We start from the raw sequence: 62,216 nt of genomic DNA, 5'->3' as shown, positions 1-62,216 counted from the left end.
CCACAGGGCCCATGACCTACATAACATGTGATGTTCCTTGACATCAGAAACATGAATATATATGGTTTCGGGATCATGATTATAACAGTTTCTGAGATATATGGTAATTTCAAATTCCTGGGGGGTGGGGATGACCCCAGGGGTCAGATCTAATAAACCCTATATATTGCCAGTAACAGCCAATATATGATTATGAAAACCCTATATTATTATCTTTGTCCGTTTTCAAGTTACCATTTACAATAGAGTCTACGATTCTTCCTACAAGGTTCAATGTTAGACCCCCCACCCTTTTGACACCCCCCTCCCCCGAAAAGTGGTTGTCTAACCCAAGATGAGAAAAATCAAACCAGGGGGCACAACTAGATATGCAGGCCTATCATATCCTAGAGTTTTGTAAAATTCTGTTCAGCCATCTCTGAGAAACAAGTTCAGAGCAGGAAAGAAGAAAAAGAAGATGAATAATAATACATGTACCGTATTAAGAACAGTACAAAAACAATAAGTCTCCAAATTTCATTCGGGAGACTTACCTGGTAATAATAAAGATTAAATAGAGATAGGATCATCAAACATCAATAATTTAAAGATAATTGACAATTTCTGATTCTAAGGGGGTCAGGATGACCCCTTAGGGTCATGACTTACATGCCATAATGATCTGATGCGCCTGCATGACCTAAGGAGGAATAATATCTTTGGATTAAGGTGGGGATCTCAATGGTTTTTATGATATTTAATAATTTCAGGAAGAGCACTTGGGATCATGACCTACATACCATCTTAAATGCCTTGAACAAAGAAACAATAATATAATATGTTCATGATATATGATTCAATTTAAGAACCTTATATAGATCAATCATCTGTTTTGTAATACTTCCTATGTATATATACATGTACATGTATTAAAAGTTTGTGTTTTGTTCTATACTGTTCATGTTCATGACTGTAGTATGGCTTAGTCTTATTTTAAATTACATTAAAAAATTGTCAAATATATGACTTGGAACCCCCACTCCCAAACAAACTCAAGTATAAACTGTTCTCCCCCCCCCCTCCCTTGTCGAATGATCTAATAAAATCAAAATATAATGTGGGTGTCTAAAAGCTTTTATAAACTGGTAAAAAATGTTATTCTTAAAAAAAATTATATTACACCTTGCATAATTGACAAATGATCTATTGAGATATGATCAGAGGTCATATTTCTACCTTGGGATCAATAAGTAGTATTCATTGACAAGTTAAAATTAATAACAATAAACGATTCAAATTATAAATGTTTATACTCCACATTCACCCCCCCCCCCCCAATCTAACCTGGTTATAAAGATTCAGTCTTCTTCTTAATACATTCTTACATGTGTACAGTAGCAAATTTTGAATCATTTCTTGATTGCTTTTTCTCTCGTGATTCACATTTACATTTTGGAAATTGCTTAATTCAATTTTTAAGATTTATAAACAAAATGTTATATGCATCACTTCCATGTGTATTCGCCTATTTGGGGCAATTGTAAAGTCTCCTAAACAAAGCAGTGACATCAGTAGGCTAGGATTTACCCACATGGATCAAACACTACTGTATAACATATGAATAAGATAAAATACATTATTATTTCTAGTTCTAAAATGTCAGGGTGTCTCCAAGGGGGCATAATCTACATACAATTTTATGCGCAATGACACAAAGAGCAAAAATAAATTATATGGTTTAGGGATGAAAATCTCAGATCTCAGAAGTTAACAAAATATACAGTGTATCATATCATTCCCTATTTCATAAAGGCAGGGGGGGGGGGTGTTAAAGACAACACCTGGGGGTCATTAATGTACTTTACACCATTTGATGCATCATAATGACATTGTGGCACTTATGCGGCGTTTTTCCTTTGATGACTGGTGTACAATAATTTCCAATACTTGTCCTTTACCCGAGTAGGCGTGGCATATCACCGTACAATAACTTTAGAATCTACACGTTATTGTACTGTATGAAAGACTGCATGGTGATTGTACCGTACAATAAATTTTGAATTATTGTACAGTGAGAAAAAAGCAAACTAACACAAAATTTATGCTTTAATCAATTTCATAACAACTCTAAACTACATAAACACCTGAACAGCTGCTGAACGTCCTTGTGTAATTTTTAACACAGACAACATAAAATTCAACAAAAAATAGAAAAATATAAGTTTCGTGTAGTTAAACAACCTATCTGGCTTAACTACTATCTATACTTTAAAACTGAAACGTAATGTTGCAGTTTTTAAATTCTCCAAATGGGAGTCTAGGCCTCTTGCTCATGGGCTCCTCTTCGCTATGGACAGTTGCTGATGTTTCCGGAAAAACGGAACACTCGGAAATATTAGGAGTGGATTCATCTGCAGGAGTCGCAATCGAGTTATCGGTACACTCGTTGGGCGGATCCAAAATCTTGGACACATTAGCTTCCATTTCCGCACTGGACCTTTTGTATTTACGGACCCCTGCTTGTGAGCGATGACCAGTACGATTCATTATCTGTTGTTCCTCTACACCAGACAAATATAGCTGGGTCGCGCAAGTGCGTTTGCCGCTATGATTCGAATAATTTCCCTGTAAACCGCCTTCCGTACAGATGACGCGCATGAAACTTTTCAGCTTGTTAATTCCCACTGCTTGATTTCCATACCGGATCGGCACATCAGATGTTGCGGGTAGTGGTCTCCGATAGAATGTTCCTTGGCGTCCGAGAGAATCCAGATATAAATCGAAATAGTCAGCAATGCATCTCTCCCCTATATAATGAAAAGTAATTCATAAGTAAATGCAAGTTGAACGAGCGAGTAAGCTAGCGTAGAGAGAGAGAGAGAGAGAGAGAGAGATTTCTCTTACCGGACTGGCAGTGATGTTTAATAGTCTTGTTGCACACATTCAGCTGTCCGAGCCCTCCTTTGTATGTTTTGGTTTTCCGACCTGTAAACTGAATAAACTTCCCCAGCTTGTCTGATCCAATAGTAAACTGTTCGCATTCCAAATTATGATGTTCGTCGCAACCACGTAGACCAAATATTTTGCATGCGTAAAAGAAAATAGTTTTCTGAAGTTGTTCCGCATTTTTCTTTCCAAACACTCCGACATCCCACAACTTAGCCTCATCCTCTGGTAAAATAGGATCAGCCTGCTTTGTGGTACAGCCTATGCCCAGTTCAATCAGCGACTTCATTTTTGCATCTAGAACTTTCCGAAATTCGATAAATGTTGTGTTTTTTTCGTCTAAAAAGTTTTTATCGTACACACCTTTGTCTCGCAAAAATCGCAGGAGTCCGCATGAAATCAAGTACAGACTCTTAGGGGGATAATCCTTACCGTCCTGCCGTCTAGCTTCCACTATAAAGCGTTGTAGCCAGTAATTCATTTCCTCGCTGCCCTGGAATTGAAGTTCTGGAATAGTTTCGGATCTGCCGGTTCTCCATTTTTCAAACACATTGACCGCCCACTTAGTGTTCTGTTTAGTGTTAATGTTTTCCTGACTTTCAATTAACGATTTCAGGTCACTTTCCGTCACAGGGGTTGCGAAGCGATCACCCGATGTGGTCGGCATTTTTGTAACGTTTTCATTTTCACCCAAAAAGTTCCAATCCAGTTGAAATTCACCATGATCCAATCCTGTTTCGTACTCTGCAAGCGTCTGGGTAAGGCTCATGTTAAGCAATCCGTCGAAAGCTTCCATTTCGTCACAAACTTGAGATAATGTCAAGTCGTCGATCTCTTCAATTTTGAATTCATCGTCGAGAAAATCTATGTCCATCTTTCTAAGCGGTCTAAACTGAAATGCCGCGCGAAAAATTCCACTGCAGCTCGTGAAAGTAGGCGTGCCACAAATCATTTGCTGGACCAATCGTCATACAATAATTGCTGTATCTAGAAATAAAACGGGGTCGTGACCTCGTGCCCTTGCGGGCACTCGTCACGCCTCCGTTTCATTTCTAGATACAGCAATTATTGTATGACTATTAGTCCAACAAATATAACTTAGAAGATATTTTGTATTTTCCTGTTTTGTGGGGTCAGAACAGTCCCTAAGGTCATAACCTACATTGTTTTTAATGCATTATAATACATTAAGAAAGAAATACTCCTTCCTTCCTATTATAACTCATATAAAAATGATAAGTGTCTACACCTACTTACATGTAATACACAAATTTAATAAGAAATTGTTTATACAGGGTCAATATGGGGTCAACTCAATACTGCATGCAGTCTGACAAATGAAAAAAATAACTTTTGCAACTAAAATGACAGAAACTTTACAAATGCAATAGGATAGGTAACGATGATAAGCTTATTTAAATATTAAAAGATGATGATACAGTATGCTGTCAAAGGGAGATCACATTTAGAAAGTGAAAGTAGAACTTATAATATGTATGCTGGCATCTCATTATATTATGCTACTGCTACTACATGTATTATGCTTACCTAAATTGGTCAACATCATAATGATAATCCAATTAAAACACAATAATGAATTCCTTTAGCTGATCTTAATTAATCCTTTTCTGCATACGAAAAACACAGACATGCATGTATGGGTGTTGCTAAAACGCGGAACGGAAAACGGAACGGAAAGCGGAACGGAATGGAAAATATCATCACGTTAGGGTATAAACTGGCCAGAAACGATTTACATTGTATCTTTTATTTATATCTAATGAATGATTATCAACACGTTGTTATCTTATTAATATTCATATGAATGTCTATCAATTATAGCATTGTATTCACTCGGCTTTAGTTGAGTACGGAAACGGAAAAATCAAATGTTGACGAATTGTGAAACATTAACATGATTAAACGAGCAAATTAGCTATAACGTTTTACTTATTTTTCTTATATGGTATTGCTGGCATAACAGCGTAACGTACGCAGTTAGTGAAAGCGTTTTATGCGTGTTTTGAGTATTTTTATATTTCAAATATGATGTACATGTATATACTTACATCAAAATTGAATTTTCGGTGTTCTAGACGATCTTTTATCATACAGACAATACAGTATCATTGAGATGGAAGAAAAAAAAACCGTAGGACTGACGACATTAAAAATTAAAATACAGTTAACATTAAAATACCCGGTAATTTGTGAGACTAGTAATTTGTGAAACTAGTATTTTTAGCAATTCAATTTTGTTTACGTTTGCATTACTAAGCAGTTGTTTATTCCAGCAGCTATATACATATGATCCGAATAGAGAGCTCTAGAAGTTGCCTGGTTTGATTTTCCGATTATATATTGGGACTATAGTCTGTCGATCCCAAAATATTCATGCAGCACATTTGGACGATTTATAATGGAAAATGTTGACATCTTTTCTCCATTTGGAAGTCACTCAGAAGACCTTGCACAATTTTTCAACACTATCATCCGGTTCTGTTGAAATGCAAAACCCCGTAAACTTCTTTATTTTTAGCCGTGTATTTATACCAGCTGATAAGCTAGAGAGGACGTTTTAAAGAAAGAATAATGAGAATGTTTAATGCTTTTAAAAGAGAATTGCTTGAACCCTGAGGTATATATAAATATACAGCAAAAAGTGAATCGAGGATATTTTGGGACAGAATATAGTGGAATAAATATTCTTGAATAAATAATCTAATATTGCTAATCTTTCAAAAAAAATTAAAAAGGTACTTAAAGTATATCGTTTTAGCATGATTAACAAATCTATGAGGTAAATAACATTAGATAAGATTTTCCGTTTTCCCTTCCGTTCCGCTTTCCGTTCCATTTTCCGTTCCGCGTTTTAGCAACACCCATGTATATATACACGTGAACCCATCTAATCGAAGAGCTGGGTAAAACTAGTACTCGCTAATGAGACATGCAAACCTGTGTTGTGTACGTAACTTCAGACAAAGATCATTCATTTGTAACATGCATGTATTTTTATGACCTATTCTTCAAATCCACTTGCACTATTTTATTAGGTGAATAACAGCTTTAAGGTGGTGCAAGTAACCTGCATATTGTAATGTACATGTATACTTTCTATTGAGATAAACAATAAAGTATAATAAATATTGATTAAATATTTACCCCCCAAATAATGTTACCTAACATTGAAGCGCAATGGGTTTGAGCGTTTACATGTCTGTAAGAGCATTGGGGTCGAAGGTGTATTTTTTGGTAATTTTACAATTGATATAAATGAATTTTCATGGGGGGGGGGGGGGGTCTGGACCCCTCACTCCCACCCCTTCTCTAAATCTGTGCACACGGTGATGTTCATGTAGGCACACAGAAGCAAATCTAAAACCGGCAACCGCCACGGGGAGGGGGCATAATTTAATTTTTAATTTTGTTTGTAATAATTATGTAGACCATTATACTTTCTATGACATAAAATGTTAAGATTATTGATTAACTAAAAATTCACTGCAAACAGTTCTACCCCAAATTGCACATAAAGTGCTGCTCATGTCACGATGTGTATTATCATATGGGAAGAGATCTCATCCTTCAGTTATGAAAATTATAAATTTTAATTGTATTACCGGAGCTTGCATAAAGCCTTCATTTTTAATTAAACTGGTACAACAGTGTTATTTAGGGGCAAACACATGGTGCGGGTATTACTGTCTAATGACAGCATCTAGTTCTTATTTGCTAGACCAAGGACTGAATGAGATAAAGCAGACTCATAAAGTATGAATGAGAATTCGAAGATACAGCATATACTGTAGAAGATGATGACCCCTACAAGCGTCCAATGAATGCGAATTTAAGATACAGCATATACTGAAGAAGATGATAACCCCTACAAGCGTCCAATGAATGAGAACGTACAGCAAATACCAATGTTTAATTTTTTTTTTCTAATATCATTAAATTTTTATAAACATTGTTTAATTTTTTATTTAATCAAAACAGGAATTTTTGTGCAATAGTTATAACCGCAAATCGTAATTTGCAGGCATGACCCTCATATCAATCCCGTATATGGGTCAAATCCTTTATGAATGTGTATCAAGGCGTCTGTACACGGCTTCATGGTAAAGTTTAATCTACCGTTTTGGGGTCAAATTCTTTATCAGTGTATCAATCTTTTCGTGATGAATCGTCATTACTGTACAGAGTCGTCTGTTCATGGTGAGATTTAAGTCTGTTCACAGACCTGTAGTGAAATGTAATCTTAAAATCTTTTTGTAGTGAAATATTACACTGTCATCGCATTCGGGTAAAAAAAATATCTGACGTCTGTAGCACGCCAGAGTATTCAATGAAGCCTAAGAAGTATTAGTGTTGACTAAATGTTCTGATGTGTAAGGTTACTCACTTATCGAAGGTCAACTCGGGTCACAGAGTCGTGTATTTCTACGTCATACACCAAAGTGAACGAAATACGCAAACTGTGTCAACCATTGTTTACCTTAGTAAGTACACTGAAATGTGCTTATACAAGTGATCGCCCTTTGACCACTCGAATAGTATGCAGTAAACAAAGGTCACTTTGTCTCCATCGATTTCACATCGCATTTGATTTTAGCTAATTCATTGTTAAAAACCTTAATATCATAATTACCAATTTATTTATAAGATAGCACCTTATCCTCAGACTATTTACTTAAGACGTATCATATGACCTTTACAAGGGTATCCCTCATTCCTCTCTGTACCATTTGATATGGGGTATTCCCTTTCACTCATTGTTTTCTCCCCTAAGGGTATCCTATTACCTTTCCCATTGTTCCCAGAACAATAGCTCTATTGTTTAATATCCCCTGTATGGTCGCTATTACTACTGTTTTTCCTATTTGTTAACACAGAACCATCTCGAGCAAAATGCTCTTCATCTTCGTTTGCAATAGTTGATTAATTTTCGTTGTAGTAAGGATCAGCTATGACATCGAACTCGTAACTGTCTTCTGGTAATTCAACATTACGTTCCTCATTCTCAACAAGAAATCATATTGACGCAAGCGTCAAATGGGCCGCAAAAAATATAATTGTTGTATGAATCATTGGTTGTTTACATAAAAACACACCACAAAGAAGAAAATAAGAGTTGGTTGTTCTAATTTTTATGGTAGATTTTAATATACTTTCAGCAACTTGTGTTGAAGTTTAACATTTTACTATTATCTTAAAGAATCGATTTCGTTACTGTAAGCATTTCTAACGGAAATTGTATGATCATTGCCATAGTATAAAGTAATGGAGAACACATTGATTTGTACATTACTCTAATACAAAGTGCAACTCATCATTTTTCTCTTGGAGATTATGTATTTCAAACCATTTTGGGTTATTTTGGTTGCATTGTATTGAATGAAAACTTAATGTATTAGCATGATTTCAAGGGACTCATAATAAAATAAAAATTTATTAGTTCAAATTTCCCAGTCAATTCAAATTTTCATTTCTGTCATATTCTTGCGTAAATAATTGATATAATGTCATTTCATGAAATTTTCTACCACATTTTACATGGAAATATAATAAATACACACACAAACTCTTTTTATTTGACACGGCACATAGAAATTCAAAAATATCATTCATATAAAATTTAATGACATTCAGGTCTTTAATATTTAAGGTCTTTAGTATGTCCCGCATACCGATCCTGATGCATTGTTTTGAAAAGAATGAAGAACTCCGATATTTTCCGAATAGATTATAGTCTCGATAAAAACGCGCCAAATACGACAATTTACTAAGTTTGACCTACTTTTCATTTACGAGTAAAAGAAAAAATATGTGATATTTTCTAAAAGGCATAAAACATATTTCTACATGCAAATTGACTTTTATTCATAAAAATAAGCATAGTATTAATTCTAATAAAAAAGAACTATCCCGCAGAAACGCAGTAACAATATTTAAATGTGTATCAAATAACGGACCGCCTTCCGGCGGCCCGTAATAAAGTTAAAACTTTTGGGGGTCTGTTTTGAAAATTTTACGTTGAATAATGCAACATAATATGCAAGACAATAGTTGTTCATTGTACCAGGCCTTCTCTGATACCTTTTAATATTGTTATCAGCTTCTATAGCTGTTGAATTTGTTGGAAGCTCCTCTAATGATGAACAAGATTTTACAAGAACAACACGTTCGTCTGGAATACTTGTGTTTATGAAAACAAACTCTCTGGATGCCTTTCTTAAGGGCATTTGAAGAAGTATGTATGCTGCTTCTTGAGCTCCTAATTTGACATGAGACAGAAATACATTGCCAATTTTCCTCACTTGTTGTTGTATATCACTCCCATTATTTTGTGCTGCTTTGCAATCTTGCTGCAATAGAACTGACATTCCCTTTTGTCCTTTTGACATATACGAGACAACATAGGCAGCACACGAGTATGGGTCAACAATGTACTGGATATCCATATTAGCCTTCCATCACTTCATTAGAATCTCATTTTAATTATTTACACGAATCTCTGCAATGCCTCTTTTTAGGAAAATTTTAATTTTATCTGGTGGAATTCTTGAGCGAATGGCCAAAATATAATCGTCCATACATAAGGAAAGTTTGTCTAGGAATTCTTCGAAGGAAAGTGCAGTATTTGTTCCAAGTTTGAAGGATTCAATCACTTCAATTATCTTTAAGTAATATTTAGAGGCTTTAATGAAATGGGGTGAATCTTTTCCCAGTCCATTTAATAATCTTGTTTTATCCATAGGGGGTATTGGGAAACCAAACCTACATATTAATTCGCCCTTTTTACGACAAGTGCTTCCATGTCTTAGACTGGATAGCCTGCCCTTGATTCCAAACGCTGCCACTAGGAAATTCAAGGACAGGTAACCACCACCGCCATGACAATGGGAAAACTCACTGCGACCTCGCGCAGGGTATATGCGCACACTAAAAATAAATCGGAAAAAGAAGTGGCAGGCGCAGGCGGATCAAAGAAAAAAGAACGTTTAAGAAGAATTAAACATTATTTGACAATTTTATTAAATTGACACGAACAAATTAATATGTTGACACCGTTGACTACGATTATGTGGGTATTGTAAACATTTTAAACATAATCGGAAATGTTGTATAAATATATACGTAAGTCATAATTGGGTCAGCAGACTCTGCCTAATAAACTTGATATATGGGGCTGCTGAAGATGTTAATGGTCCGATTTCGCACCATTCTCGCAAAGGTCTGATAAATATAAGCACATAGTTCTGAAATTGACAGATTTATTTTAATTGAATGGACCGCACAGGCTACACACAGAAAACGTACACACCTTTGAAAAATCAGGCAATAATGGTAAAGAATGGAAAAATGTACACCACGTAAGTTAGGAACTACTAAAAAATGTTTAGTTTACGGAAATTTTCCAAAGGAGATTAGAAAAGTTAAATCGGCTAGAATCCGAGAACAAAATTTAAAGCACCTTTTACTAAAATATGGAGGTATTAACACAGAAAGCGGGATCGTGTGTAGAAATTGTTTTTTAACGTTAGATAATTTGGATAAAAAATGCCAAGGATTTTATGAAAACTGTCAAAAAATACCATTAGTTCAAAGATACGATGCAAAAGGATGGCATCTTCTCCTGCTGTCGAAAAAAGACCTCAATAGAGAAACCTCGGTGACAGTTTTACTAAGTCGGCACATACATGCCTGTTTCCAACGGAGCAAGGAGAGTCCGGACCTGAAAAAAATGCTCATGTGTTGAGAGGTAAATAAGTGGTATTAAATTTAAATTTAAACGCATTTACACTGAATCGCCTCATTAATATGGCACTAATATATATAAGAATTAATTTACTTGAATCCGCTTTTACCGATGAAAACATCGAAACAGATATTAGCACGACGGCTCACGATGATGGAAATTACTGTAGCAGCAAAATTCCCAGATTCAAAAGAGCAAAACCTGCCGTCTTTCAAGAAGCATCCAACATAATTCATATAGAACATAGCTTTACAGGATATGTTCCTGTTTCAAATTTATCATATCATTCTAAAATCGAGGATCTCTGTAAAGACATTTGTCCCTTCAAATACGACATTGTATCTGAGTAAGATTTTGACTTATTGCTAAGTGCCTGTAATACCAAATCCATACAAGAAATTTCAACAACATTCATGAAAATTGACAACTTAAAAAATGCATTCATAGGAATTCCGATGAAAAATGCAGACCAGTCTGTGAGAAGTTTAGGTGGCAAGGGACAGTTTTTTTTATACAATTCATTGTAGCCAAGGGATGCATGTCTTCGGAACTCTGTAACTAGAATTTCCTCAGTTCCCATTCAGCACAAATACCTTTAATTCACTCTTTATAAGGCCAATCACCAATTTCTGAAGAAAATTATTAGTCAAAACCTGTAAAATTCTCTATATACTGGTTTTTATGAGATTTTGACCCTTTCATATTTTGCTAATTTTTCATGATTTTCAGCTTTTTAGACCTCCCCCAGCTAATTCCCTGCAGAGGGTTGACCTTCCGTACCGCGTGCATGTTGCACTATCACATATCAGAAACTTACCGGTGTATAGTTTACAATGTCCCATCCACCTACTTTTCGTGTTATTTTACCTCCCGTCTGTAACTTGCAATTTCACTGTGTAAAGTCAGCACAACAGTCATAGCCGCAGGTTTCGCATTTTACTTCTGATTCTCATGTACCTAACATAAGGGGCCTACATATTGCATATCAATTTCAACAACAGACACCCTTCTAACTAATGATAATCATTAAAAATCATTTCATGAATTTTAGCAACACTCATAAGCCTTCAAGTACAGCAACTCTCAATTTTACAAAAATATTGACGGGTACTTTATTCGAAACTGTCCCTTGCTACCTTAAGTAATCGCAAACATTTATTTGTGAGTAAAAGTCGACAGATGATTTGAAAAATTCCCAATGGTGTGAAATTGTTACGGAATTTCAAAAGAAATTTCCCGAAATATTTAGTCTAGTCATTTCCATTATGCTTCGTCCAGAGGACTTACGCTGTTTCACAAAAGTCCAGTCCGTGCTTCCAAAGGTAGCCATGATCTATGGAATAATAGCGCAAGCAAGAAATGTAGAGCTGAGTCATGTGCAAAGAGTGATGTCAATGGTTCTTGTAGACAACATTTGTGATCAAAAGGTATTAAAACTGCAAAATAATTGGGGGGGGGGGGGGGGGGCTCTTTGCATATTTTCGGTTACTTAACTCTTAAAAACAAATATTTAAGTCAGTTTGCTAATAAACATGTTTGAGATTGCATTTACAAAACATTTTGATGAACTTGTTTGTAGGTTTTCGATCGTCTGCAGAGGGTTGGTATCTGTCTTAGCTACGCGAATAGCTTAAGACTTGTAGATCAAATAGGACGCCATTTCAACGACGAGTTGATTGATCTGATCAGAGAGGGTAGAAGATTTAGAATTGTGGGAGACAACAAAAATTGGAAAGTAGATGTCCATGACCACAGATTAGAGAACAAGGACAAGTTCCACCATGTCTTCGGTTCCGCGATCCTAGTACAGAACATCAAATTCGATCATCTCAGTAACAATTTCCCCCAAAGAGATTTTAGAACAACCCCCGTACACTGCTTCTTGCCATCAGAAGCAGATATGCTGGAAACAAAGAAGAACTATGTTATTCTAATATCACGAGTTGCATTCAAGTTTCTACCTTACTCTGAACAATTCAAGACCGTTCTTCAAAAAGACATCAGCAAGCCATGCAGTTTTCAACTAAAAGAAAAACAAACACGTTATCCCAATGCCAGTCTTGTTTAGAAATGAACAATATTATCAAGATGTAGTACATATTCTTGAATTTTACACCAATTCAATGGTCGAGGCCTACAACCAAGCTGGCAGGGAAGTAAGCGAAGAAACAACAATTCATATTGGGGGAGACCAATTTACCCGAGAAAGATTTTCTGGAGCAAAGGCCATGCGAGCTCATGATGAAAATCCGCAGGACAGGTTTCAAATTTTAACACCAATATCATTTGAATTTTTCCATATGCAGATGAATTATTTGAATATGGTTTTCAAAATACTCTTTAATTCATCAAGTGTGCAGGAACTCGGGACACTTAGATCTTTACAGAATAGATTAAGTCGAACGAAAATAGGGGAAATCTAAACGACAACTATGACAACAACAAAGACTTCATATCAGTTGTGGACGCCTACATCATTGAGTGCCTAATGGAGTATTTTGGAATGGAAAATCAGCTTTCCGTCTCTACTAAACATGTTCCTGTAGAGTTTACATGTGACGAGGAAAAACAATCTTGGTTTTATTCCTCGGTCATGGAAATGTTGAACAAATACATTTTCCCTAAGAGGCAGTATCCCAATGGAAGCGAAGAACAGGTCATAGGTATGGGTTGAATTCTATTATAATTGTGTATCTATCTTACATACTAATAATTAAAAACAAAACAAGCAAAAAAATGACACAAATATCTAAAACATTTATTTTTATCTTAACTATTTTTCAGTGGACGTTCGGAACGGTCATTCAAATAAAACTTCCAGATGGTAAAGAACTTACGATCAAGATCCCTAAAAAGCAGCAACCAAAGCCTGATTTTACGCGAATTTATACCGTGTGAAATATGGATTCTTTATTGCAAAGGCTTGCTAAAGAATTTGTGGAAGTTGACGACCATTTGGATTTATCTAATAAGGCGGCAAATATCCCGATTAATATCGTCAGTCCTCAAAATACAAATACTCCGTTAAAGAAACCGCTATCTGTCCGGAGATAAAAAATAAAATTGAAGATAATGGAAGATTTTGTTTCCCAAAGCCTCAATTCCATTTATTCAGAGTTAATGCGGTTTTGTCCAATTCTCTGCAGTTGTGGAAATTTTAAACCAACTTTAGCGGCAATATTTAAAAGTTTCATGTCTAACGATTTAGAAGATTTTCTTTAGGAATATTGTGAATGAAAAACTTATGGATTACAACTTGAGAATGTTTGAGCTAACATGTACCTGAATATTAAAGCATATTTAAGTAATGCATCTGCTAAAGCTTTTATGAAAGTGATCAAGGGGCATATTAGTTATTATGATTGTGAAAGGTTCACAATTAAAGGATATTCGATAATTAACCGAATTATTATTTCCATTAACAAAATGTTTATGTATTCAAAAGACGCATGTTTCTTAACGACTGATGGATGGTGTACTGCAATCACCAAACAAGTCGACATCCAGTAACAGGTGTTCGTTACAGTCAATACAAGCGTATTTGTGACTTTGCTAATATAGGTATCGTTCCGGTGAAGTGACCATAGTTTGTACTGCTCTATGACAGAAGACCTCGCTAAGGAATAAATAAAAGATGCCATCAATGAAGAATTAACAACTGGAGGAGAAATGCAGCCCAATCAGACGTCGTTGCTATTGGTCAAACACATCATCGTGTTGTTGGTTTGGCTGTGGTAACTAGACAAGGTGATCCTCTTAGCAAGCGTCATGAAATCAGGGAAGTTGAACATTTTTATCAACATTTTGATGAAAATGACACATCAATCAACATCCATGGACATGACAGAAATGCAAGTGTTAAAAAATATCTTGCGGTACATCAACCACAAGTAACCAATGCAAGCGGTCCTCAGAAATATATGGGTGTTACTTGGCATCCTCATCTTTCAGATTAGCTTGCATCAATTGAAACGCATACATATTATGCAATGAAAAATTGCCAAGGTTCCCCTGTGAAGTTGCGACAATGTCTATATAATATTGTTGAGCACTATAAGAACAACCACCAGAATTGTTCTGTGGAATCAAGATGCAGAAGAGACCCAAATTATGAACCATCAAAGAACATCCTAAGTGATTCTGAGGTAGAAAGAATTCTTAAGACAGAGATTCATAAACTATAAATATACAAGACACCAGAGGATTATGTGAACTGCATTGACACGCATTATGTTGAATCTTTTAACAATGCCCTATCATGATAAAAGAATAAAATTTGGTTATGAGGAGTATAAACGGAGGTCAAACATGGCTGTCCTAGACTGGGATGAAAATGTGGACCGAGAAAACTCATCAATAAGTAACTTGTACGGCGACCACGATCTCGATCTGGGTACAAAAACCGTGAACCGAAAACAAACAAAATGCATTCGCTTTGTGGGACAGAATTATTGAAACTTTTTATGAAAGTGATTTGGTTAATTTTTTCAGTGATAAATCATTTCCTTAGATTATATGTCTATAAAATGTAAACAATTTTATGACAACTGTAAATTATACACAAATCAATAATTATTTATAATGATTTGTTTACCTTTAAAACATGTACATATAAACAGTATGAAATTTTCCATCAACAATATGTTTTCGTACACTCCAAACATTGGTAGTAAAGTCTGAGGCTACCGAAAATGAGTAGTCAGTAATATGTGTTATCAGATAAGCCATGTGCTTATCAGCTGGTGAGGAAAAGTGATGCTAAATATAACTATAACTTTGCTGCTTTCTCTTATCTTGATAAGCTCCTCCCATAGAAAATGCGGTAGTGACTACCGCTGCCTGGAATTTAAGACAGGTGAATTAATACATGTTGACTCCTCAATTTGTTTGCAGAGGTTTCCATTGAAGTGTTTCACAAACACGTCTTGTATTGGATCATTAGTTGTAATTGAAGCAGATGCATCATTATGGAATGGTTCATTTTGCAGGGTCCATTGCCCATCACCATATTTGTTGGAGAGAAAGTATAGCGATGGTGGTGTCTATGGAGCATCCTATGCTGCATCATCTGTTAGTCAATTTAGCAACATAAGCCCAATCAGTATACACGAAAAGCACATGAGTGTGTTGAGGAAGGACAAGAGCTTCATCTTGATGAAATATGTCACTCTTCAGGATGAAACTTTGAAGATTGGAATTCAATCAGTTGTAACTTTTGATATTTGAAATTGCATGTTTATTGTTTCACACTATTTGTTAGTTTAAATGTCTTGGCAATAGTTGAACAATTTAAGAAGTTATTGTCTTAAACGACAGCTATTTGTGAAGATGGATTCGGTTTGTCTTAAAGGCCGAATTAGAAAACACATATCTCAATTGGTACGGGGGTTGTTCGGACATTATTGAGACAAATCGATTATTTTCTTTTCTAAGCGACGAATTTTGGTGAAAATTGGCATAGACACTGAAGAAACACCAACAAATAATAAAACAAAGTAATATTAAAAGAATATTTAATATTTTGTTTACGACTGTAGATAAACAAGTCGGTGGTCGGGGTACCCGGCGCAGCCATGAACTCGGAGATTAAACAACTTAAACATCTACTTTATAAGTGTCCGTAGAATTACAGTTAATGATAACAGAAATCAAATTAAATATGTTAATTTTGCTATTCTTTGAGACTAACTGTTGATTAAGTTTCACTGATGTTCGAGTTGAAATACGGATATGGTACACATATATTTACCAAACAATAAAAATCTGACAACGACTTTACATTGAATTTTGACGTCAAGGCGGCGTAACGAAAACCATTAAACTGGTGGAAATCTCAGAAGAAGACCTTTTAAAGCCACGCAATTGCGTAAAAAACTATACGATGACAAGACAAGGTATAGAACTTCAGTTCATCATATTTTTTTCACTGTTGTCAACAGTTCTAAAATATGTAAAAAATGACTGCAGGAGACATTCACAGTAATTAGACATTCGGGTAAAAATAACTCGATTTTTTCTCTAAAAAAACAAGAATGAGAGAAAATGTAAATGATGACATCTTGAAATTAAAACAAAAGATGAGAAATAAAGAATAATTCTTATTTCAGTTCGTTTGTAAGGTGTTTAAAACACGGGAGCAATAAGAAGCGTTAAAATGACGTTTCGACAAGTTTGCGGTTGCGCCGGGTTACAGGACGAAGGCACTTTGGTCAGCTTACTAGGAATGATCTATTCATGCCATGAACAAGAAACTTTTCACATTGATAAACTCTATCCTGATTTACGTTTTGGTAAAATTTCAAGAGTTTATCTTTTTTACTAAAAGAATAAGAGAAAATGTCTCAATAATTTCCGAACAACCCTCGTATATAAAGGAAAACTAATGCATGTATCATTGATTTGTATGTATGATTGGTTCATCATTGGTGTGTCGAATGACAAGAATTTTTAAGAAATAAGACTGATTATAGATATCGTCTTACCTGAAGTAACAATGACAGATAACCTAATGGTATAACGTTTGCCTCAAGTAAGAGAGGAAAGATGTTTTCAATTTTAGCTTATGCACACAAAGAAGCCTGAGACGTTGAAGGAAGAGGTTATTAGATCTTTCCAGTGCCCTGTTACAATTGCAGAACTTGGAAGGATTAATTCCCTGAATGTTAAGGAAAGAGTTTCAGTGAAATGGGAGGTCACAAAAGTTATATCTCAGATGTCATTGATAGCTAATTTTTATGTTGTATTTTCATTTATTTTATAATTTTTATATTGATTTTCAAATATCTTTGGAATATATGATTAGCATTTTGATATCTTATTTTGTTCCATTATTAAAGATAAGGTAATTTAGTTATTTTGAGAAGGTGTTTCCACAGTTATGATCTATATATCGAAGTATTGATAATGGTTAAAATCATCTGAACAAGAGCTTATACTTTAGTTAAACTCTGTCCCGAGTTTTTGCTTCCACCACTTTTTGCTTGATATTTCAATAATTGTAAATACCTTTGTGCTAAAACTACGTTCATCCACTAAAATGAAAAATGTTCAGAGTATCTGTTTTGAAACGCACCCTCTACCGCTTCAGGTTTCAATACAGATCCCAAAATTGAAGGTCTAAGGAAATTTTGCATTGCATCAGCCATTAATAACCCTGATGATAACGTTAAAAAATTGCGCAATGTATCCCGAGTACTTCCGAATGGAGAAAAGATGTAAACATTTCCCATTATAAATATCCGTAAGAAATTTGTTTTCGTTCCTGTGAAATTTTATGAGTGAAAAGGGATAATTGTTCAATGAAAATATATTGCATATATTCTCTTTCATCGATTTCAATTGTATTTCTTTCACAGGTATTTGCATTTTTGTTAAATTAGTGATTATTGTAAATAATAACTTTAATGTGACGTGTTGTGTTTATCTGTTGGTTTGTCTCACTTGACACTGTTCCATACTTTGTTAATGTAATCTCCTGAGGTCTATGTTTACCCTAACCCTTATTTTGTACTTCTAGTCCAATCAGATGTGTTCAATTTGTCACGTGTCTCTTATTGATCTGTTTATTTTGAACAGGAAGCCACGCAATTGCTGTGCAGTGGAATTTGTATATTACTCAGTCTACGATCGAAGTTTTTCATCGACCGTTTCAGGAGGCCTCTTAGAGAAGCATAGATGTTACTCTAACATCGTTGAGCCGAAAACGGTGAGTGTTGGCGTAGTCATTTACGCTACATTGTATCTGTTTTGGTTCGCCAGTTTAGTGCGCAATCGGGTTAGAACAGAATATGGAGATGGATCACAACATGGACAACTCTAGTTTCCTCAGTGTGTGCTTAATTGGGCATTCATCTGTCCCACGTCTTCAGCGTTTTATGCAGACTAACTCGCAATTAGGGAATTTAAAGTTAGACTCGGATTATTTTAATGAATTCACATGTGCACGATGAGGTTTACGAGTGGCTACCAGCCTTTGTGAGTTTCCCAACAAAACCACACATGTGCCTTATTCAAATAGGAGAGAATGACTTATTGCGTAGTGACCACTGATATTCTATCCTTTAAACCCTATTTACATGAAGGAGTAGGTATTCCAATCATGATTGTTGGACAATTATTGCGCCGCCAGCCTTGAGCTTCCTCAAGGGACTTCAATGTGAAAATTGTCGAGACCAATACAATGTTCCAACCAGGAGGGAGTCTATGTTTGGCATCACAGGGGTTTTTGGAGTGATCTGAATTACCTCTGCCACGATGGAGTTCATTTACTATGCCCAAAATAATCCGTTCATGTTGTGACAACGTCTCCAATGCACAGATATTGGCGCAACATACACTCAGCATTACTGCACCTCAAACCAAAACTGAGGCCAGTATAAGTTTCTGTTTTAGTATGCAAGTCTGAAGACTGGCTTAATGCGTAATCTTGTTTCTTCTTGCACAGTTATTTTAATTGGCAAAATGTGAATCATTTGACTTTATAGGACCATATGTATAGTCTTAACCTTCAAATGTGTGCTCAAAGAAATTCAAGAATTACAGTTTGCATATTTTAACATTGTGGCATCTTTCATTTTGTATGCTGGATCATACAAATGTACGCAGAACAAAATAAAAATTATGCAGTTTATAAGGCATGTTATGATATCTTGTTCATTTATGCAGGACCACATGTATTATACATTTTACTATGTGTTCAATTGATTACTTCATAACTAATACAGGACTATATGCACGATACTCTGGTTATTGAACATGACTATATTTTATTTTGTTATGCGGGACCATACGCATTTAACTTCAGATTAATGAGCATTGTATAAACATATCAGATATACTAAATTCTATGTGGGACCATACACATGGCTATATGACTATCATCTGCTGCACAATTCTTCATATCTGCAATGCTTTGGCATTTTCTACAATTTTATTTTTGTAATCAAATGGTTACTTCTGTAATGTTGATAAATATACATGTTCTTTATTAAAAATGTATTTTCCAGATCTTCTTAAAAAATATTTCAATAATATAGATGCGTGTACTTTAATGAAAATATATACAGTATTCCAGATCCTCAGGAGATGAAATGATCCAGGATTGGTTATTTATTTTTTAAACCTATAAACTTTTAATGTATTTACAGATTGACTGCACCAGAAGAAAGGCAAACGATATATTGGAGAATGTCATGTCCTATTCTAAAAAATGAGAAATATTTGGAAAACGACACACTTTTATTACGTTTTGCCTGTGATGGGGCCAAAATTTCAAAAAACTAACTCCGTAAGAGGAGTTTTTATTCTCATACAAAGGAATTCCCTTCCGGAAGATGTCAAAGGTATAAGCATGTCACCAGAGGATGAATTTACATTATTTTTTTTTACATTGGTATATTTAGTTCCTTGCTTCAATTTTACCAGTATACACCAAATCTAATAATATAGTTATTATTATTAAAATATATTTCACATTATTTAATACTTTAAGGTGATAAAAGCAGACCAGTGCTTGAAAATTTGGTGACAGAGACATTTCAAGAAATGAATTTTCCTTTATTATTAACATGCGGAACAGTTGCTAATAAGAGTTTATTGTAACATTGTCCATAGTTTGCTTTTTTAAAGTCATATTTTCATTATATTATGTCACCAAATTTTGAAAATTTCAAGGATTATTACATGGAAAGCACTTTCAATAATAATATGGATCAATGGGGCCTATGTCAGTACTTTTGTATGTGGTGCTACTGCTATAAGGAACAGATATGCGATTTCAGTTGTAAGTATACAACATTATCAATCTTAAAAATGTACAATTCTTAAAACCTTTACATCACATTACAAACTTCCATTTCAATTTTAGTTCCCTCATGGCCAATTCAAAGATGCCCATTAGAACAAGTGAAGAACTTGTCAGAAAACACCTTTGAGTACAAGGAAAAAGACTTATGTCCATTCATTCCTTATGATGACATGCCTGTTGATGACCTTCATCTTCGGATAAGGATTTCTCACAAACTTTTTAACCAGGTAGCAAAAATAATTTGTTATATTCTGATGATCAAAATGCACCGAGTTATTAAAAGTTAGACTTTATCAAGACTGATACCAAATGTTCCTGTAATTTAAGGCAGTGAAAATATATTCATACACAAGTGTAATTAATTATAGATTATAATACATGTAATGCACATTGTTTATTTTTAGGTTGTAACGTGGTCCATTGCTCAGAAAACTGAAGATGATCTATGTAAAGAGCTTAGAAGGATAGGTGTTTCCTTTAAGATATGGGAAGAGAAAGGGGACGACAAGTTGAATATAAAAGTCAAGAAGTGGTCGCAACCAAATGGTAAGATTTGGCAATGTATTATTACAATTTTTGTTTGTAACTTTTCTGATGATAACAAATGGCTTTGTTGGCTATATGATTTATTTTCAATTATTTTTTATATAAGGAGATGACTTGAGAACAGTTATTCATAAAATGCGGTTGGCCAATGTTCATAGTGATCAAAGAACCGCCGTTATACGAATGTTGAGAGCCTTACAATAAGCCAGCTAAAAGATGAACTCAGGCAGAGGATTCGACAACAAGGGAAAAAAGTGTGTTTTAGTTGCTCGATTTAAAGAAGCAATAGGAAGCAAAACAAAGGTTTGTTAAAATTCAAAATATATTAAGTCAAATATAACTTATGTATATAGACTTGTAGACGTCTACTTACTTTTTCTGGCTACATCTCCAGTAACTCTATTCCTCCTTGATCTTGTGAAAGTATAAAAAAATCCAAGCAGGACCAAGGATGTTTGCACTGGTTGGTGTGCATAGTTGAGGACGTTCCTCTTCCACGCCAGCCCAGCGACATCTTCGTTATATATAAAGCTCACATATGAATTGTTAATTCACAGTTTTATTGAATATAAGTTGAATGCTTGTACATACTAATAATGAGAGCATGTTATATTAGTATAATTCATTTTGTTCAAGCTTGCATTTCTCTACATATCCTATTCAAGTTCCAAATTATAACACTTGAATTTATGCTAGACTAGTTAATTTTAAAATCAGACATTGAATCATTATAATTAAGTGCATTCAATTAATATACTTATCATATTTTTGAATACTTCTCAATTTTTTTGTCAATACCTGTAATAAAATATTAATTTTCCCCTCGGTATGTTCCCTATTTTTATTTAGTGTTACATGTATCTACATGTCTGAAATTGAAAGTGACTATACCTTGCACAGTTATTGTGGCAATATTACTGCCTGGCCTTATATCCCCACCATATGTGGACATATACTCGTTCTGATACATATGTTTCTGTTGACGTCTTGTATCCTCGTTTCATCCAATTATTGCCCAACACTAATGAAACCTCATCTACTGTGAGGTTGCAATCGACATTTCCATTGTCTTTGGAAATCTTATGAATTTTCGCGCGGAAAGTGGCACAAAACGTTTCGGCAGAAACTGTCACTGTCACAGTTATTCTGGCTTGGTGTCCTACGCTGCCTTCCGGGGTGTACCTAACAGCCGCCAGACTGTCGAAAATAGCTTGTTCAGGTGACAAGATTTCCACTTCGTTGTGAGACTTTGGAAGGTTCAATAGCTTGCATGAGTTTGGGTTGTTCATATTTCTCGTGACAAATGATTGGAGTTCAGGATTGTGTCCGGCCGAGATCCTAGTATTCCGACCCTCCCAGTCCTTTCATTTCACAAGATACTCTTTTTCCCCGTTCTCTCCACGCTCATCTTGTATGTCATCAACTTCCCACAACTTCTAAAAGAATGTTTAATTACTTCTTAATGCAGTACCAAATCGTAGCGGACTTAATAGAGGAAGAAACTAAGCAAGTGAATAAACTTGATTATCATTAAAAACTTGGCTGAACAGTTTAATATTTTGAAAAAAGGAAATGATATTTAAATGTGCTAATCTTGCGCACCCCTCTATCTTTAATAATGATCTTATTGAGACAAAAAAGTCTAAGGTCCTTTGTTTCTTGTTGCATCAACCCCCCCCCCCCAAAAAAAAAAGCCCACTCAATTTTGAGAAGTGATATACTATTTTTCGGTTTATCTTGCATAAATGTATGATCATTTGTTATTTCAATACCGCATATTTTTGTTCATACAAGTTGATTTATATATTCATAACAATAATAATTTTTATATTCACCTCTTGATTTTTCAACTATTTCCTAAAGTTTACGTTCTCTTCTCATTCTCTGAATTTTTTAGGCTTTTTTCTTTATTCTTTTTTCAATTGTTTTCTTTGTCGAATCTATCTTTCAATGTGTGCATTTAAACAAGCAGATTTTTTAGATAAGACCAGCTGATGTAATAAAACCATGGTAACACTGACCCCCTGCTGCACGGACGGAGTAGCCATCGCTTATCAGAACCGTGGGTCACTAATTGCTAACGGTTCGCCTACACTGTCGATTTTGGTGGGGGATTTCTCAGCATGATTTGTTTTTGGCTGGACTGCACACTTTCCTGAAGAAAATTATACAATATAAGTAATACGGAATTATTCTTTACATTTGATCATCAGTCACACTTTTGACGGAAACAATTTCTTTGTCGATGTCTACGTATTTTTCCCTATCGATTTCATCTGCGCATTCTCTCATTAGTCTGCTAAGGGATCGTCGTCGTCACTGTCAAAGTCAATGGTTGGTACACGTACCAACTGTATATCATCCTCTGGATCAAAATCAGTATCTTCAATAGATCAAGACTTCGTCAACGATAATAAAAACGCAGCATGTTGCATCGTGCGACAAACAAACTTCCCACTTCCCAGTGCTTTCTGTGTATTCAATAACATCATTATTGCACGCGAAATATGCACCACAGGTTCAATTTTCCCGTCATAACACAAATTAAAATAAAACAAGAAGAAACCACTAATATGATAAAAACAAAAAGAAACCACTAGTATGATAGATAACTCCAAAATCTCTCTCTCTCTCCTCTCTCTCTCTCTGTCTGACAATGGGTGATTTGTTTTATACTTTCGTTTACAGATTATGTTCGGGAACCTATATTTGCTTCCAAAAATGCATTACCACAATATTTAGACATATTTTTTTTCCATATCTAATTGGGCAAACATTGAGCACGTATAACAGGGACAGCTCGGACTTTATCATCAAATCTAAACATCATGACGACATGCATATGGATAAAATGTTAATGCAGTATTAGTGATATAGTGTTTAGAAATTTAACGGGTCGATTGTCGGCAGCATCTGATGGCCAACGTGTGGAGGACTTATTGAAATGTGTATCACATTTGTCGAGTAAATATGTTGGTATTATCCTCTGTACTTTGGTCCACAAAGTTTTTGAAAATTTGAGGATCTCCTCAACTGTTCAAAGACAGGGAAAAACACTTTAAAATCTAGGAAAAATTCTAAACCTCCATTGATTGAAGTTAGAGATTGTGCAAACAGCCGTCATGAGAAAGTGCAAAATAGGTGTTGAGGTGTTGAACAAAAACAAATTGACAACTTTTTGAAAATGGAAAGACGTAAGAGTCGTGCAGCAATTTCACAAATGATCTAAAATTGATGTATCTGAATACTTGCACATTTTGAAGACAAGTATGTATGACTAAAATAACGTAAAAATGAAGACCTAGTCTCTCAGTTTTTTGTACAGCAGGTATTCTGTGAGAAAAGGCAGATAGTTAGATCTGATTATGAAAAGACAAGACAAGACAAGAAGCTTTCACTGCCTAGATGGTGAAAGTGGTAAAGTTTTTTCTTGAATCGTTCTAGAGCAGATTTGAGACCTGTCGGGAATGCTGTAGAACAGGTCATGAGCTGAAGCAGTGAATGAAGTGTTCTAGATCATCACTGGGAGGACTTCAACTGTTCTAGAAGTTGTAGTTAGGAAAGTTTCCAGAAATTTAATTCTAGAACGTTAAAATGCTGTTGAAAATCCATATCTCATTTAACGCTCTACAACAATTCCTGGGGTTTTTTTCCGGAACAACTCTGTAGTTTTTTGTTCCAGATCAATCCCTGATGAACTGTCGATTTGAACTCCTTTGTTCAGGTACACTTACAGTGTTGTCTCATATAACAAAATTCAACGTTCTTTAACTGCTCCAGATCAATAACGGTACATTTTTAGTGGTTTTAAAACATACAAACAAGAAATGTAATCGGAATACTCTAGAAAAAATACCAGGACTTTTCATAAAGATTAATGCAAAAAATATGAGATGCTAAAAATGGGGATTTATTTCTATTTCCAAAAAAGCGAGTTCAATATAAGTTGAGTAAGCTGTATATCTTGGATGATATGCTCGAGATGCTTCCAACAGCCGTTGTTTAAAATCATGTCTTATAGATTATATGAGGGGATTCAATATGGATTTTTTTAAACACATTTTTCAAATATAATGCAGGGAACACAGCAGATTTTAGTGCCAAATTAAATTGATCATTAAGGCGCTCTGTCGTCCTAAGGGATAGAGCCTAAGAGATAACGGGCAAATGAAACTAGCAGACTCTTATTCTGAAATATATTTTGTAATGCATGTACAGATAGAAATGTGAATTGAATATGCAATTTCATTTGACAAATATTGAACCAGACAATGGACACATTTGATGACAGAAATCATACCAGAACTGCAAACGAATTCCTAAAGCCAGGACCTGAAGACATTGCGACGGTCAAAACCAAAGCTAAGGCTGAAAGGGTGTCCATCAATGGATATTTTCTAAGTACATGTTTTAACTATGGTATATATTATGTAATTACTCCATTTATTTACAACTTATTATTTTCTTCATTGAATTTAAGAGTATTAGTATTTACTCAGTAAGCCATACTTTACAGCTACTTAATGATGATGTATCAGCTACTTCTTTTCTGTATTAATATTCAAGTATCTATTTCAGAGTTTCAAAGACCAAAAACACAGGTCATATCAGTTTAAACCTTAATTTGACATAATGTGTTTTTTTCACAATGGTAGTTGGATTAAGTTTGAATTATGTAGCCTAATCTGACAGTCCAATCTATCTAATCAATTCACAGGGGAGATGGAGTTAAAAGGGTATGTTGTACAATATCATGTTACATATAGTTTTATCATTTCGTTTTCATTCATGCCATTTTATTACAATAGAAAAACCATACTAGCGCTGCATTTGAATATGTTAAATAAGTAGAACAATGCAGCGCTAGTGTGGTATTTCTATTATAATTTTCTTAAAGAGTTTGGTAATAGTTAGGCCTCATACAATTAATTCTCTGGTCCTCGGGCCAAATTTTCCAAAAATAGATGAGGGAGGGAGGCTTTTTTTTATTTATTGGCAAACAACCAGATGAGGGAGGCTTTTTATATGAGAAAGAATTTAACAACGTAAAATTTAAAAAAAAAACGAGTCTTTTTTATAATTCGCCCAGTATGCATTGCATGTTCGACGAGATTTGCAAAACTTTTAAAATCGGCAAGAACCAGCGAAAAGCCATCGTAGCAGTGAGCAATGGTCTTTGACACGTCAGTGTTTACCCATAGTAGGACCGAAATCTATAACACTTGTCAGTGTTTACCCATTGTAGGACCGAAATCTATAACACTTGTGATTGCCCCACTTGTCACCATTATGTCGGAGCAGTGCAGTAAACAGGAGCGTCTAGGATTATGGGCCACGTATATTGGTAAAGATCTTTCAGAAACAAAACATCAAACGCGGAATGTATGATTTTGTGTTTGGTGGCCAATAGATTGTTGTGGGCAATGTCATATGCTGAGAGGTTTTGAAGACCCAAGTGTACCCAGAAAAGCTTGAACTAATTGTTGTTGGCGAGGCACATACAGTACTACAGTGGTAAGTAGTGGTTGTAGGAGGAACATGTCTTAGCCAGTTTCATCGTAATGGCAGATCATCAATATGCAAGCCATGTCCAAACAACTTCTAGATTAAGGAAGAGTTCACAGCAGACTCGTTTGACCTGAATGTAATACACCTAAGTGTGATTCAGACATTTTTGTTAGAAGAAATGATGATGACACTGTTTCGTTATATTACGGATCTGACAGTTTCCAAAAATGCACAAGGGTATTGAGAAGGTACTCTACCTTTCCGTTCTTTACGGAGAAGACTTCCGGATAATCGAACCCAAGTCCTTCAGAAAGCAAAATCCCTCGATTTCTTCCTTCGAAAAGATGATGCGAAGAAAGATCATTTTCTGGAGTTCATGCGAAGAATCTTTGAGAACAACAATGCTGAGATTGACTCCGTTGACAGATGGTGAAGAGGCCTGGTATTAATCCATTTTTGGGGTATACTACCCAAAGAAGCCAACACAAATTAGGGTAGCCTTCGATCCATCGACCAAATATGAAAATGTTTCATTGAACCATGTTCTCATGACCTGACCCGATTTGATCAATAGCCTTCTTGACGTTTTATTGCGTTTCCGTAAAGATCTTCTTGCTATCACTGCTGATATCCAACAGATTTTTATTGCTTAGTGGTCAGTGAAAAACACAGAAATTTTTTACGCTTTTTGGTACGTAAATAATATCCCAGAATATGAACTATTGGAGTATCGCATGCGAGTGCATGTTTTCGGAAACAGTCCGTCTCCAGCAGTACCTACGTATGGCTCGAGGAAAGCTGCACAATCTTGTGAAGAGGTCTATGGATCTGATGTTGTGAATTTTGTGAAAAGAAACTTTTACGTCGACGACGGACTGGTGTCTCTACCGACGGCATCTGATGCTTTTGTTCTCATGAAAAGGACTCAGGAAGCACTGATGGAAAAAGGAAACTTGCGACTGCATAAGATAGCATCCAACAGCCAAGATGTTATGAATGCTTTCTCCGAGGATGACAAAGCAAGCCGTTTGAAGGACATTGAACTTGGCGTTTCTGCGGCCCCAATGCAGCGCAGTCCAGGTTTGTAATGGAACTTGCAAAGCGACTCGTTCACCTACCATATGTCTGTAGGAGAGAAACCATTCAGCAAACAGGGAATCCTATCCGTTGTTAATAGCCTCTATGACCCCTTAGGGTTCATCGCTCCAGTGGTTATTTTAAGCAAATTGCTTCTGCGGGACCTAACGGCCAGTACGAAGAGCTGGGACGAGCCACTTACACAACATGTGCAAATGGGACTGATAAGACAAATGAGAACTTTTGAAGAATCATCGGTTAGAACTGGATCTGCTATCTGCTATGGTGTATTCATCCGCTGAAACCCAGACATATATTTTACAATAAAATATAAACGTTGTCAAAAAAATTAACTACTTTTTAATCTGCCAACTTGTTCTCTTGCCGTACAGGTCTGTTCTTAATGGAAGTTTGTCTTCTTTTATTCCTCAAATGCATTAGAAAACTTCTGACACTGCTGGTGGTCGTACGATCCCTAGCATCATTAAAACCCGATATAAACTAGTGGGTATTGTTTTTTTATACAAAAAAACACATGTCTCCCCTTCTCCCCAAGGATTGTAATATGGGGCAAATTTAATAAGTGAAAAAGAATGAAGTCAGCTATATGTTAGATATCATCCATATATGATACAGTTTAGAAAATGAATTAACTTGAGACACAAGATTGGTCAAGGTCAAAAATTATGGAGGCGTGCACTCCTTCTCAATACCATCTACCTATGTTCTAAGTTTGAAGCCTTAATGTCAAAAGGTATCCAAGTTACCACCCAGACAAAATTTAATTATTTTTTCTTAATTTGACCTTGAGTAAAACAAGGTCAAGGTCAAATGTTTATCAATAGTACACCTCAGTGTATTATAATTGTTCTTTGTGTAAAGTTTGAAGTCCTTCTGTCAAAGAATATTTAGGAGGTGAACAATGAAGTTTTTCCTAATTTGACCTTGAAATAAAATTTTTAGGTCAAGGTCAAAAATTTTGGTAAGGTTGAACTGGACTATATTTAAGAAATAAACAACTTTATTTAGTGAACATGGCGTTATGAATAGCAATTGCTCTGTTGGCATATTCCATGATGCGCGCTAGCGCATCATGGAAAATATGCCAGCAGAGCAGTTGCTATTCATAACGCCATGTTCACTAAATAATCGTTGTTTATTACTTATATTTGCATTTTACCACTAGCAAATACCCTGTATTAGCCTAGACCTTGACTTTTAGCTATTACGTCAAAAATAAACATTCAGACTGTAATGTATCCTTTTAATTCACATAGATTTGTTAACAATCAATGATATGTTATAACAGTAATTCCTTTAAAATGTTATCAAAAACATGTTTTAATATTACATGTAAATACGTCAATTTTAATGGAGTTGGAGAAAAACACATGATGTATCGTATAGTGGTTTAAATCTATAACGTCATGGAAAAGTATATATATAACGTTACACCTTTATGACGTCATAGTATACTGACAGAGCAATTGCGATTATAGAGAAATAATTGCAGCTCCTCCGTATGGGCTTACAGTGGGAAAGAACAATGGAAATGCAAATATACCATCTATGTATGATACAAGTTAAAAGATTGTATGATTAAGGAGTCTTGTGTTATGGTCCGGACTATATTTTTTATAAAACTCTTGACCTTGAAGAAGATAATAGGTCAAGGTCAAAAATTTTGATGGCGTGCACTTCTTCTCAATACCATCTACCTATGTTCCAAGTTTGAAGTCTTAATGTCAAAAGGTATCTAAGTTACCACCCAGACAAAACTTAATTATTTTTCCTCAAGTTGACCTTGAGTAAAACAAGGTCAAGGTCAAATGTTTATCAATAGTACACCTCAGTGTATTATAATTGTTCTTTGTGTAAAGTTTGAAGTCCTTCTGTTAAAGAATATTTAGGAGGTGAACAATGAAGTTTTTTCTTATTTGACCTTGAAATAAAATTTTAAGGTCAAGGTCAAAAATTTTGGCAAGGTTCAACTGGACTATATACCATCTATCTATGATACAAGTTAAAAGTTTGTATGTTTAAGGAATCTTGTGTTATAGTCCAAACTCTATTTTTTTATAAAACGCTTGACCTTGAAAAAGAAAATAGGTCAAGGTCAAAAATTTTGGTGGCGTGCACTCCTTCTTAATACCATCTACCTATGTTCCAAGTTTGAAGTCTCAATGTCAAAGGGTATTTAAGTTACGGCTTGGACAAATTTGGATGAAGAAGAATAAGAAGAATATGAAGAATAAGAAGAATAAGAAGAATAAGAAGAAGAAGAATAAGAAAGTCGACAAAAACAATATGTCTCCCCTTTGAAAGGGGAGACATAACTAGCATAGATATATATGTCATGTTATATATATATATATATATATATATATATATATATATATATATATATATATATTATTTATTCATATTATATTATCACTTCATTTGCAATAACAATGTTTGATATGCCTTATGCTGCTATGTTTTAATTTTGTTTTAATCGATTCACAACCTGACTGGCTCAAACTGCTTCCAAGAGATTCCGTAATTGACCAATCGAGTGCACCCCAGGTGTATGAGGAGGACAATTTAAAAAAAGTTATTCTTTTATCTTCAAGAAATTGCTGCATTAGAGGTTGTAAGGATATATTTAATAGCTCTTCAGGTGATTGATGGCGAATTTCTCTTTCTCGGATCAGATGATTAGCCAGCAGTTGAAGTTTCCCTCCTTACACAGATCCTTGGATGTGAGGTCAAGGAAGCTGAAAGTTGAACAAGCCAGCAGTGTGTGGATATAAGTAAACACCCGGAAGAGAAGTATATCCTGGATCTAAAACCATTAGAGAAAAAATTTGAAAAGAATATATTGGATTTTGAGATAAAGCGGAAGGCTATCGATTCTGTCAAAATGTATTTTAACCAAAAGATATGAGGCTTCTGGTCAATGCTAAGTCAAAAAAAATTCTACTGAAAACATCGAATGATCGGGTCTTGTTAACAACGACACCGCGAAACTACGAAACTTTTTTCAAATCAAAGTTGCAGGAATGTCGAATTAAGATGCCAAAACCTTTCCAATAATCATAAAAAAATTCAACAACGGACGCCCTAATGCTCGTGTAGGAAATCCTGTTCGTCCTATTTTGTAGGCGAATTCAATTCCATTTCCATCAGCAGCACTTGGAAAGCCTCCAAGTCCTAGAGGATAATGTTTATGGGGTGAGTAAATGCTTCAATGTTTTTATTTTAAACAAAATAATTCTAGTTTACAAAATATAGTTGCCGTACAATAACTGCTAATTTAATTTTAAAAAAGTACCGATGAATATTGTGTAGCATGTTTTTTATATATATACCAACAAAAAATACTCAATTATGACATTCCTTAGTAAACTGGTAAATATTTTTTTTTCAGACCAAAGAAAAGGCGTTAACGTGTTACGTGTGAACAGTGGTAATTAAATATACATAGCTCTTGCAGCAAATCAGCGGTAACTTGTATCTTGGAAGTTTGTGATGAGGGGGTGGGTTAAGCTATATTCGATGCAGCTGTAAAACTAAACGTGACGCTATCGGGAAAACCTCATTAAAGCCGGTCTGATAACATCGTTCTTTTCTTCCGTAAGTATAAATGAACTAAAAATTAAGATGTCTACATGTAATTAAAAAAAAATAAGCAATTACGTATGCAGTACATATGTATAACGTCGTTATGTTGTATTACAAGACACAACATAGGAGGGTGGATTTTTTTTATATTTGGGACAAGTGGGATTACTTCACTTTATATAGCGACTCTGTGAACCGGAAGCTGCGAGTCATCGAGTTTAAGGTGGAATAACACATCATCATAAAATGGCTGACCGCTTTTCGAAACAGCATTTCGTTTTTTCTAAAAGGATTTTATGGACTTAACATGTAACTTACTCCAAAGCCGCGTGGATAAAGTGTCGGACTTGTGATCCGTACAATCCCACAGGGGCTTTTGTTGTTACTTACTGGATAAATTATATAAGATATTCGTTTTTTATCCCCAAACCGCAAATTTTTCGTTTATTTGACATGTGTACAGATTATTATCATTATATGTTTCATTATCAAAAAATAGTCCTGTTAATTTGAGTGACTTTTTCCAGGTGTGTTATTCCGCTTTAATAAATCTGTCATTGCCATTAAGTGCATGTGTTGATCATAACTTATGATGTATTGCATTTTATATCAAATGAATAAGTTTGAGAAGTATGCAAGAGGCATGTATTGAACAGAGGTGATCATGCTATATGTATGGAATATTGAATAGGGACTGCTAAGCGATCAAGTAATCATTTAGTTACCGTGTGCGTGCACACGCGTCTTTACGTTGAGAGTCAGCGTATGTCATCTTTGGATGAATTGCAGTTCTGTGGGAAGTTGTGAATGCAACCCAGAAAGACGCACCCACCAGTACCCTAGATGCCCGAGAAACGCAGATCGTGTCTGTCCGATGTGGAGAGAGGAGAGTTCTTGCAACCATTGTTGGCATTATGGTAGCACGGAACATTACAAGGCTCGATGATGTAAAGCTAAAACCAATCTCCGAGAAAGTGCTCTAGAGCCGGAAAACGGTCCAGGGGCCCTTGTTAGTACCCATTCCCTAATAGTTAAAGGATATGCTCATCATGTACTAACTTTCGTTAAAGGATATGCTCACCATGTACAATGGAAAGTTGTCAGTCTGATTGGTTCTCACAGCCAGAGGATATCCCAATATACGCTTATTATACCATGAGTCCAAGAGGTTATTGAACCAAGATAGCGACCTTACACTCGGGAATGCTCTCAGCAATAGTCGACAGTATGAAAACTCGCAGAAACGCTTAAACGCATTCGAGACAGTGAGTATTGAACAGTTAACTATCGTGCCTTACAAGTAGATGCTACAAAGAAGAAATTTTACTGGCATAAACCCAGTCACAGAACAAAGAAACACAATAGACGACCTTACAATTTTTGCAGAGCGAAAAGTAGTAGATATGGGGTCGACCCCACAGAAAGCCTGGTAAATTCAGGTCAGTGCCCGGCAGTATGAACAAGATGCAACTACTGGTACAAGAATCATTGGACAACCATGTGCCTAAAACGTACAAGAAACACGAAAAGTTAAGGCACAAAAGAAAACATAGTAGTACCAACATTAAACCTCATTTATTTGATGAAGATTAACCTCATATATACAGTGCACAAGAGGACAGCCATATGGCCAACGACAAGAGAGTCTAATAGCAACCACTCGCAGTAAACACGTAAGATAACTGGGACCAAGTCTTGAATCATTATAAATTTAGTGTTCGACTCTATCGGTCCTTGGGCACAGACTCGCAAGAGCACAACAGATCTCAAATCTTCCATTATTTTTAAGATTCATTCCTTTTACTGTGTTAACGTACCAATTGAACATACGAGTTTACGGGTAAATGTGCACTTCGAAATTGTTAGTCAGAATAAGCAAGTATCGGCAGTAAATGAAACTTTAAAAATGTAAAATGTAAAAAGAAAATGACACTTAAAACAAGTGTATCCCCACCCCTACATCTTTTTCCTAGTTTTGCTTAATGTTTTAAAACGTTCTCCCATCATATCAATTTTTTCAACATCAAAAAGATATTTTACTTAAAAATAAGAACTGTTACTTACCCGAAATAAGCCAAATTGCAGAACACCTAACCATTGATTGAGCTTCTGTTTGCAGATGCTACCATACCAGTTTGTTAAGGAGACATAGTTTTTAATCGATATAATGAAAATCCGTGGACATTAAATTTGGTCAACAAGATGAGTTTGCGGTCAGAACCGGCAAGAAGAAGCGCACGCAAGAAGAAGTGCACGCATGAGAATCCCGACAACACTAACTTAGGTAGAATATTAGGTTCGACTCGACATCTTTCAACAAAAGCTAAGCAGCACTAACACCGAGTGGAGAGTGTTTCCAGGAAATTGAAAGATCGAGCAGTGACTTTAAAACTTTTAAATCAATAGATGATCCGGTAAAAGGCTTCGCGAATAATCAAAAAATATCGAACACATTCTGATATTTCATAAGAGCCGTCCGCATAGAACAAAGTGCAAATTAGCTTGCCTCTCATCTCCTAATTTAAAAGACTTTATTAGGAAAAGTTAACCTAGAAAGAAGCCAAGTTGCACATTTGATAAGCGAGTCAACAACTCCGAATGAAGAAAAACAGGTGTCATAAGGATGAATCAAATAACCGACTCGGCAATCATCTGCTTACCTTGATATGAATTTGCATTCAACCACATTGACTGAAACATTAGGTTTGTGCCAGAGGTCTGAAGAAGGGTTTTGAATACAATTTACCACAGCAAATGTCACCTTTCATTAGGCAACAATCAATAGAAGCCGTATTACTAGCAATAATGCCATTTTTAATAAGCCCGACAATTATTTTACTTTTAAAGAACTACTTTTCATGAACTTTGAACATGTTATAACTTAAATTCCATCATTGTAATGGACTGTTAGCAAAATGAACAAATGTTTTTGCGGTATATAACAATTTTTTTTTTTTCAAAAACATTCATCTCCACATGTCTTAAATAGCATGAGGTGCATCATGCATCCAGAGTATCAAACATATAACAGAGCAATTCTAAATCACTATGGTCATGACTCCCAAGATCAGAATTATTTCTTTCTTTTGGCATCATTTAAAGCGTGATTCAGATATTTTTAATGATACACAGAACAGACCCAAGACGAAGCAAGTTGCCTTCATGAAAAAAAACTCTATTTCTCAAAATGAAATGAAAGTTGGTGAACTACTATTATATCATGTAGAAAACAAAATCATTGGTCTACTACAGAAGAAATTCTTCAAGGAAGAAATAGAAACCCTTCAAGAGGACGAAAATATTTCCTTGGAAATAAAAAGAATCAACTGAAGTTCAACTCTTACCGTCTCGACTTCTTCTTAGATTATAGCGGTATACTTAAGAGTGGTAGTTTATCGAGGAAATTAAAACATAAGATCGAAGCATCCTACCACTCTTCCAAGAATGTATCATGTTACAAATGTACTGATTTGTCATTTTCATGTGAGAATTCAACACCAAGGAATCGGTATGCGACTAATGAATGGATACTGGATATTGGTTGTAGCCCTGCTGTATCCTCACACTTGACTAGATGCAAGTCTTTTGGTGTGAAACGATGGCAAGTACAAGGGTTAATCCAAAAGTAATGTCACTTCTAATAAAAAAAAAAAAAATTAAAATCGATGTAAAAAAAAAATGAAAATAATAATAGTAATACATCTGTCATTTTGAACTTAATGTAAAAATCTCATAACATAATATTAATTACTTTAAAAGTAATCATGTTAAAAATGCTAATTACTTTAAAAGTAATCATGTTCAAAATGCATATCTCTTATACTTTCATAAGATTATTGCATTGGCTGCCCTGCAAGGTGGAAGCAATGCAGGAGAAATTACATTGGTCATAATGAGGTCCATCATGACTAACAACTGTATGAGCTAGTTCAGTGGATGTGGACAGAAGGGGAAACGAGCTTTTATTTGCACCCAGCTGTACGGAATAGTCTTTTGTATGTTCCATGCATTTAATATTTGAAATTTCTATCGTATGATTAATATCTCAACACACACAAACACACATATATCTAAAAGCATCTAAAATGTCCATTCCATTTGAAACAATAAAACGAGAAATTTTAGATGTGTTGAGGTTTGCTCCCAGACAACCTGGAGGAACCAACTATGTTAAAGTATGTACACTTGTACTGAATTTCATGTTGATGGCATCGTTATCATTTAAATAATAAAATGCTTTTGTTGGTGATTCATTCGGGATATGAGGGTAGTGACATAGTAGAAAAAATACATAACCCGCGTTAGCGGGTTTTGTAAAAATTTTCTGCAATGATCGCTACCTTCATAACCCGCATGAATAATTAAAAAAGGATTTCATTGTTTATATTAACATCTTTCTTTTAACTAATCAAAACATTGAGCGTAAAAAGTAAGTAAAATTCACTAAATTACTGTTAATGTACGTAAGAATGTTAGCTAAAAGAAACAGCCAAATCGTCTCTTGTGAATCTGACATCATCATGGTTATTTCGTGCAGTCCGTGATTTTTCTTAGGTAGTGGTAGATTTCGACCAATCGATAAACTGGGCGTGTCAATTTCTGTCCTGTCAGTTTCAGCCGCTGTAGATTTCGACCAATCGATAAACGGGGCGTGTAGATTTCAGTCTGGCTGTTTCTATAGAGCTATGAATTAACTATTAAGTTTCCATAAGAAATAGAGTGAATAATACTTGGTAGATGTAAATATAACTGATGTGCCTATTGTATGACCACTAATGGTATTTAATGAATGTATTGCAGAAAAAAGGAGACAGACGACCAAGAGTAGATGATTTTCTGGAGGAATCGGATTGAGAATAACTGAACATTATTATGGCATTATACCCTACTCAACAAGTTTACTTCTTGTGTGATTGTTAGACTTTTTTTTAAAACAAAATATGTCGACCATTTTATTTGCATGCAGTTAGTGTGCAGTTTTGAAACGTATTTTTTAAAATGTTGCATATAATGTAGATCACCATCATGCATATTACATGTACCATGAATCAGTTTAGATTCTCTTGGGTCTTTTTTCATATACATTTATAATACCCCCACTCTGAAGGAGAGGGGGTATTTCACCCCTGTCTGTCTGTCTGTTTGTCCGTGTGTTTGTGTCATTCTGTCTGTAACAAATTTTCTGTCGCATTTTTCTCAGCAACTATTAATCAAAGACTTTTGAGATTTTGACACATTGTTTAGTAAGGTCTGCCATATTGGTTTTAATTTCCTGTCGAATTATGACTGTTAGTTTTTAGACTTAAATTTTCGACAAAATTTTCATTCTAGACATGCCTTACAGTGGAATTTATTTTCAAACAAATCTGACTCCAATTGACTTTGAATTTCTGTGTATTTACACAAAAGCAGGAGCACTGCTACATGTAGTAAGCATAGGCTCACGGATCACTTGTTTTTAGACATTTTTTGATATATACATTAATTAACAGTTAGTAAAAGCATGTCCCCTAAACCTCATAAGAAGGACACAACGTTCAGATGAAGTAAAAAAAAAATTGCAAATCATTTTTTGTGTTTATTATGTAATGCTGTGCAACGTTGGATATGTCAATTAAACAACTTTTGTTATTTCTTTTACATGATTTGTTTTCTATATTTTATTCCTAGAATATCTTGGAGAATTTGACCAACAGTGTTTTGTAAAAAAAAAGTTCAGTAAAAAAGTTTCAAGGAAACGATATAATAACGTTTAAAAACCATACAATATGTCCTTTACATAACATTTTATGAAAATGTTTCACCGACATTTTAAAAAACGTTTTCCAAAATGTTTGTATTTATGTTATTTTAAGGATTTAAAACATTTTTTATAACGTTGTAATTACGTTAAAAAACCGTACAAATTCACTTAAATTTAACGTTATATAATATCTTTTCGTAACATTAAAAAGCGTTTACATAACGTTTTAATAACGTTTCTGTGGTAACTGGGAAGATGGCCTTTTAAGTATTTTTTCAACTGTTTGTGTCAATCGATTCAGATGTATAACATCATGGCTCAGTGGTTAAAGTATCAGGCTTGTGAACCGCAGATCATGCCTTCGAATCCGCCTGGGCTTATGATAATACAATATGATATTTTTGAAAATGTAATTTTTTATCCAAAAATTGCAAATGTGTTCGCCTATTTGACATATATACTTCTTATCCATCATACTTTCTATCATAATCAAGTAATTTTCTGCTGATTTGAGACAATATCTCAAGGTGTAGTGAATCACCTAAACTGCCCAGATGGTGTTTTAACCCACGGAAAACTGGCCGACCACGATCGGTGTTTAAGATATTACTGTCAGAGCTATAATGTTAAAAGAAATAAATATACGTATGCAATGTTTCTATTTTACAATTAGCCTGTTGAACTTGTTGTAGCGACTTGCCCATTCATCACTCACCTCAAGCAATACAATGTGCATATATATCAGGATCCGCGCGTTTCCCTGCATTCATAAATGCAGTGGTTAATAAATATAAACCAGACTAACTGACTGTTATCATAAAAATGCTGGCAGTGTCATTAAATTATATTTGATTGATAAGAAAATGCGTATACATTTGATTTACGATTTAGCTTTGCAAAGACACAGGGAATCATGTTAGCACATTCAAATATTTTTTTCGGGTTAGAGTTTTATTTATTCGAGGTATATGTAATTCGTGTTAAAATATACTAATATTGTGTAGTAAATCTGAATTTAAAGCTGATCGCTTCTAAATAGTCCTTGTCCGCCTTATTTCTCTCTTTCCTATTTCCGATCGGTGTTCAGCTTTAAAGTTGACTTAATGTGTGAATAAGAAACACTTAATGTACGATCTAACAACATTTATATGCGGATTACAATGTTCAGTCGTTCTTAAACTATTTCGGGTTCACTTCCAAGAATTTCTTCATTGTTAACACATTTCCTATACTAAAGGTACATCATTTTTGCAATCAATTAATTGTATAAAACATATCAAGTGTATATCTCCAGAACTGGAACATTTTTAATGACTGAAAAAGATATTGCTATGATTATGAAACTTCAAGATACCCGCGGTGTTATCGCTCTTATGCAAATGAGCTCAGCTCAGCGGTAGACGTTTAACGTTTTGACATAGAAGAACATGTGTTTCATTACTTACACTTTCTCGGACGTATACTTATTTTGGTGCGAGAAAACAGAGTTAAAGCACACGAGTTGAAAATAATGAAGAGCTGAGGAGTCTCTTTTGTCGAGTTGACGGTCAGTGTGACCCTGCTACTCGAACGGCGGGAAAACCGCGCGCCTGTTTATATACGTCAGAGTTTAAAAGTAGATAAGCGTGGTAGTTACATTGTTTTGAGCAGCCTTAATTAAGGAAAAAATATATTAACATTAACAAGATTTGTTCTATTATTACAAAATAGTTTGATAATAACATATGTAGTCTATAGAATGGCAGCTTGCAGTTAATGGTGTGCATTTTGGACATGAGTGAAATCTTTGTTATTTTGTTTTTGCTGTATGATGTAATGATTTGACTTTTGTTGTAAGTATATTATAAATATATATACTAACTTTATGAGCTTTTTATTTAAATTTACCGAATATGATTTATAGTTACTTACAGCTCTATAATAGACGCGCCCCGTTTATCGATTGGTCGAAACTTTTTAAATCGAAAAGTCACGTACTGCAAATGTTGGGAACGGTTTATTATGCTTAAAATGAAAAAGAAGATAGGGAAAACAATTCAATTATTGACAAATGGTAGATTACACTGTGTATGTGGTATTTTAAATCAAGGCAAAGATTTAAGGTTGAAAAACACTACTAGAAAAAGTCCCTCAAATTAACAGGATTTTTTTTTAATAATGAAAGATATAATGATAAATAAACTGTACAAATGTCAAATAAGCGAAACAATTGCAGTTTGGGGATAAAAAATGAATATCTAAAACAATTATTCCAGTAAGTGACAACAAAAGCGACTGCGGGATTCGAACTCGGGATGTACGGATCACAAGTCCGTCACTTTATCCACTCGGCTATGGAGAAAGGTACATGTTTTAGTCCATAAAATCCTTTTAGTAAAACGAAATGTCGTTTTGATCAGCGGTCAGCCATTTTGTGAAGATGTGTTATGCCACCTTAAACATCTGGGCTGCGTTCAAGATCGTAGCAGCTAGCCTAGCCGCTAGGTCGTTTAAATTTAGGTCTATTGAACGGACCGCAGTGATTTCCGCAGTCAAATGAATATTCAACCAGTCACTTGTATTTAAAACAATCTATTTAGGTAAATAAAAAATAACATTCCTTTTAAAAAATTTGATTGTTCTTTCACTGGTTGGCCGTACTTATCCTTACCATCAAATTGTTTGGACAGTTTCTCCAGAATGTAATCATCTGCAGCGTTAGGACTTTTTCCCTTAGTTATAGACAAACCAGAAGATTCTGTAGAATTTTTTAAATTTTTATTTCGGTGGTTGTCCTTCAGTCTCATCATCGAAATCTCGTAGACAAGCAGATGAAGATTCTCCTGAGCAGCTTTATTGCAGGAAAAGAAGAATATCCTAAACAGCTTGGCGGTAGGAGAATTCTCTAAGCTATTGTCATACAAGTCTCTTCTTGAATTAAACTGACATCCGAATTATCCACGTCACGAAGTCCAAATTCATCAGATAACTTTTCCAACAACGACATTGTTAAATTTCCAAATATTGAAAATAATCGTTCTTTTAAAAGTTTCACTTCTACTTAATCTGGGAATAAACGCGCAACTGATCTGGGAGAAGGCTTGCATATCTCACGTTATACCCACGTGACTTGGTGGTGAAGGAGAATTGTGACACCCCACCCCCCCCCCACCCCATCCCCCCCCCCCCACCCCATAACATTAGGGTTCAAAACGATAATGGAAAATCTGATGTATCAATTGATCCTGTAAACAGAGAACTCCCAAATTTTCAACAATTAAAAAGAGATTACTTATACATAATGACACAAAATGCGTCTTTAGGCCAACAGTTCATTGTATTAATGGACGTGTAGTAAATTCGTGTTAAAATAAATTGAATCGGCACATTTATTTGTCAACAGAAGTCAGTAATAAAAAATTATAGAGAAAAGTAGAAAATATCTTGACTCTTAAGGTAAAAAAAAAGATAGACATTCCTATGGAGATGATACTTTTTTATTCAAATAGCAAACTTTTGAGTATTCTCACGTTTACTTCATGGATAGACTATTTTCATTTTAAAGCCATTAATATTTATTTTTTACGGTAACCAAATAAGGATATATCTTCAATATTTTAGAATTTGAAACAAATTCCAGAATTATTTCTTTAATCTAAATTAAAAATATATTGAAAGTTCCTTTCAGAACTTTGTCATAAAAGAACACGACCTAAAACTTACAGATGACGTGATCAGCCCTGTGCTCTCCCGCGGCTCCTAATAAAAAATTATGTTGGACACATTCTCCAATAATATTTATTCAAAATGAGTTACACTGCTTTCCAAAATTCCATTCCAGTAGCCCTTATCGCTTAGTCAAAGTTTGGAGTGGTATTCTTCGTTTACAGTTTTTTCTCACATAGATTTTGACATATGTGATTAAGAAAATGGTTTGAGTCAAATCTGCCTGGATGCAATTAATCAATTCGTAAATTGCATCCACTTCTTCCTGCAGAGGTTGCTGTGATAGATTCTCCTCCGGATTCGAAAGCTTCTCAGTGTCTGTTGAGTGCCTCAAAATGTGTGGCGTTATTTCTCCTGTAAATTAAAAAAATAACTCTGTGTAAAACTATTTCAGTCAAAAAAGTAATGCTCTAAGTATGTAAAATGTTTTTGTTGCGTATAGTATTTAAATATCAAACGAATTTCTCGAAGTAGGTTTGATTTAATTAAGCTTATTTTACGTATATAGCGAATTCTTAGATATAGCAAAGTTTGTTCGAGTCCCCGGTAAAATTCTTAACAAATCTTAGCAAAATTGTACGGTTATAACGAATTCGGATTAAACAAATTTAGAGTCCCGTAAAGGTGAATAATAACGAAATGTACCACCATTACAACGAATTTCTTTAATGTATGCAAGGTGAGTGTTCCTGGACCAGCGTGGATACATGTGACCTTCACAAAGGTATCGTAGAAACATCGTCACTGATGATTTTGCAAGAAAGATAAAGTTAAGACTGAACTCTCATTTAGTTCTTCATTCTTATTTTGTTAAGGACGCCTTTTTCTATATTCCTATTCTTTCCTTCTAAACCTACCCGCAACATTCCGTTCTCGCGTTCAGGAATCTTGAAAATACCAAAAGGTAACGTCAATTTGCCTGAAATATAATTTTTCATATCAAATTACATATGGAACTAAAAGATGAAATATCTTTAAAATTCAGAAAGAAGATTTTAGAAGGATCAAAGACATTTTCTTCACAGAGTTAAGGTATTTTTCGTGCTTTAAGATTTACATTCCCTGCCATTCCGAAATGACCTTGTCGACGGTCAACATTTTTTCCTCAACCTGCGCTACTCCAATATCGTGAAGGTACTTAAATCTTCCTATGAATTGAGGGACATGGTACACTAAAGCTAGAAAAATGTAAAATAAATGGTTATTCATACTGTTAAGGAATAATTCATTGATATATTAGCATTTATTTAGCGTAGTGGTACTGTTTGTTTGACTATATATACTAATAAGTTTTTGCCACGGATATAGGAATAACGTCTTCATCAAATGTTTGCTTTCGAAAGTTGCCTTTCGACGTCCCTTGGTTATGGTTAATCCTATGTACGGCTAAATATGCATGCGGTTCAAAGTTTGCGAAGGTTATACTCTTTTGGTTGGACATAAAATAACCCCTCTGGATAGCTTCGGATTTTGGGCGTTTGTCTCATTACTGTTACAGGTATTTCTACTGAATCGGTAGTTGACCGAGTGGCGAAGTGTGTGTTGCAGCTTCCGAGCATGGGGTTGTTTGTACTCATTTGGTCATCTGCACTTCTTGGTAGGAGGATTGTCTCTATCAGTTATAATTTGTCCAATGTAGGTTGGATAGGATACAGGATTCAGGATACATGATAGAAACACTGAAGTCAAATTATATCCTATCCTGCATCCTGTTGCCAATCAGATTCGAGAATAAATTTCCGAGTGGTTTTGCAAAACGAAAATTCATCTAGAAATACACTTACAACAACAATTTTGTTTTTTATACAATGTTAAACAATAAAATATTGTTTTATATTGTTTTGAAAGTTTTATACTTTCAAAGCGGTAAAGAAAATTGATGCGCGCTACATTTTTGTCTATTCGGAAACGACGTATGTATAAAGTTACTGTAAACTTTAAGGCTGCACAATGCAGCGTTAAATTAATACATGAATTATGTTTTATTGATTTACTTAAAGACTTCAACAGTGTATAAAAAGAAGTCAATTTGACGTATAAATAGAAAAGTACCTTAGCAAGAAACGAACACAGTTTGTGTGTACTTGTCCCGTTTTATTTAATACTTTCGACGTCTGATCACAAGTATAGGTAATAGGTAATTATACCCCCGCAAACGAAGTTTAGGGGGGTATATTGGTTTCACCCTGTCCGTCTGTCCGTCTGTCTGTCTGTCTGTCTGTCTGTCCGTCTGTCTGTAGACGCAACTTTGTCCCCCCTATAGAATTTTTTATTACTGCATGGAACAGTTTGAAAATTTGTACATATGTTGAAAACCATCTGAAGATTTGCACCTGCAATTTTTTTTAAGATCAGACAAGATTTAATGATTTTATGACAGTTTTCATTTTCCTTATTCTATATATTGTACACTAATGTTGAAAAGTAAGGGATGTAATCCTTACAGATTTTATTAATTAATTAATAGAAAACACTCTAAAATATATTTATATAAATACATCCAGGTGGAGTTTTTTGTCTTTATGTCTTAATTAATAAAAAAAAAAATATTTTTTATAAGTATTCTATCAACTGACAATGCAAAGTTTTTGTTTGTCAATGATAAATTCTTAGGAGCTAATAAGAACATCAAAGACAAGTGTGACTGATTTCATTTGTCCCAAGGGAGCCAAAATTTATATCATTATAAGGAAATAAATAATATCATTATTAATAAAGAAGTTAAACTATTATTAGAGGTTGTTTAAATTTATATGTCAAGTAAATTGATGAAGTGACCCTATTGGGCATTAATTTAAATGAAATTCAAAATAACTGATATGATTGTAGTGTTTTGGCAATTTTAAAATTGTTTGTAATATTAAATTTTCTTTTTTACATATTTTTACATAGTATGGTAATTATGGTAATGTTTTGGGAGTTTATTAAATTTAACAAGCTCATCAAAGAAAATCATAGTCCTATGGGATCAATTTTCTGATATGGAGTTCAATTGTGCCATAGGAGAAAGTGAGGAAAATTTGAAACAACTAATTGCATCTGTCAAGACTCTTATTAGAAAGATATTGAAAGTTTTATCAACAGAAGAGCATTGCTTGGCTACCGGTATTTCTATTCACTGCAAAGGGAGGGGTTATTGTCATTTTGTTGGTTTTTCTTTAAATCAATTAAATTAAAAAAATATATCATCAAATACATACATTTGTAAATGTATTACTGTTATAGATATGTATTTACAGTGAAATTCTGACAATTTTGATTTTAATTTTTCTTTGTTAACTATTTTATTTTTTTTTTACATTTCTAAAAATTTTTTTTTTATATGTGTTCCAAACCTTAATTATTATTCAATTCAATTATTTGTCCCATTTGAAATTAGCCTAGCGGGGGTATTAGTCCCATTAGGACAGTTCTAGTTCCATCAACTGCCTGTACAGTTCTTGCGCAATCACAATCAGTAAACACCATAAAATAATCATATAACAATAATTATCATAAACAATGGGGCATTAACCGGATAAGGGGGTAGGGAGGAACAATTAGAAGGGGTTAACATTTGGGCTATTGTGTAAAAAATCAATGGGGGACTATCCGGATATTTAACACATTAGATTCCTGTCTGTTGTCGTTGAAGTGGTACACACAGGCTTCATAGTCTCTGTATTGTTACGTGGTTTCTTTATTTGAAAACGTTTTGGTGTACCCAGCGTTTCCCATGAAGCATCACCCTCCTAATTAAATTAGCAAAAATCAATTGAAAAAAAAGGATAAAAGATAAAGATATATGTTCATTATAAATTGAAATAGCAAAACAACCAGTTAACCAGTGTTTAGATGTAGATCAGGAAGATCATCTAAATCACGGCTGTTGGTCAAAACTGATGAAATCCAAATAAATAATTAAAGAAAATTTATATTTTATAATAGTATGTTATGCATTGTTTTAAACAGAAAAAATATTATGACTTTGATTACTTACTTGAATCATATTTGTCCTTCGAACATACGAATAATTGCAAAGAATTTAATGGTTTACCGAGGAGTTCCTTGTATCCTCGAACTGAAAAAAATATTCGTGGTCCCTGGAAGCGTCTTTGCCCTTGACCCATCCTTGTACAGAAGAACATACTCATAGAGTGGAAGCGATTTATCGTTCATCTGATGTTTTTTGGATGACATACCTAAAACATTTCTGTCAGTACTTGAAGGGAAGATTTCAAGAGGCAGAAGACTTCCTCTGACGTATTTTGATTCATGCAGATCATACAAAATTACTGCAACATTTATGTAATTAATTAAAAGATGTTGCATTGATAATATAATAACAAAATCATTATGTGAACAATAAGATAAATATATGCATAAGAAAATGTAAAAAAAAAAAAGACATTTAACGTACTTTTATTCTCGATAGTTTCTTACATTTTGCAACGAATGTTTGCCTCAGTTCTGCCTCCTTCTCCTGCCGAACTTTTTAAAATTCTTTGTAAGATGGAATGCCACGGGTTGACAAGTCTGCTAACAATTATTTAAGTATCAAGTCGTTAGTATTTAAGATTTCTTATATAGTAGGAATAAAAAATACTCGTGCAAATTAATGGAAAATAAACGATATACATGTATAAGACTAAACACGTGTCCGATAAAAATGTCTTTTGACCTTCATATCGGGAAAATCCACTGGGTAAATGTAATCGTCGTCTATATAATCTATATGAGAAAAACCAATATGTGGAGAATCAAACTACAACTTTTAAAGATATAGTATAGTACATTTTGTAGACTTTATTTCATCAAACTCCTTGAGAAATATGCACAAAAATTAGCCTATTGTTGTACAGTTTGATAGGAAAAAGACACAACAACGACTGTGATTTAGAATATTAGATCCACTCAAGTGATGTAGCTAAAGAAATAACGAAATGGTCCCGATATGTTAACTTTACACTTTCAATATGATGAACACGATACATTACATTTTTGAGCATGCATTTTGTCTAAACTAGGCATAAATGTATGGCCAAAGTTGAGGTACTCCAACCTTTGGCAGATTCCAGATTTTCTGTCATTAGTAAATGTACTTTGTATCTGCAATGAATGAGTACACTTCGAGGATTAATAGGACTTAATTGAAAATAACATAGGTCCACCATCGCAACCATTGTGAGAGGTCCACCTTCGCAACCATCGTGAGAGGCGCCTAATTTGTTGTTGAGACTGTACTGGAACAAGGGGAGATAAGGATTCTTCAGCTTTTTATTTTCCTTTTGGTTTAGTTGATTGTGTTTTGGCTTTGTTTATAGGTGCAGACATATATTACTGTTGTACTCTGTGAAAGAGAAAAATTATAAACACATCCAAACAATGATGGAATGGGTCCTGGAGAACAAAAACAAGTAGAAGCTATTCTTCTTTTCAATTACATGTCACCAGAGTACAAAAATGATTCGGAAGACGACTCAGTATATAAAATAACAAATCTGAAATGGAACTCTGACGCTCTTAAGAGTCGTAAAAGAATTGGGCACAAGAAATTACATTCTAAAACCCGAATTTCGGAAAAGAGTAGAAGAAAGAATCCAATAGAGATAATTCGAACGGTATACCGTTTACCCTTTTAAGTCGTTTGTGTTTGAAAACGGATTTTGAACACCATTTTTCCCCATTCAACTATGCTTAATTGACCTAGAAAACATCTGCAATGGTTTTTATTATGCATTTACTTAGGCATACCCATCTTTATAAATCGTTAACAAAATTTGATAAATTTGAGCAAGCAGATGTAAGTTTGACATAATTGTAAACCATTAATTTGTATTTTTTTTAAAAACAAATCAATAAAATCACAGGTGTTCCGTACTATCTAAATACAGTGTAAATTCATTAAGCTTAATGTTTGAGCATGCATAATAAAAATTATGTTTTATATACAAGAGGCATAATGTTAGTTTACGGTATACTTAAGTCTGTATGTATAAGTATTTTTTTTTTTCAAAGTTGTTCTTTTAGGGCACCAAATGAACTCAGAATAAATGTTTTAGCTCACCTCAGCTGAAAGTAAGCTCTTCTGCTCCTAGTTTCTCGGTCGTCCGTCTGAGTGTCTGTCCGTCCGCCCGTCCGTCTGTAACATTTTACCTTCTTTTTCTAAAACTACTGGGTCAATTTCAACCAAATTTGACACAAAGCATCCTAATGGTTAGAGGAATATAGATTGCAGAAATTAAAGATCGATTTTTATTTAAAGGGGAAAAAACCCCCAACTGTAGAAAAAGGGAGGTGTATTTTTAAAAATCTTAAAATTTAACGCGATTTAGCCTAAATAATCCTTATGGAAATCAAATTATGAATAGTAAAAATCGTGGGCTAATTCTGTTTCAAATTTGAGTAATTTACGAAAAAAATTATAAAGAACGAATGGGGATCAATTAGTTTATAACTTCGGGTTCGGTATTTCGTATATCGAAAAACAGGTGTTTGTTAAAGGCAGCCATGTTTGACGCACGAAAACGGGACAGACTGAAAACGTTGAATGTGTTTGTTGTTTTACAGTTTACGTGCGAGGGGAATATCATGGTATAAAATGAAAGTAGAGATCGTTATCTTTGTACACGAACGTTTTCTTTTCAGAATTTAGAACAGTTTGCTGTTCTTCTTTAGATCTCTGTATCAACCAAGATGGGACTACAAAATACATTATTAAGTCACATTTGTTGTCCAGGAATTGCTATTGTTCTTATTAAGTCACATTATTTTTCCAGGAATTGCTATTGTTCTTATTACAATGTTTGTATCATTTTATCAATTTACAACAGTTGCTTACTACTGAAATCACATATCTGCTTTTTGGAGCAGTGGCACCACATACAGAAAAATTCGCATTGAGCACCATTAATTCCCCTCAGTGAGGCAAGTGCCTTCCAACCACAAGTCATTATCCTACAAAATATATATACTAGTCTAGAATTTCAAATGATATAACATATAGGGTACAGAAAAAAAAAATAAACATCGATGATGAGATAACCTTACCACTTTACTGAGAATTGTTTTCCATTGATGACAATTCCATTTAATTGAATATTGTCCATGTCTCTAAATGTCCCAGAGGCAAATTTCTCTAAGGTGCAACGATTTTCATCTCCTAAATTGAAATAAACATGTGATAATTAAAATAAAAATTCCAAAATACATGACATGAAATTACAATAAATACAAAGTTTCTCACCAATGTAAAACAATGTACTAGAACAATGGAAAAGAAAGTGTAAACTCATCTTCTGGACACATGCTTAAATCTTCAAGGTTATCTGGCAATGACTGCCTTGGTGCCAAAATCTTGAACACCCCTCTTTCTGAGGAGATTTTTTGGCAAATTTGTCACCATCACAGGAAAAATTCTCATTATACTTCTGGTATATTTGGTGTTGAAGGACAACCTCTAGAATGTGCTCTAGCTTCTAGTACTGCGGTCTGCATTTCGTGCTAACCACGAATACCATGAAAATTGAGCCACCACAAATTCTAATAAATCCACTGTATTTGCTGCTTATCTGACATTAGTTTAAGCAGGCCTTTCAGTTCCTAAAAACGAAGTTTATGGGGGTATATTTGAATAATCTTGTCTGTCTGTAGACACAATTTTGTTTCCCATATAAACTTGAAAATTTATTAAACTTGTTTCTTGTTTCAATAATATAGTTACTTAAATTATGGAAAGTCACGTTTGCGGCAAATTGCCCCATTTGAAATTAGCGATGGTAAATATTTATAATGATTTTTGTTGTAAAATTTGAAGAAAAAAAATCAGGAAATGGGCTTTTGTCGTTCAGTCATTTCCTCCTCATATAACTTAGCTCTAAAGCATTTGAGATGCGTCGTTTCTTTGCTTTGTCCCATCCCGTCTTTTTCTCATCATAATATATACAATAGCAAGATATTATTGTGAAGAATATAAATGTTTTAACAGAAAACCTTAAACGTGTCTTGTCATTCTCATCTCTTATCAAGTTTAATTTTCAAAATACTCAGTGCTAGTCTTATCGATATTAAATTCGGATTTTTAAAGGGATAATATTAAGATAAAGATTTAATACTGAATAGAATCATCTGTGTGCATAATAAATGTGGGGTCCGACAATCTTTAATTTAATAGTATGAGGATTACAGTTGTCAAAAGCATCCTGGAAGTCAACAATAACCATCAAAACCAACTGAATTTTAATTATAAGATGTTTCAATCTGACAAATATTGTTTTGTGAAGATTCATTTCAATTTAAAATTTCATGACTTTTATATTTATATAGGGAGCTCTTATAAATGCAACATATATGCAACCCCCAACCCTCTTAGTCTTTTATGCACAAATTGGAATCAGAGTAATTAACAAAGCAATATAAAAAAAGTAGGATAAGAAACATCCAACCTTTTGATCCTTCATCTCTTCTATTTTTGCTGCTGGAATACCCCTTTCCTCTACGAAGTCTTCTAGTAATTCGTCCATCTGTGGAAAAAATTGTCATCAATTTAAACAAGATGTTTTCATTATTTTGCAGATTTTACTACACTGAGTTTTCTGAGACAATTTTCTTAAAGTACCGTCACTCTACCTTATCTACACATTTAAGCATACGCTTATGAAATGCAAAACTTAACAGCAAAAATTTCTATCAATTGATAGTTTTTACACTTTACTATACTAATTAAAAGTATTTTTCCCTATATTTTAAAAACAAAATTAGGACAAGATAAGATACATTCATGAAATATAATTTATGGTACAGCAAACTTACAAAAACATTTTCATTTATCTCGTACAATATATTTTTTTAATCCATTTCTAAGAAAGACAACTTTACCAAGTCTTAGTATTTTCTTGACGCTCGTATCAAAATAAGAGCTGGTTAAAAAGGCACCGCTATATTATGTTTTTAAAAATTGTTATAAACTTAAATTTGTAGGGCGATGATATACAATAAAAACGAGTAGTTTGAAAAATGTAAATGTAATAATGAAGTTGTTTCTACCTATGAAATATTTTGACTTTTAATTTCTTTAAAACAAGGCATGTTGCTATGATGTCGCGATTATCGGTAGATCATATTGTTTCATATATGTGACGTCTGCTTACTTATTGTTAACAGCTGCAATTTGTAAAACAAACAGAAATCATTCACTTAGTTATGTATACATCTTATAATATTTTTCTGATGTAATCTAAGTTAATCAATACAGTATTTATATTCAGTTTAATCATTCAATTATCATGTTTGTACTCAAGTAATGGGAACTTCTGTCGTTTTCTTTCATGCACATGATACCCTAAATTTTTATTTTCGATATAAACTTATCGCCCTACAAAAGTTTTAGACAAAGAGTACATGTACCTGCTTTTGTTTATAAATGATGATATATATACAATGTATAATATGGTAATATTATTTGACAATATTTCAGTATGTCAGTGTATACAAAATCCGCCGATTAACTGATTGTGTAACATTTTGAGTGATATACGACCCCCCAGATATGTCTTAACTTGACATTTGGTTTACACTTAAAAAGCCATCAAGTCTTCGATTAGTGAAATCTTATCATATTGTAATATTATTTTGCTTAACTTTTAGAATAGACAAATTTTGTCTTACTTCAGTAATTCAAGGTAAGTATTCAATTTATAACAATTTGAGTTGACTATAAGTAGATTAAAATAACAATTTGAATTGTTTCTGGAAAACAAGTGACCTCACATAGTGCGGCCAAAAAAATGCCTTGTGTATTTTATTAACCGGAAACCATCCATGAACTAAGTTCACACAGAACGCGAGAGGAAAACATAATTTTAACTGTATATATACATGAATCCTTGAAAGTTTAAATAATAATAGATTTTAAGACCATATATAAAATATGTAAACATTCCTTTTTTTGGAAGCTAAAGCTACTGATTTGTTTTCAGTGCGTTTTCTAGCAATGATCCTATTTATTTTTTATTTAACTTCTTAAAATTATAAGCGGAAAAGTACAGATGCTTGACAGATAACTTAAGTTACTCTGCAGTTCTTGGCAATTAAAATATGTGTTTAAACTGCCGTCATGCATCCCTCAGAAAAAAGACAGGTTTCCGATATTTTGGGACACCCTGTATTCAAAAACAAATACATTTTTTTTCATCCATTGTGAGTTTTAATGACGTTTCTTGACAATTCAAGATAAACCACATATGAATATTGATCAATATATAACTAAAATTAATGTTAAACTACACTCGTGACTTACCTTTTTGTGTAATTGCTTCCTAAAGTCAGCCTCACTCATCACATGGCGATCGCATAAATAATTAAATTCGTTATATCGGTTTGCAAATTGATATAACAATTTTATAATTCGTTTTATCAAATTTATTTATTTGTTATCACAGATGACACTTCGTGATAACGGATTTATAACATTGAAATTTTGATACTGTTCAATTTGTTCCCACAATTTATGGAATTTGTTATCACAAAGTGGATGAAAATACGTTAAAACAGATTTTTAAAAAAACCGAAAATACGAATTCAATCTTTGAAATAACGAATTCAAGAATTCGTTATTTCAAATTTAATTTGTTAAAACAGATTTCAAAATTTGAAATAACGAATTCAGCGAATTTGTTATAACAGATTAAATTCGTTATAACGAATTCATAAAATTTGTTATAACACATTTAATTCGTTATAACGATTTAAATTCGTTTTAACAAATTCAAGAATTCGTTATATCAAATTCAAAAATATTTTTTGATAGGTCCTAAATGGGCTTCCGTAGTATAGCATGCCCTTTTTTATCTTAAATAATGATTAAGGTATCATAAAACACTGCTTTTTATATTTTTCCTGAAAGGAAAAAATATTTCAGATTTTTAATGATTTTTCTTTTATTCGAGGTATAGAGTTCTTGTTTTTGTAGATTTTAATGACGTTACATAAATTTGTGAAACTAAGAGATATTAAACAATCTGATTACAGTTTAATCTGAAATTAGGCAACCGACTGGTAATATACAGAAGGTATTACTGATCTTTATAGCCATTCTTGCATTACCTTGGTAAGATTAATTATCATCATTTCACAACATTAAATTTTAAAATACATAATTCTACGTTTATGAAATAACATGACTGAAAATCAAGAAGTAAGAATAAAGCCAAAAACAGAGCGAACATGTGGTGGGTTGGTAGTGGGATGTGATCTCCAATTGGAGATAGAAATATGAATTTGAGAGAGAGAGAGAGAGAGAGTGAGAGAGAGTGAGAGAGAGGGAAAGGGGGTTCTAAATAATGCCTTACATTGTATACATCAGCTTTCAATAATCAGAATTCTTTTTTTTAATCTTTAAAAGTGTGAGAAACGGTTTTAACATTATTGATTTTAAAATTATATATACATCTGACGATTGCCGTTTTCCAGAAAAGAGGCCCATGAGCCACATTGCTCACCTGGATAACAGTTCTTGCATCACTGTATTTTAAAAATAAATAATATTGTTCAAAAATATTGCAATACTTTCTCTCGTGTATCAAAAGAATTTACCATACCCTTGGTCACAAGTTTCTAATTGATGTTTTGAAAAGTTTATCTTGGTTTACGAATCCTGAATCTGATGACAAGTATGTGTATAATCTTATTTGTTGTGGTTTTTTAAGGTACGACATGAAGGAACGAAGGTCAATACGTCCTGTGACAAAGGAGAGATATGACACACTGTCTCAGCTTACTAATGACACTTTCAGAGTTCCAGTAAAAGATAGAACTATTGAACAAAGACGTGCAATTTTACAATTTTACAGGGACAAGGACCAATTTAGTGTTCGAGATGGTTTACTGTATAGGTTGGACAAAAAAGTTTTGCTAAGCAGTGATATTGAAAAAGTAGTCAAGCAGTCTTTTGACAAGATGTCTACGGAATTCCTCAAGTTCCTTTGTATTTTCCTCATGCAGCTGCAGCATATCCTTATCCAGCTGTTTTCTGATAGAGGAGCTTTCCTGGGTGGCAAATCCTATTTTCTTAATTGTTTCCGTTCTAATTTTGTTTGCTTCGTTTTCTTTTTCCTTATTTTGGTTTGAGAGGAGGTTTATGACTTTCTGCGAGGCTTGCTTCTGGATGGCGTTGGTGAGTTCTTTCCAGAAGCCTCGAAATTGTTTGTCCTCTTGTTCGTTTGGCAGGTTTAGAAAACATTTCGTGTTTACACCGTACCAAGATGGGTAACTTCCGGTCCTGTTTCCATGAATGAGGCTTTCACGTTTCTTTGAAAGTTCATGTCGGTCCTTGAGGACTTGGGTTATTTCACATAAGCCATTCTCCGTTGTTTTGTTCTGGGTTGAAATTATGTCGGGGAGTCGAATAGTTAAATCTAAGTAATCAATCTTGGATAGAGCTTCGTGATTCAACTCATCAAAATCCCTTTACTTTGCGTGGTGTTTTGTTCTTATTTGTCATGTCACCGAGGTCCTATTGCAATAAAACATGCATATGAAATAAATAATCAAAAAAAAAAATTAAGCTTCACTCACATACAATATCAATATAAATTCAATCGTCAAATACACGTACATTGACTTTTATATTCGGAATAATGTTTTGTTAAAATAAAGTTATAATGATCTTGCTCAGCTCAAAACTCCTCAAGACCACCGTTTCCCCGAATACTCTGTCCACTATCAAGATGCTGACGCCCAACATCCTCTCATTGGACTCTGGCAACATCTGGCAAGACATAATTTCGTTCTTCCTCTGGCAGCAGCTAGCAAAACTCGCTAAAAGTAGAGCAATGGATACCCCCCGCTAAGAAAAAAATCATAATGCATGTAATTTTCCAATTATGGAAAATATTGGATGAATCTAGTTCATCGTCCATTTTCTATGAATAACAACTGCTCTATTTTTTTTAAAACAGTTGATCATAAGCAATATTTGTGTGAAGTAAGAAATGCAATGCTTCTCCATAAGAAAGATAATGACCGGACATGAATTTTGCACTTTTTCTGCCAGTGACCTTGACCAAATGACCTTGGGTCAAGGTCATGACACACCAATTTGTCATAAGCAATATTTGTGTGAAGTAAGAACTTCCAATAATTCTCTATAAGAAAGATATTGACCGGACACGAATTTTGTATTTTTTCTGCCAGTGACCTTGCCCGAATGACCTTGGGACAAGGTCATGACACCTAGACTTGTACTTTTTAAGACACTACATCACAAGATGTTAATTCAATTTTTTAAAAACTTTTCTTAACAATCGATTAGGTTAAATATGGCCATAGCTCAGCAGTTAAAGCCTCGCTGAGGCTTTTGTTTACATTAACTGAATACAATTTTGAGAAATATATCTTTTTAATCAAAATTAATTATTTTTTAACCTGTTTGACATATATACTTCTTACCCATCATGATATTTATCATAATCACGTAATTCTGGTTTGAGAAACGTTTTTAAGGTGTAGTCAGCCACTATAAACAAAATTGTTAACTTTCTTATACAGAAATCGAGAGGTAATAAAAAGAGGTGATATTATTTAGATAAATTAAGGTTACATTAATTTACTAACCAAAAATTCATTCATGCAATGCTGAATTATTCAAGCAACATTTTATTATTTCAGATGAAAAATTTGTAGGTCCTCTTAGCCCAAGAGTATTAATTATAGGACATAGTTTTGTGTCACGGATAGACAGATCAGTTCTTGCAAGTTTTTTTACTAGTCACTGGGAAATTTTCAGTGTTGGAAAGCCAGGAGGAACAATTACGGATATGCGGGAAATCGCTCCCTATTATATTAATGTATTTACCCCCGATTATGTTCTTGTTCAAATTGGGGGTAATGACATTAAAAGAAATACTAATCCCTCATTAATTTTATTTCATTTAATGGAAACCATTTATTATATAAAAAATTTAGGTCCATTTTCAGCGTCTGTTGTTGGAATTTTTCCTAGGAGTAATCCAAGGTTTATAGAATCTAATGATAATTGAAAAATTATTTTTTTTTTTTTAAATAAGCAATTGTACTTTTCATTTGAACATAGCCATAATATTTTTTTTGCTCAACTAGCAAATTTAAAATGTCTGATTTATGTCATGATCGTGTCCATCTTTCAAAAAAAGGACAGTCAAAATGATTGAGGGAAGTTTCCTCGTGTATAAAAAGACAGTTAGTTAAATTTTAGAACAAACCAATTCTACATCCGTTATTGTGTTTACCAGTGTTTTAATTTTCACATGCCCTTGTTTGAATCGTGTAACATTGTAATGTTATAATTAGGTGCATGAGTAAAATATGTGGACAATATAATAATGGTCAATATATCATGCATATATATTGATCAATGCACTTCAAATGCTTTTAACTCTATTGGCACAATTTTAATGCCAAAGTGTCATTTTACATTATTTATATACGGTGTTATTGTTTGGTAGTTTTAAATTAATAACTTTATGTACTTTTGACATATTTCAACAAGAGTATTTGCAAAATTATTTAATATATATCTTTTTTTAAAATGATATGTCTCTACTCCTCTCTCTCTCTCAGTCCTCATGGGGTAGAAAATTTATTTCATATATATTTAGTAAACTGAATTGCAAAAAATATTTAAATCGCATTTAAAATCTGGTTGAAGTAATATTTGTCTTTTCTAACCTGTTTTTTTCCACAAAAAAAAAAACAAAAACAAGAAGTATTATGAATTAATGAACAATAGGCTCATTGTATCATATTCATTTTTTTTCCCCTTTATATCAGCTGTTGTTGATAATTCTTCTCTGCTTTCTTATATCACAATGGAAAGCATATGTTCTGTTTTATGATTCAGAAGTCTTCATTTCACTATTTATATCACGCTTTTGAATTTTTTACCTATAGCTATACATGTAGTACCTTTCAGTAATAAAATGTATTATTTATATAAGTAAATATTCCCTTGCTTAGCCTTATACATTGACTGTTAATAGATTATTTATTTAATAAGTGCAACATGGATATGTTAATTTAATCTGAATATTTATAATTATGTATTTCAGGATAACCCATCTGATGTAACAACACTAACAAGCTGATATGCAGCACATCACTGGAAGCCAACTAAACAGCATTTCACCTTTAGCAGAGTTAGCCATACACTTCCCTTAATCACTCATTTAAAGTCACTTTTTTAAAGCTGAATCCAATACTGAGTATATCAATTTAAACTTACATTGTTTGTTTTTAGAATCATATGATTTACAAATCACATGAAACTAAATACTAAATATAATTTACTATTGTTGAATAATTATTATTTTATATTTGTACAATCAAGATGTGAAGCGTTTGATATGTATATTTCCACATGATAAATTTTGAATTAGATACAGTAGAAAATATGAAATGTCAGTAAATAGGGTTATTATCAAGTGTACATTTTTTGGTATACATTAAGTAGACCCACATCAAGATAAAAGATAATCAAGGTATTAGAGTGTATATTTTTTAAACTGTCCAACAATTGGTACATGTACATACTTCAATGACCACAAATAATTTTATGCTGTATTATAAGTATAGCATGTTAACACAAATGCGATTTAACTAGACAGGTTGAGTGTATTATGTACCTCAATGTATAAAAAGATAAATGAATTTTGATAACCATAGGACACTTACAATCTTTGTTTACTGTGTCTGATATGCTTTGGTTTCAAAAACCTATCATTTACATATGGAGACTCTATTTTCAAGTTTACCTTTGCATCATTGGTGAATTATTCATTTCCATGCTTTTCAATGCATAAAAAGACTACAATTGTTTTCATCATTACCTTAAATATTAGTTAAAATGAAGTAGTATACTATTGTTTTTAAGACTTATGATACATACAAAAATTAATTGTGTGTATATATTTATATTTCACCATAGCATTTTTAGTTACCGGAATACCCCTCCTTTTTTTTGGGGGGGGGGGGATTAAATGACTAAATAAAGCAATGAAATGAACAAATTAATTTTTAACCAAAATCATCTGGTGATATGCTAATAATCTAATCTTTTCTAAATGCACCTTAACATGTACTAGCTGGCACTAATCAATATTTTAATATATAAATCTATATTGCTATGTTATCAGAATTTTTTCACATCTTTTATATTATGATAGAAAGTTTCTTTTTTTTGAAAGACTGGAACAAACTATAAACTTTTGAAGGACCTTTGAATTCTCATATGTATGTACAATAATTACAATATGCTGTGATATAGTTCATATTAGAAATATATGAAAGTGTGTTAAAATTATTAGAATTACATGTTGCAAACTGTGGTGTATAGTGATGTTATTGTTTTAATGAATACTGATGTACAATACAGTTGGATATATTGTTTTGATTATATGTAAATGTGATGAATCTTCTTATAAATCAATATTATACATGTATATGTAAAAGATTGACATCTTATTAATTTTACCAGATAATGAGTTATGAAAGAAACATTGTTTTTTAAAGAGAGGAGGAGGAAGGGAAAGAAAGGCAGAGGGAAAGAGAGAACAATCAGAAAGGGATATAAGAAATGGATACTGTGAAATCATTATATAAATAAATTTTGTGGTGGCTCAATTTTTGTTGAGATGCTGTGTACATTCCATCCATGAATTAACTTTCTCCCTGAATTAATAAATAAAGGTTATAAAGTCATATTTCCTTTTAAGTATAACATAATAAATGAAAATATACTTACGTACCCACAAACCTGTAAAATTTAAGCAATGCACAAAAATTGTCCCCCACTAATTTTAATGATCCAACAGTATCATTTCATTAAAGCCGAAGCCTATGCATGCTCTAAGGCTATTCAACTTCGACAAACTCGTTTTTGGTTTGGGGTTACTATCACTTAAGAAATATAAATTGGAAGAGTAAGCTTGTCTACTCGTAGGTTTTATTACCCTGGGACAAGAAGACAAAATGAAAACAATAGAACTTGCATGTCATTTTGAATGTGGGGAAATTGTGGTAATTTAAGTTTCAACTAAATTTCTAAGTTATAATCTTCCAGCTGGGAGCTTTTGTAAATGATGGAGCCACAAAAAATTCTTTACTACAAAAGGGTTACTTTATAGGTATTTACTATAAAATTTAATGTTTAATATTCCGTGGGTGATGACCCCCCCCCCTTCTCATCCGCAAAAATTGAATTTTATGACACCGTCTATAAGGTCCTTGCAACAAATATGTCTAATGGTGGGTTACATTAAGAGTTGTAATGTTTCAAAAACGGTTATTAACATGAACTTATATTCATATTTACTGCTTAACACCCCCCTATCCCAACAAAACGATACTATATGTTTCACCATATATGCAATATTTTTCATTGAATCCATAAATAATAGCGGGTGCGAGGCTATGCCGATTGCGTACTTCGGGAATATGGTCTGAGACGATGACCAAGGATACGCTGAAAAGAATGTACTTCAAACATAGAAATATACTATAGATTTTTTCCCGCCTTTTTTACTCCGGGTCTGTTATGACCTATGAACTTGTTACGGGTCAGCGAAACCCATGTGATATGAATTTAAATGACAATAACATTCGCAGGGGTGAAAGAGATTTTGAACGAATTTGACAGCAAATATTCTTCAAGTGCCTCATTGTCATCTGAATTTAGATTGTTTGTCGTTGCTAATGTTAACAAAAATGAAGCAAAAATAGTGAGTTTGTATTTTTCATATCCAGACGAGAAACACAAGGTTCCGCTGATGGACCTGTGTAATGACTCTTTGGTCATTTTCATTGGTTGCTCTTCGGGAGCAACGGGTATATAAATAAACATATGAAATAAAATAATGATATATGAAAATAATTAAACTGAATATAAATTGCGTTACACAATACCTGTTTTTTTCTTTACTGTACATTGATGAATAACCTTATAACGATTGATTTTTCATTCTCTATCAAAATCCAAGACCACAGAACGCTAAATTGTTTAATCTTATTATTGGTTAATGTGATAATTTTTGAAAGACAAATCGACTATCGGTTTAAAGCGAAATCCACCGTATATTTTGACCATATTTTGTGTTTAGCATGATCCAAATCACATTTAATAAAGTAAACTTTTTCATAATGTCTTAAAATTGCATTCATGATTTTTTTGTAGGAGCATTTAAGAAGAAACCTAAAACATTACAATGTTTTAAAGAGGATGTAGATTTTGCTTTATTGCAACATACTGCAAATGGCACCCAGTCTCCCACAGTGGCAACACAGGATTTAATCCCATATCTTGAAACACATCAAACTTCTGACAGCATAGAAATAGAAGTTATGGAGACGGAATCGTCTATCCAGGAGTTGGGCCCTGTCATGGAGACAGAATCTATAATCAAGACAACAGAGGATTCGAACTTGATGCCTGAGAGGCAACAACATGCTGACAGCACAGAGATGGAGGATTCAGACCTAAAGCCAGAAATTTCAAGTAGCAATGATGACAATGAAGTTGATCCTGATTTTGATTTTGACAAGGAGCTTAAAATGAAAAGGCAGACACCAGAACCTCCTACTGTGACAACTGAGGTTTTGAGCTTGATGGATGGGTCGCACGGAAGACCTCCTCGTTGCTCGCAACGAGATCGTGTCTATTTTTGTTTTACTATTTTTGATAGTTTAACAATTTCAGCTATAAAGACTTAACATATAATAAAGACAAGGTAATTTTTTTTAGTTCAGTATTATGACATTATTTATGTTTGTGGCATGTTTTCTTTTATTTACCTCCAGTTAGTTAAACCCAAGGCAAGACAAATAAATTTTTTCAATCCACTTGGTGAAACCCTTTTACAAAAGACGATGATTCATGAGAACTGAAGGTACATTATATATGAACAAACATACATTATATACTTGTTTATCATTTTGGGGGATAAAAACTAGTTAATCATATTGGGGGATAAAAACTAATGCAACTTAGTATAATCAGAATGTATATAAACCCTGTAGATAATTGATTCCATGTTAAACATGCCCTTTCTGGATAATTAACTCTGTCAGGTATGTTTTAGTTATTTCTTCAATCAAAGATTTGCAACTGGTTTAGAATCAAGCACGTCAAGTATCCAGAATGGGAATTGGACCCTGCATACAGTAGATCACAGCAAACAGCTGGATAGCCATAACTGTGGCGTTTTTTTCTCCTTGTAAGCATTCCTTTGAAAAAATGAAATTATAATTGGCATTTTGTTGTAACAAGTCCCTTAAATTGCTGTTGGTATTTATCTAAAATTGTTATTATTTGTTTTAGTTTTGTGTAAGGCACTTTTCAAAAGGAAAACCTTTTGAACATTTCTCCTGAAGAATTGAGAGTAAGCAGAGTAAGAATAGCAAAGCGTCTTTTAATGTATCAAGGTACGTGTACTAATTATATTATGTTATAATTTACTTAAATGAGATTTTCATATTATATCACTACACTTTTTACAGAGATTTTCTGAGAGAGACTGTGAGGGATTGTTGGATGCCAGGAGACATTGTGGCTGGTACAGAATTCCAGAAACTGTAGGAAAAATAGAATCCAACATTCCACCACTTCCTGATAATGTACAGACTCGATTTTATGGCTTCAACATTGTCGGTGACTTTGGTGATGGGTAATATGTTATTATTATTATTTTGAATTTCATAAATCAAACATTATTTTTAGTTCATAAATAGTAATGTGTTTTATCTTTTAAGTTAATTGTGCTTAATTACCAGTATTACCTCACTCATAAAATCCCTAGAACATTTAGTTGATCTTTTTAATATGGATGGTTGCAACTTTTAAAAATGTGAGGAAAAATCCTCCACACATGTTAATTGCCTTTAGCTTCCTTTAGATGATACAATTTACCAGATCAATTGTTTTCACTGTTTTTTTTTAGCTACATTGATCATCTACCATCTTCCATACAGAAAGATAAGTTATGTCCCTTGACAACAGGGTTTTCTCCTAGCGAAAGTTTGTTTGCATCCATTAGCATTCTAATATGGGGAGATGTGAAAAAAGTGCAGTTTTTAAGACTGGCAGTAGTATGCCATGAAATCACTGTCAAGTAAGTATTTGGATCCAATAACTTTTTTGTAAAACTAATTAAACAAATCAAAACATCACAACATTGCAATGATACATAGCTTAATTGGTTACTTTGAGATAAAAACAAATCTTGGCGGAAACAGATAACTAATTTGAAATCAGCAAGGAGTCTTTATTTATTTGTAAATTAAAGTAATATTGCAAGGGTTTATTCACTTAGGTATGCATATAAATTCTTTATATTACAGCGTAGAGAAGACTTAATTCGACTTGAAATGGACCCTAAGTCAACGAAAAGCTCTCCTGATGCACGTATGATTGTTTGAATGTTTCTACATTGAAACTTATGATATCCTTGATTTAAAATAAATATGCCCATACTATGCAGCAACTTTATAAATTATATGATCGTTTTCAAAACAAAATATTAAAGTACATGATTTTTTAAAGTATAATAACAATACTGATATGTTCTATCGTGCTTAATGTTGTAGGTGAACTGCACTTGAAAGCTATAGCTACACTAGCAAAGCGAACAATTACTATGTATTTAAACAGTGGGGAGAAAGAGCATGTCCATCCAAATGAGAACAATAAATCCATTGTTCCTAATGTTTGGCTTCTTGAAATGAAAATGAAAGAACACACAAGCATTTTTGCCTTTGGTGTATAGTTTCCTTGTTAGAAGAGGGCAGAAGTTTTTTTGAGAAATGTGGAGCCAAAATATATGGATTATGTCAGGGAGATTTTGGTGACAAAATAACATGTTCTACGTGTGGCCAAAAATATCACAAGCACTGCATTGACGTTTCAGCCGAACCTTTCAAATGTGGATGTCATGTCCCTATGCCCTATCAGGTCAAAGAGTAAATATTGTTCTTCATAAATTAGTATACTGCAACACATTGTTAATATCAAAATAATAATTAGAATAATTGGTTTTGATTTTAGTGAAAGATTCTTTGAAACCGATGACAAGTTTTTTAGAATTCTGAAGGAAATAGACATACAAGTATGTTACATATTGAGCACTGCATGTGAATGTCATTTTTGTATGATTATCGGTAATTTAATCAGCTTTTTAGATTTAATTATACCTCTGCAAACAGGATTTGAGGGGGTATATAGGAATCACTTTGTCCATTCATCCATCTGTCAGTACAATCATGTCCAGTCAATATCTTTCTAACATTGGAATTTCTTACTAAACAGTCTTACATGTATTTATGGGCAAACACTTGGTGCGGGTTTTACTGTCTAATGACAGCATCTAGTTGAATTTGTGCTCGATTTACGCTATGGAGAATCTGTAAAATCGGTGGTAATTTTAAAAACTTTTCACATAATTGCTCCGTTAAAGACCACACGATACCAAGTTGATCTACCATGGTTCAACAGCAGGGTTGATGAACTTAACAGAAGAAATTCAGAGTACATTAAAGAA

The 62,216-nt window shown here is 33.7% G+C and overlaps 1 protein-coding gene and 1 long non-coding RNA gene across 2 annotated transcripts; one reads left to right on the top strand and one right to left on the bottom strand.

Annotated features, from left to right (window-relative positions):
* Positions 1 to 1,873: 1,873 nt before the first annotated feature.
* Positions 1,874 to 4,017, bottom strand: LOC136269907 (uncharacterized protein KIAA1958-like). Its single transcript, XM_066065744.1, has 2 exons — positions 2,884 to 4,017; positions 1,874 to 2,786 (listed from the first exon to the last, which is right to left on the bottom strand). Exons 1-2 carry the CDS (start codon positions 3,875 to 3,877, stop codon positions 2,248 to 2,250), a joined length of 1,533 nt encoding a protein of 510 aa, XP_065921816.1. The 5' UTR covers positions 3,878 to 4,017; the 3' UTR covers positions 1,874 to 2,247.
* Positions 4,018 to 20,310: 16,293 nt separating this feature from the next.
* Positions 20,311 to 21,418, top strand: LOC136273650 (uncharacterized). The gene is made up of 3 exons (XR_010711839.1): positions 20,311 to 20,719; positions 20,897 to 21,038; positions 21,145 to 21,418. It is a non-coding gene; the product is annotated as an uncharacterized lncRNA (long non-coding RNA).
* The last annotated feature ends 40,798 nt before the right edge of the window (positions 21,419 to 62,216 follow it).

The sequence above is a fragment of the Magallana gigas genome, chromosome 1, assembly GCF_963853765.1.
Source record: "Magallana gigas chromosome 1, xbMagGiga1.1, whole genome shotgun sequence".
Taxonomy (NCBI): domain Eukaryota; kingdom Metazoa; phylum Mollusca; class Bivalvia; order Ostreida; family Ostreidae; genus Magallana; species Magallana gigas.
The sequence above is the reverse complement of the archived record's forward strand: the minus strand, read 5'-3'. Positions and strand labels throughout refer to the sequence as shown.

What these genes read in the sequence shown, in the direction of transcription:
- LOC136269907 (XM_066065744.1), bottom strand. Translation starts at nt 3,877, where the DNA reads ATGATTTGTGGCACGCCTACTTTCACGAGCTGCAGTGGAATTTTTCGC. An exon ending in TAAACATCACTGCCAGTCCG is followed by an intron (nt 2,787 to 2,883) that starts GTAAGAGAAATC and finishes TTCATTATATAG; the next exon opens with GGGAGAGATGCATTGCTGAC.